This window comes from Sparus aurata, chromosome 10 (genome assembly GCF_900880675.1).
Source record: "Sparus aurata chromosome 10, fSpaAur1.1, whole genome shotgun sequence".
NCBI lineage: Eukaryota > Metazoa > Chordata > Actinopteri > Spariformes > Sparidae > Sparus > Sparus aurata.
The window spans coordinates 12039499-12100709 of NC_044196.1; the positions used below are offsets into that span (position 1 = coordinate 12039499).

Sequence of the window (61211 nt, forward strand, 5' to 3'; positions counted from 1 at the left end):
AAATCCTCAAACTCTCCTCCAGTCAGTCAGAACTGAAGAAGCCAAAAAAAGACAGCCTCAAGATAAAGAAAGAGGCATCCGATTCTGGTGCAAAACAGGAAGTGAAGGGTTGCTTCTTTGAGTCCACATCCGACCAGTGCACATGCAGAGCAATGTGGAGATGGAAATCCAACTAGGTTGAAGTCCGAGATGAAGAAATCCTGTGTTAAATGTCTCCAGACGTTGCATGGTCAAAAGATTTTAAAGTCACAGGGTTAAAGTTCACGTTCAACTCAAAGCAACAGGCTTTTTCCTTCCTTCCTGCCTCCAGTGTATACATCTGTGGCTGGAGGGGGTTGTTGTTTTAAATCTAGCAATAACTGGTGAGATCCAAGCTTGTAGTGTTCTCTCTGCTAACATCTCTCCACATGCCCTTCAAGCAAGGCATCTATAACAGAACACTTTTTGATCTGGATGTACAGTTAAAAAAAAAAACAATGAATCAGTCAATGGTCTCACAAAACACAAATTGTATGTTTTGTTTCCAGCACTCAAACATTAAGAAAATACAAAAAAAGCCTCTCACTTACTCCTTGTTTTTGACGCTTGTGTCTCCAATAAACATATATGGCTCCAACAACCAGCAGGATCATTAAAAAGACGCCGACACACACACCTGTGATCAGTCTGTTTCTAATGGATAGACCGCCACCTGGATACCAATCAAACAAGAGATAATAAGAGCGACTGAAACTGAAATGAATCACTTAAAAAAGATGGCAAAAAATCATCTGGATGGGTTTAATGTGTTTCATATTTCTTATTTAGGCACTCAAATCCCTGATTTTATTTGGTTTATTTCTCTGTGATCCACTAGCTGTGTCCTTTCATTTCCTCCATTGTAACTCAACTTTAATTAAAGTTGAAAATTCTGAAATGTTTTTTGGATTTGAAAATCAAATAACACCTAAAGTCTAGAAAAGACGCGGGACATACGAGGACAAGATGTCAGAGGACGATCATCGTGGACAAAATAATTCAGGATAACGATATTATCGCGATGTCTCCACAAATGTTGACCAAAAACAAAAAGGTCTCAGTCAAATACTTTGTCTTTTTCTGTTGTATGATGGTTGGCAACCACATTACTGTCATCTACTTTAACAAAGCCACAATTATTGTAGGTACCAGTTAGCAGCTACAAAATGCAAAAAAACCCCTAAGTGGGATATTTGAATCAAGTATCAAGATGAAAAACTGCTAAATTATGCTAAAGGGGGAACATTTGTAACAAAACATTGAATATTTCAGAAAGTGTGCCAGAAATGTATGAAAAAAATTATTAGCCGCTGTTTTCCTCATTGAGCCGAATGTTTTGATGTCTGAATGAAGATTGTACGTTGGAAAATGCGGCAGGAGTAAAATGGCAAAAATCACGGGGGAAGAATAACAATATGCTTTTATACCGTAGAAGAACACATGTTCCATTGAGGGCTCGTTAAACAGTAACATGATCCCACGCCATGTGTCCATTTTCTCACAGTGAAAAACACCTTTATGAGTGATAACAGTGCAAACAGAGTCTCTCAGTCTCGTCTATGCAGACTCACGAATAAAATCTCCAGCTAACCTGGAATGTTTGCTGTCCCATGGCTAACCCGTGTTTCTCTACTGGAACACTGTTGGCAGTGGAAAATGTTGCATTTGAATAAACAGGCTGTTATCCATTAGATAAGATTAAAAAAGAAACAGTTTCAGCTGAATTAATCATGTTCTCACCATTGACATGTGTTTCCTCTTTAGGATCAGGTGTCTGCAGCGGAGTCTCTGTTGTTACAGACTTTGGCTCTGAAAAAAACAGATGACTCAGTATTTAATATTTTTCATTTGTTTGAGCTTTTAGGCTTTATTGATAGAACAGCTGAAGGATATGACAGGAAACAGGTTGAGAGAGAGGGGGAGTGACGGCAAGGACAAAGCCTCTGTACATGGGGCCCTCACTCTACCCACTGAGCTAAACGGCACCCCATGACTCAGTATGTAGCAGACAGCAGCAGCTTCCTGTGGTTGCAACAGCTGCGTAAGTTGTTGACAAAATTAGCAACCGAGTTTTAAAGTTATCCAAGGCACTCATCAATAAGGTGTAGTATTAGTTCAATTAGCTGTGCAGCTAGCAGTCCAGGCTGAGGGTTGGGAGTACCAAGACAGTGTTAGCACAAGAGCTTCCGTATCCAGCTGGGCTAGCTGGTTAGCATGCATCTCTGCAAACCCGTTAAAACATACAAAAGTGATATTTCTACAAATTCTGTTGAGAATTTTTGTTATTTTTTGGATGTTTTCAAATAAAATTCTTACATATGGCACCTTTAATTTGGATATCTGGATAAGCGATGTTAGCATCAGCATCTGTCACAAATATAATGCAATTTATCTTGAACAGAAACTAGATTTTAACACTCACCAACATAAAGGTGAATGATTGAAGACTTAATATGGCCCTTTAACTTTGGGATGAAACATTGATATCTTCCTTCATCTTCAAACGTCACGTTGGTGATCTTGAGCGATATATTGCCTCGTGTCAGGCTGTCTGTGAACAGCTCCGTCCTCTTGACGTACTCTGCGATCTTCATGTCCAGGTCCTCTTGGGCGTCCCGATACAGATGGACGTACTCGACCCGGCGCAGGCGATCATTGGGGTCAGGCTTAAGGTCGGGCTTGGACCACTCCACCGTCAGACCAGTCACGTCAATCTGAGGCTCCACGTGACACGGCAGGATGATGTCATCACCAAGGGCAGCAACGATTGGCTGAGGTGACCCAATCACCCTAAAATTCCCTGAGAAATGGAGGAAAACTTAAATATTAACAATTAAAACTTTAACATGAACTCATCACTTTTCTCCAGCACATTTACAACAACTTCATGACTTGGTCTACAAAATGTCACCAAAGTGATGTCTTTAAATATCTTGATCCAAAACCCAAATATATTCTATGATTTGAAGTTTCTGAGCCCAGTTGGCTCCATGTTGGTGTGAATCAACAGTACACAATATTAAAGGCTAATATTTGTTCAAAGGCTTATGTATACACAAACTGCGGCTGTTTGTCAAAAAGTATTAGTATCTATGACCCTCTTTGCTCTGTGGCTTGCTTGCTCTTTAAGCTGCTATAAGGAACTATTCTCCTCTTAAGTACACCTGCAGGATGTCTGACAGTGAGGTCATTTTTCTGTTTTTGACTTTGGATTATTGTTATTATTGTTATGATGTGATGATGGTGAGACGAAAGACTCTTTAGAGCAGTAACACCGGACGACTGAGCAGCTGCATACAATGAACTGTTGTCAGGAAATTGACAGATAGCTTGGCTACATTGTGTTCCTGTTTTCATCATCTCCTGTGATACCACCAGATGTTTGGATGGTTAACTGCAGTGCCCTTTGCTGTTGCTATAGTTAGCTTAACGACTGCAAACTAACCAGGCTTCACTATCTTGCAGTCATGGAGACTGTTCAAATTAAAAATTAATCAAAGAACAAATGTGATGTTAGATTCTTTTCATTTTCATCTTATGTTCTTGGCTTTGTATGAGTAGTTTTTACGTTTACTTCTTCAGAAATTTGGGGGAAATACTTAGATTTGATTTGATTTGCATTGCTTCTTAAGCACATACACAGCGGAAAACTCTAAATACTCTAAACTATTATATTAATACCAATGTCTAATATCTATATAGGATCAATATCTACAATATTAATGAGAATATTAGCTCAGAGATATGTATTTTTTCCACAACTGAATAAAAAAAGGCAGGGTCCGCCACATATAAGGAAAGCAGAACAGTATGAAGTTGAGTTTGTTTATTTATCCAGTGTGTTCAGTCATGAAAACTAAAATCAGTCACTGAAGATCTTAAAATCTCTCCTCCCAAACTACATAGTGTCTCTTTCAAGAAAATATAGTAATTAGTGGACAACATCCAGTCTGAGCAAGGCTACAGTTTACCTTCAGCAGTCATGAAGGAGAAAATCAGCGGAAGGATGACGAGAGTTACAGAAGACAGAGAAAAGCTGTGATTGAGCTCCAGGTCCATTGAAACGAGTTGGTTTAACAAACACAGACAGACTGAAGACAAAGCTGCTGCTGCTGCAGAGGATCAGTGTCGACTCATCACAGGAACTTGAGTCATCAGGATTTCCCAAAAACTGTAGAAGACATGTTGAGACGTGAAACAGACTCCATCACCAGACTTCCTTGAAAAAAACGCTAAATTATGAGACTCATCGCATTACTAGACACTATATAATGGCCCTGAAACCCTGTCTATAAAATATTTTTGTCTATTTAGGCTTCCTTTTTAATCCAGCAAACATTATACATGACAATATTTCTTTCTTTGTGTAACGCCTGTTATGATTTATCTACCTCCTCTTCCTGTTCTTGTTGCATCTCCATCTGAGTTTCCCTGTTGTATGCAATATAATGCCCATCTAATCTAATCTAATCTAATCTAATCTAATGTAATATCAGAGTTGGGGGTTTCCCTAAAACAAAAACAATCCCCTGATTGAGAGCCGATGCCACGCCCTTATTGAGGTCACAAATCGAAATGTTATTATTTATATATATATATATATATATATATATATATATATATATATATATATACATATATATATATATATATATATATATATATATATATATATATACAAGCCTGGTTTAATATTAGTTTGCAGTCTTAAGCAAACCAACACCTCTGTTGCCATGGTTGCAGGTAACTGTTAAAACAGCTGACAGAAGCACAGCAGGTGATAAAAACAGAAACAAAGTGAAGCCAGACTAAATGTGGACATTTGGATCACTTAGCTATTTTTTCTGCCTCAACAAACTATATATACAAACAAGCTCCATTTAATTCCGTCATACTTTGTCTATATGTGGCGGACCCTGCCACCTCTCTTCAAACAGCGTTCTGGGACCTTATCATATCTGGGACCTCAGTTTCTTTATTCACTGATGGAAAAAATACACATTTCTGAGTTTGCTACTGTTTCTTCATTAATAATTACAAATATGTGAGTTTGAATTTCTTATATACAAAACTACACAGTGCACCTTTAAGAAAAGAGACATTTACACATATTAAATTGTGCAGCTTCATCATCAATCGATAAACGTTATAATGCTGATTTTACCTTCAACAGGCACCCAGGAGAAGAAAAGAAACAGGACGACAGAGAGGATGAAACCAACTGAGTTGACGTGAATCACACTGGGAAATATGAAGCTCACCAGAAGTGACTCACCACAATAAAACCAATCCCAACGCTTAGTTAGAACCCGCCTACCATCATTCAAATTCAGGAGGTGGTCTTATAAGCTATTTCACTTTCTGGATGTAATATATATATATATATATATTTTTTTTTTTTCTCTCAAAGCTTTATTTCAAATCACAATATGTCATACATTTCAGTTTGAAATGAAATTCACATCAATTTCCAAAGAACTCATTTGAGGAAAACATTTGCTTGCATTTAAAACAGTACAAGCCTATAACATATTCAACAGGTAAAATAAAATAAAACAAAATAATAATTACAGGGGTTGACATTACAACAAAATGCTTCAGCGTGTTTAAGAACACAGGACTGTAAACTCAAAAAGCAAGAGACTCTGACATTGCTTCATACAACTCGTTTATGGACTGGTTTTCCTCCGATAACACCTTTAGGGATGTCAAATAGTTTTTAATTTCATTCTTAAAACAGTTTATGGTGGGTTTGCTGTTATTCCATTTATTCTTGTGTATATGATACTTTTCCAGAAGGAAAATAATGTTCACCATTTTGGATACCTTTTTTGACAGACCTTCCATATAGATCATCACTTGAGATTTGTTAAACAAAGAATTGTTAATCCCAATATTTAACCGTCGATAAACATCTTTCCAAAACATCATTGTGACTGAACAAGAGAAAAAAAGGTGTTCAATTGTTTTGTGTTCTGTCATGCAAAAAACACACGATTCACTTCAAAATTGAACCTTTTCCTTAGAGTTTCAGCAGCAGGATAAATATAAAGTACTTTGTTGTTACATTTTCTTTCACCAAATTTCAGTTCACCAATTTTTAAATCAGGTAGTTCCATCCATCCATCCATTTTCATCCGCTTATCCGGGGCCGGGTCGCGGGGGCAGCTGCCTGAGCAGGGACACCCAGACCTCCCTCTCCCCGGATACTGCCTCCAGCTCTTCCGAGAGGACCCCAAGGCGTTCCCAGGCCAGCTGGGCGACATAGTCACACCAGCGTGTCCTGGGTCTTCCTCGGGGTCTCCTCCCGGAGGGACATGCCAGGAACACCTCCCGAGGGAGGCGTCCCGGGGGCATCCGAAACAGATGCCCGAGCCACCTCAGCTGGCTCCTCTCGATGTGGAGGAGCAGCGGCTCTACTCTGAGCTCCTCCCGGGTGACAGAGCTCTTCAACCTATCTCTAAGGGAGCGCCCTGCCACCCTGCGGAGGAAACTCATTTCGGCCGCTTGTATCCGGGATCTTATTCTTTCGGTCATGACCCAAAGTTCATGGCCATAGGTGAGGGTCGGAACGTAGATTGACTGGTAAATCGAGAGCTTCGCCTTTCGGCTCAGCTCTCTCTTCACCACGACGGACCGATACAAAGACCGCATTACTGCGGCCGCTGCACCGATCCGTCTGTCAATCTCACGCTCCATCCTTCCCTCACTCGTGAACAAGACCCCAAGATACTTAAACTCCTCCACTTGAGGCAGGAACTCTCCTCCCACCTGGAGGGAGCAGGCCACCTTTTTCCGGTCGAGAACCATGGCCTCGGATTTGGAGGTGCTGATTCTCATCCCAGTCGCTTCGCACTCGGCTGCAAACCGCCCCAGGACATGCTGGAGGTCCCGGCTCGAAGGAGCCAACAAGACCACATCATCCGCGAAAAGCAGAGATGAGATCCATTGGCTCCCGAACCAGATCCCCTCCGGCCCGTGGCTGCGCCTAGAAATTCTGTCCATAAAAGTAATGAACAGAACCGGTGACAAAGGGCAGCCCTGCCGGAGTCCAACATGTACTGGGAACAGGTCTGACTTACTGCCGGCAATGCGAACCAAGCTCCTGCTCCGGCAGTACAGGGACCGTACGGCCCTTAACAGAGGGCCCCCGACCCCGTACTCCCGGAGCACCCCCCACAGTATGCCACGAGGGACACGGTCGAATGCCTTCTCCAAGTCCACAAAACACATGTGGACTGGTTGGGCAAACTCCCATGAACCCTCGAGCACCCTGCGGAGGGTATAGAGCTGGTCCAGTGTTCCACGGCCAGGACGGAAACCGCATTGTTCCTCCTGGATCCGAGGTTCGACTATCGGCCGAATTCTCCTCTCCAGTACCCTGGAATAGACTTTCCCGGGGAGGCTGAGGAGTGTGATCCCCCGATAGTTGGAACACACCCTCCGGTCCCCCTTTTTAAATAGGGGGACCACCACCCCGGTCTGCCAGTCCAGAGGCACTGTCCCCGACTGCCACGCGATGCTGCAGAGACGTGTCAGCCAAGACAGCCCCACAACATCCAGAGACTTGAGGTACTCAGGGCGGATCTCATCCACCCCCGGTGCTTTGCCACTGAGGAGCTTACGGACTACCTCAGTGACTTCGGCTTGGGTGATGGATGGGTCAACCTCTGAGTCCCCAGCCTCTGCTTCCTCTATGGAAGGCGTGTCAGCGGGATTGAGGAGATCCTCGAAGTATTCCTTCCACCGCCCAGTTGACAGCTCAGCCCCTCTCTTCACCCGAGTGTCCAAGACATACGGCCGGAGGTCAGATGACACGACCACAAAGTCGATCATTGATCTCCGGCCTAGGGTGTCCTGGTGCCACGTGCACATATGGACACCCTTATGCTTGAACATGGTGTTTGTTATGGACAAACTGTGACTAGCACAGAAGTCCAGTAACAATGCACCACTCGGGTTCAGATCGGGGAGGCCGTTCCTCCCAATCACTCCCCTCCAGGTAACACTGTCATCGCCCACGTGGGCGTTGAAGTCCCCCAGGAGAACGACGGAGTCCCCGGTTGGAGCACTCTCCAGTACCCCTCCCAGGGACTCCAAGAAGGCCGGGTACTCTGCACCGCTGTTCGGCCCATAAGCCGAGACAGCGGTGAGAGCCCTATCCCCGACCCGAAGGCGCAGGGAAACGACCCTCTCGTTCACCGGGGAGAACTCCAACACATGGCGGCTGAGCTGGGGGGCTATAAGCAAGCCCACACCAGCTCGCCGCCTCTCGCCGCGGGCAACTCCAGAGTAGAAGAGAGTCCAGCCTCTCTCAAGGAGTTGGGTTCCAGAGCCCAGGCTGTGCGTGGAGGTGAGCCCGACTATTTCTAGCCGGTACCGCTCAACCTCCCGCACCAGCTCAGGCTCTTTCCCCCCCAGTGAGGTGACATTCCATGTCCCCATGGCTAGAGTCACCATCCGGGGATTGGGCCGCCGGGGCCCCCGCCCACGACCGCCACCCATATCCCTCTGCACCGGCCCCGTCTGAACCCTCCCGCGAGTGGTGAGCCCACGGGAGGGCGGGCCCACGTTGCTCGTTCGGGCTGCGCCCGGCCGGGTCCCGTGGGCAGAGACCCGGCCACCAGGCGCTCGCCTGCGAGCCCCAACCCCAGGCCTGGCTCCAGGGTGGGGCCCCGGTGACGCCGATCCGGGCGACGTGCACGTCCTTGGTCTTGTTTTATTCATCAGGGGCGATAATAACAGACATATTTTCATTTATGAGGATATTTTTAATCATGTATTTTAAGGGAAGTGGATTAGCTCTACTGATTTGATTAAATTCTCTATAAGAGTATTTTGAATTAAACTTTTCTACAAATGAATTAAATTGCAACAAATTACCATTTTCATCCATCAAGTCAGTAACATAAAGAACCTTTTTGTCATACCATTCTTGTTTAAATAAAGTCTTCCTGTTAATCAATATGGTTCTGTTGTTCCACAAGGTGGAGCTATGTAGTGTGAAGTTGTGAGTGAACATCATTTTCCAGTAGAGCAGTATTTGTTTTCCGGATCGTACCACCTAAGATTATATGCATTTATGTATTTATTAATGTATTCAGTTAGTTAGTTAGTCTGCACAGAGCGTACAGCTGTTCATATGGTACTTCTATCATAATGGAACCAAAAGTGCAAGTGACACTAAAAGCTTGTCAGAAACTACACGGACTTCCTGACATTGCTTCGTCTCATGGCAGTATAAAGTAACATATATCATATATCAGTGAGAGAACTTCCAAACCAGGTACATGTCGCTGCTTGCAGTTACTACCGTTGACATTTTATTATCCCGGAAACAGAAATGAGATTTACCGACAGCAGCAGGGCGGTCTTAAGACATTTCAGTTTCCGGTGTAATATTGTGCCAACATGATAATGAAGCCACTCATATACATGTTCATCAGGGGAGAAGTTGGACTTGTTATAAAAGAGAGACATCTTTATTAGCATGTCTGAAAGGTGCTTCTGTAAATCAAGCCAAAAGGCAGAAGTATAGAGACAATCTGCAGAAACATGTTCACTAGTCACAAACAGAGCCAGCTGTTGTTAACATCTGGGAAACCCCGACACATATTGTCTCTTACAATATTGTGTACATTTGTGTCTTCCCGTATTAATGTGAACCAAATGATCTCTTGTTATTTCGGAAAGTACGCGGTATTTAAATGTCCGATTTCTGGCACTGCGATGATGTCTCCGTCGTACTAACTAGGGTTATATATTTATTAACTTATTAATCTGCTCATTTATTAATTTATTTATTTAGTCTGTGCAAAGCGTACTGCAGCTCATACTGTCGTAGTCTACTTCTATCATGATGGGACCAAAAGTGCAAGTGACACTAAAAGCAGTAGATGTCGCTTGGCAAAAAGTACAGGGACTTCCTGGCATTACCTTGTCTCATGGCAATATAAAGTATATATATCATATATCAGTGAAGGGAAATTTCAAACCACGTGCACGCGGCTGCCTGCTGTTACTACCGTTGATTATTATCGCGGAAACAGAAGTGAGAGGTAACAGACAGCAGCAGACACGTGGAAGAGTTTTTAAAAGTCATCAAGACTCACCTGTTGATCCATGATTGGAGGAGACGGAGTTATTGTTGTTATTGATGCGTTATGGAGGTCGAATATACTTTACAGAAAATATAAAACATCCACACGGAGGATCCACTCTGGGAACACAACTGTAATCCGCTCGTGTAACAGTCAGAATACCTTTCAATCTGTATTAAAAACAGAAGAAGAACTGAAATAAATCCAGACCATCGTGGTTAAAGTGACATTATTATTAGATCTTCAACTCCGTTCTTGCACTGTGGCTTCCGTGTCTTCACCGTGTGTGTGTGTGTGTGTGTGTGAGACCTCCCATCAACATCCGTCCACTTTAAATTAGATTTTAATTGACAGCTGACAGTAAGATTTAAGATAATCAATCACCAGAGAGATGGAAGGTTTAATGAACGATTTCATAAATAGTATATTTGTACCAGGGAGATGCTTGGATGCAGGAGCTGCAGCCCTTAAAACGAGGCTGTAACATATGCCGAATTTACAAGAAGGTTTAAATTATACAATAATTTAAAAGAAACAGCGCCTAATAAAGGTTATAAAGTTTCTCTTAACTCAACGATGCACAAAATTGAGCGATTTTATAAGGGAGTCTGGTGAATTTCTCTCCCTCTTCATCTCCTTACTGGTGTTGACTGTAGTTATATGTTGGTTTTGCAATTTGCAAGTATAGACCTGAGTGTGTTGTCCACGAACAAACATAAAAATCTTTCTTTTTATCTTTAGTAGTGACTAAAAGCTTTTTACTGACATCAATTGAATCCTGTACTTTTTGTATCTGGAATCAAGCCATCTGTGTGGTGAAGGCAACATACTGCTAGTCAAATAGAATATATCTTAAAGATAAAGCAGTAAACCTAAAAACAAATCATTCTCCAAACACAAAAGTTTAAATCTAATTAAACTAATTCATGCTATCCTTACAGATCTTCTCTATATTTTTTGTTTATGCAAAACTGTTGTGTGAATGTAAAATATATCAGAGTATATCTAACGTATTCATTATGTTTTACTGTGTGTACAAAAATACCCTTAACTGGCTCTAAAAGCAGATAAAACAAATTCCTATTCACAAGAAATCAGCCCACTATAAGTTTTCTTTTGGAAATTTTGCATGATGTCCTCGCTGACCTTTATCATGACTTTAATACAATCCTGATATGAAAAGTGTTTTACAGCATTTAAAGGGTTAAAAATTGGTCACGCATGTCCTTAACGACTCTGTAAGGACTATGTAAGGACACCCCCACACCCTGTAAGGACACTCTCACACTCTGTAAGGACACTCCCACATTCTGTAAGAACATTCCCATACTCTGTAAGGACACACCCACACATTGTAAGGACACTTCCACATTCTGTAAGGACGTTCCCATACTCTGTAAGGACACTCCCACATTCTGTAAGGACATTCCCATACTCTGTAAGGACACTCCCACATTCTGTAAGGACATTCCCACACTCTGTAAGGACACACCCACACTTTGTAAGGACACTCTCACACTCTGTAAGGACACTCCCACATTCTGTAAGGACACTCCCACATTGGGTTTAAAAGCCTGTGACTCCCCTCCAGTTAGTCAGAACTGAAGAAGCCTCTTAGATGAGACTTGAAACATCTTCAAGAAACTGAAACAAGTCCAGTTGCTTATGATACAGAAAATAGAATTACCATCACCTGGATGACTGATTAACTTCTTCAACATGTATTGTACTAAATATGAAATACATACTTACCACTACAGTGTACTTAGAATGTTATGCAAGTTAAAGTGCAGGGAGGATGTAAAAGTAAATTACAAAGCTTTAAGAGTAACTTAGCTGAACTGATATTTACAACTATTAGTATTGTGAAGTGAAGCTAATTAGCATTTAGCCAATACAATATTAGTTTCCATGTTTTAAAGCAGCATTACAGTGATGTGATTTTCTGAACTTACTATATTGTTTCAACACTTTATCCACCAAGTCATTGTATTCTCATTTATGATGATCATTGATCAGAAAGCATTCTTTTAGAGTCTTTACATGTGTTCAAATCGGAGCAGCTTTGGATGCAAGTTGCTCAGACGATGAACTGTATTGATCCCCATCACCAACTCAGTGATGGCACATCAGTCCCGATGTTGACCTGTGTGATTGACGAGAGAGAAAGTTCAAACAAAGCACTGACACAACAAAATTAGTTCCATTCAGAACAATATGAAGAACAAACACACCTTTATTATGTTGATGAGAGCTGACAGACACCACTGAGCTGCACCTAGGAGATATATTATAGCACCAATTAAAAGAACTGCACCAGTTGCAACTTTGTCCAAATCGTGTGATGTCACTTCCTTCTTCAGCCCTCCTGCTGTGTGTTCATCATCTGAATGAAGACAGAAAACCAGTTTTAGTATCTGATATCAGGAGCATCAACTCATTAGAGTCAAACCAACACATCAAGAACATTTCAACTCAGCAAACCAGCTGACAACCAGCTGCTGGTCACACAACAGAAGTTACATCACATGACCACATGGTGGGACTGTAGCAATGTATTGACTTTTTTACCAAAACCTGCTGAGCAGAAACTCATTTTACTTGGAGATCAAGTGAGATCTCATTATGCATTATTTCTTTATGAGTAACCATGGTGACCTGCCTTCAGTAAAGCTGTTCTGGGTGGGATGAAAAATCCTGTATGTGTGGGACAGGGTACCGGTCAGGGGTCCTTGCATCATTAAGGCGATGGTAGTGACCACATGGGCTTCAGGGTGATGTGGAGGGGTGAAGCCTGGGGGCTGTTACAGCGGCGTATGATGCCGAGACGCACCATGTTTTCAAACTCTGCCTTAGTGACGGTCACCTTGGCCGGATCGAGACGTCGAGCCTAGCGTAGGCTGGTGGACCGGTGGTGGCGATGTGGTGCTCTACCCCATGCTTTGTAGCAGAAGATGAGAAGGTGGGCTGTGTGAGGTCCAGAAGATGGAGAAAGTAGTCTGTGGCTGAAAGCATACGAGACAGCCTGATGGAGCTTGTTCCAATAAGGGTACATGTGTATAAACAGAAGGTGGCAGCGTTTATCAATTGGACATCCACCAGCAGGCCATAGACGCACAGGATATCTGCGCCAAGGATAGGGAAGGTTACCTTGGCCGTGACAAAGTCTCAGCCAAATGTCTGTCCATCAAAGCACAACTCCACATACCTGCCTGCCATTTGCAGCTGCCATGGGGGGCCATGTCCGTCACCCAGGATGTCCACAGTCAATGCAGGTAGGATGCTCCGCTGCGCACCAGTGTCACACAGGAGCCCCCGACAGGAGATTATGTCTTTGATAAACAGCAGCCTGCCTGTATGGCCGGCGCTCATGGCTACTACGTCGGCCACTGCATTTCCCGCCCCTTCAAAACAGCAAGGGGATCAGCACCGCTTGGCTTTGGGACCAAACTATGTGTGGTAAAAACACAGTCCGTTGGGTTGCCGCAGCGGGGGAGCCACTGCTGTGGCGGCAGCCATAATGTGTCCTGTCACCATCGAGAGGGTAGCTGTTGCAGAAACAGCTGGATGAAGAGGAAATATGGCCTGTGCTCTCCCATGAGATCCAGCATCCTGTCCATGAGTTCAGACGGCTTGTTGTCACTGAGGCCCTGGATAGAGAAAAGCCAATCAGCTCATTCTGTGTTAGAAAGCTCAGAGGCTTTCAAGAGTTGAGTCTTGAAGGTTTCATATTTCTCTTATTACAGAGGGTTTTTCCCAGTGCCGACACCACATAATAGTATTTCATGGCAATGGCTGTAATCTCCAAAGTGCAAACTGTGCTTCTATTTAGGCGAACCAGGCTGAGGCAGATGATTCCCAGAAGTCACCCTGCTGGAAAAATCAGCATAGACCAGGGGTACTCAAATATAAATCTTAAAGGGCCACAAAGATTTTTTTCAATGACTCAAAGGTCCATGTGTTGAGGTCGGTCAGGCAATAATACTGTAATATTCAAAACAAAATGTCCTTTTCATTCTAAACTAACTACAAAATAAAATAAAATGTAATTTCAATTTTAACATAAATTAAAATACATAGTTGAATATTTCCTCTTTTTGTTTGCCTTCAAACATTGTGTCCATCACTTCAGTCATGCATTATTTTATTTCATTGTGACATAGATGTGACAAGAATCCTGCTTGCAGCTTGATATGACGATTTCATTTATTTGTGTTGTGCTTATCGCTGAATTTTGAGGAAATGTCTCTTAAAATTCCTATGCTTCGTCTCATAATGCCGTTTCAAACTGGAAATCTTCATCACAGCTTCTCCTGGCATATTGTAACGCCCCTTGTGGACTGTGGCGCAATGACTCTTGGGTATTCTGTTGGTGTTGGTGTAATTATGGGTCATGAATGTGTTTGTGAATAAGATGATATGTAAGATGGTTGTGGGTTAATTCACGTCATTTGTTCTGTGATTAAATGGTGTTGAGTTTTAACAAGGGTCATAAAAATTTTGGCACCGTGAGTGAAAGGCTGTTTGCCGGGAGCAACTCCCCGTCCGTTACATTGTTTTTTATTTAATGGTAAATGTTTAGACCAGTTAGAATTTGTTAAGCTACTTAGGATTGAGGTACTTAGTTTGATGCTGCTACACTGTCAGATACGTGAGGCTTCAACTGGTTGGATGCAGAATGAACGCATTTTTTATGTTCGTAAGTATCTCGGCGGTTTTCAATGTCCATTTCATTAAAGCAGTTTGCTTGGAAACACGCAATTTTCGATCTCTTACCACCGGCAAAATGTGAATACGCGAATTGCTCCGAGAACGAAAGTGAAATTAAAAGTCGCGCTAGCAGCAGTGAGTGACCCAGCTGTCTCTGTATCGTTAGCATGGAAACAAATCCCGGTGTACACGTGCTGACCCAAACAAAACACATGTCGAAGGAATAACAGTTCAGGGGCAACAAACAGGAGGCCGGCGGGCCGTATGCGGCCCGGGGTCCGCCTATTGAGGATCGCTGGCATAGACCATCACTAAAACACAATATATGCTGGCAGTCACCAGCTTGACCAGCATATGTTTGGTGTTTTGGTGCTGGTCTATGATCGTAGCACCAAAACACAACATATTCTGGTCTTTCTGGTAGTCACCAGTAGTCACCAGAAAGACCAGCATATGTTGTGTTTTGGTGCTGGTTTTTCCAGCAGGGCGGGCAGCTCGAGGGAGACAGCGTTAGTCGACTTGTTCATAGAGATGTCTGTGGAGACTTCCAGCAGACAAACATTGGGGTCACCGGTAAAGAAGTTGGGGAAAATAGGAAGCGAACAACTTCTCTCTCTGACTGCTTTATCAGTTGTTTATTTACAAAAAACTAAAGACATTCCAACAGCGGGAAAAACCCTAACTCTTCTAGCCCCTCCCAACTCCGTTGCCATGGTTATTCACGCACAACTCTTCGTTGCCATGGTTATTCATGCACAACTCTTTGTTGCCATGGTTATTCACTGATGCTCACCAGGGGGCCTTGCCCAACAGTCAGTTGTCAGTAAGAGGGAAACTAACCAGATGGTGAATTATGTCTGTTCAGTCCACTACAATACTGTACATAGTTACAGTTACATACAAATTATACTTAATGCTCGTTGTGATCATTTCTGATGACATTTTTCTATTGTAAACAAATAGTTACATTAAAATAACAACAACAACTGTTTCTGATTCATAACATTCTGTTAAACAGCTCATTAAATTTGACCACATGCAATGAAAACCTTGATTGTTGAAGACTCAGGATCCATAAACTCTTTTAATGACACTGATGAAATACAAAATAAATGATAAACAGAAATAAGTAAAAATGTAAAGATAGTGAAAATGTTAGTTGAGAGGTTAAAGGGAGCCAATGATCATGTTGAAGCTTCACTTCCTTGTTCTTGTACCTGCTGCATGTGCACAGTATCCTGTCAGATATCAACTCACTGAACTCTCAACATATAATCCTCCTGAAGGAGGATCAGCAGACGTGTTGAGGTGAAAGTAAAGTTGGATCAGCTGAACTGGTTATAAACTCATAGATATCAATATTATCCATAAATGAATAAACAAGCTGTTAATTTTAAATAAGGTCCCATAACACTGTTTGAAGATAAAATGGTGGCAGGGTCCGCCACATGTAAACAAAGTAAAACAGTATGAAATGGGTGTGATCCAAATGTCCACAGTTAGCTTGATGTCATTTTGTTTCTGTTTTTATCTCCTGTGTTTCCACCAGGTAACAGTCTAATTAAGGCCCCGTCCAGACGACAACGCCGTTTTGCGAAAACGCACATGTATTGCATTGTTTTGGCCGACCGTCCATACAGATCCTGAAAACGCAGCGCCTGAAAACGCACTTTTTTGAAAACGGGTCTCAGGGTGGAGAAATCCGAAAACGCAGCCCTCCCGTTTTCATGTGGACGGCGAATCCGCATACTTTCCAAAACGATGACGCCATCGCCCCACCCCGCGACGTCCCATAACAATAACAACAATGGCGGCCTGCATGCTCGTGTTTGTGCTGCAGAAGATATTGAGCCTTTCCTGCAACTTACATGCCTTGTAGATGAGTGTGAGCCGTAGCAGCAGTTTGACCTCATTAACGGTCCACACAAACGATTCTGGTTTCCTTGCACTAGCCATTTTAATCTTCTTCTTGTTGTGTTCGGATTCTCCGTCTACTGTCTGTTTACAGCGCGCAAGCTTGATGCGCATGCTCCGTGTCTTCTTCTCCGTTTTTGGTGAATGTCAAGCGCCACCTATTGGCCTGGAATATGAACTACAGCGTTTTCGGTCGTTTCCAGTCTTTTTCAGTGAAGACGTGTGGACGCAAATATTCTTAAAACGATGACGAGGAAGACGGAGAAAAAAAAGATCGTTTTCACCCGTGTGGACGGCCCCTAAGACTGCTAACTAATGTTCATTCAGCCAGTCCAACCGAGGCTACAGGTTACAGTAACAGAAAATATGGTGATAAAAATAATCTACTCAGTTTTAGTTGAGTTTACCTTCAGCAGGTGTGCAGCAGAAAATCAGTTAAGAGTTACAGAAGACAGAGAAAAGCTGTGATTGAGCTCCAGGTCCATTAAAACAACACAGGCAGAAGGCTGAAGACAAAGCTGCTGCTGCAGAGGATCAGTCTCGACTCATCATGGAAGCTCCGCCTCCAAACCACTAGACTCCCTTTAAAAAACACAACATTTTACACTTTATAATCGTCCTGGAACCCTTTCTATGACACATTCTTACCTAATTACGCCACGTTGTCCTTTTTCATATCTTGACTGAACATGTTCAGGAAGAAAGAAAATGTCTGGCACTCAGGTTAAAGCCCGAATTTAGATAAAGAACAAGGTGTTAGATTCTGGTGCAAAAGAAGAGAGGAAGTTTAAATTTATCCAGGTTGCACATTTGTCACTGTCTGCAGCAGAGAGGGGAAACCAAGATATTCAAATGACTTCATCTCTGATGTCGAGTTATGAAAATAGACATGAGTTGCTTCTTTAAGTCCACATCTGACCAGTACACATAAAAAACATGTGGAGATGGAACTTCTAGGTTGAAGTTTTAGTCAAGAAATCCACTGCTGAAGGTCTCCAGACGTCACATGGTCAAAAGATTTTAAAGCCACAAGGTCAGAGTTCACGTTCAATTGGAAGCAACAGGATTTCCCTTCGTCCTCCCTCCAGTGTGTACATCTGTGGCTTGACGTGGTTGCTGGTTTGAATCCTTGCGCTAACTGGTAAGATCCAAGCAGGTAGTGTTCTCTCTGCTAACATCTCTCAACATGCCCTTTGTGCAAGGCACCTTTAACAGGTTCCCTGTTGATCTGGATGGACAGTTAAAAAAGAAAATGATGAATCAGTCAACTGTCTCGCAAAAAGCAAATTGTATGTTTTGTTTCCAGCACTCAAACATTAACAAAACACAACTAAACATTAAATTAAAGCCTCTCACGTACTTCTTGTTTTTGAAGCTTGTGTCTCCAATATACTGCGAATACAACAGCCGACAGGATCGTCAACAAAGCGCTGACACACACAGCTGTGATCAGTACTTCTCCTGCACAGACCACTAAGGATATAAATTAAACAAGACATTGTAAGAGTGACTGAAGCTGGAATAAATCACTTAAAAAAGATGGCAATTAATCAACTGATGGGAAAAAGGCTGATGATGAGAAGATGGGCTTAATGGTTTTCATCTTTCTTATTCATGCAATCAGAATCCCTGATTTTATTGCAGTTTATTTGGTCTATTTCTCTATGATCCACTAGCTGTGCCCCTTTATTTCCTTCATTGCAACTAAGCTTTAATTAAAGTTGAATATTTTAAAATGTTTTTTGGATTCGAAAGTCAAATAACACTGAAAGTCTAGAAAAGACGCAGGATGACACAGGAGGACAAGATGTGGGAGGACGATCATCATGGACGAAATAATTCAGGATAACGATATCATCACGATGTCTCCACAAATTTTGACCAAAAACAAAAAGATCTCAGTCAAATCCTTCGTCTTTTTCTGTTGTATGGTGATTGGCAACCACATTACTGTCATCTACTTTAACAAAGCGAGAATAAAAAGAAAAAGAAACGCCTAAAAGACATTTTATTTTTCTGTCGTTTCCATGATATCAATATTTTATTTTTAAAAGTCACAATTATTGTAAGTACCAGTTAGCAGCTACAAAATGCAAAAAAACCCTTAGTGGGATATTTGAATGAAGTATCTTGATGAAAGCATGAAAAACTGCTTAATTATGGGCTTTTTGAAAACGTTGTAAATTAATACTAAAGGGGGAAAATTTGACACAAAACTTTGAATATTTCAGAAAGTGCGCCAGAAATGTATAAAAAACATTATGAGCCGTTGTTGTCCTTATGGAGCTGAATATTTTGATGTCTGAATGAAGATTGTGCGTTGGAAAATGCAGCAGGAGTTAAATGTCAAAAATCACGATGGAAGAATAACAATATGCTTTTATACTGTAGATGAACAAATGTTCCATTGAGGGCTCATTAAACAGTCACATGCTTCCACGCCACATGTCCATTTTCCCACAGTGAACAGTGTCTCTGTCTCGTCTATACAGACTCATTCACAAATAAAATATCCAGTCACCCTGGGAATGTTTGCTGTCCCATGACTAACCCGTGTTTCTCTAGTGGAACACTTTCGGCAGTGGAAAACATTGCATTTGAATAAACAGGCTGTTATCCACTAGATAAGACTAAAAAAAAACTGTTTCAGCTTGAATTGATCATGCTCTCACCGTTGGTATCAATCTCCTCTTTAGGATCCGGCGTCTGCAGCGGAGTCTCTGTTGTGACAGACTTTGGCTCTGAAAAAAACAGATGACTCAGTCGTTAATATTCTTTATTTGTTTGGCCTTTTAGGTTTTATTGATAGAAGAGCTGAAGGATATGACAGGAAACAGGTTGAGAGAGAAGGGGAGTGACAGACAGCAAAGGGCCTGAGGCCGGGACTCGAACCCACATCTGCTGCAGCGAGGACAAAGCCTCTGTACATGGGACACTCACTCTTCCCATTGAGCTAAACGGTGCCCCATGACTCAGTTTTCAAAGCAGACAGCAGCAGCTTCCTGTGTGGGCAACAGCTGCATATGTTGTTGCAAAATTAGCCACCGAGTTTTAAAGTTATTCGAGGCACTCATCAATAAGGTGCAGTATGTAAGAACTGGCAACTAACTGCTGCTCACTGTAGCTGCCATTAGTGCAATTAGCTGTGCAGCTAGCAGTCCAGCCTGAGGGTTCGGAGTACCAAGATGGTGTTAGCACAAGAGCTTTCGGACACGGCTTGGCTAGCTGGTTAGCATGCTAACTTTGGTAGATGCAAACCCATTAAAAACATACAAAAATGTGTTTCCACAAATTCCGTTGATAATTTGAGTTAGTTTTGTATGTTTTCAACTGAAATTCTTATATATTGCACCTTTAATTTGGATATCTTGATTAGCGACGTTAGTGTCGGCATCTGTCACAAGTATAATGCTTTTATCTTGAACAGAAACCAGATTTTAGAACTCACCAACATAAAGGTAAATGATTGAAGACTTAATATGGCCCTTTAACTTCGGGATGAAACATTTATATCTTCCTTCATCTTCAAATGTCACATTGGTGATCTTGAGCGATATGTTGCCTCGTGTCAGGCCGTCTGCGAACAGCTCCGTCCTCTTTACGTACTCTGCGATCTTCATGTCCAGGTCCTCTCGGGCGTCTCGATACAGATGGACGTACTCGACCCGGCGCAGGCGATCATTGGGGTCAGGCTTCAGGTCGGGCTTAGACCACTCCACCGTCAGACCAGTCACGTCAACCTGAGGCTGCACATGACACGGCAGGATGATGTCATCACCCAGGGCAGCGACGATTGTCTCAGGTGACCCGATCACCCTAAAATTCCCTGAGAAATGGAGGAAAACTTTAATATTAACAATTGAAACCTTAACATGAACTCATCGCTTATCTCCAGCACAACAACTTCATGACTTGGTCTACAAAATGTCACCAAAATGATGTCTTTAAATATCTTGATTCAAAACCCAAAAATATTCTATGACTTGAAGTTTCTGTTCTTAGCTCAGTTGGCTACATGTCAGTGTGAATCAACAGCACACAATATTAAAGGCTAATATTTGTTCAAAGACTTATGTATACAAACTGTGGCTGTTTGTTAAAAAAGTACAAGTATCTATGGCCTTGGCTTTGTTCTGTGGCTCTTCGTGTGTTAAAGCTGCTATAAGGAACTATTCTTCTCTTAAGCAAACCTGCAGGATGTCTGACAGTGAGGTCATTGTTCTGTTTGTGACTTTGGATGATTGTTATGATGTGATGATGGTGAGACAAAAGAATGTTTAGAGCAGTATCACCGGACGACGGAGCAGCTTCTGAGTATTTAAGTGTATATAATGAACTGTTGTCGGGAGATTGACAGATAGCTTGGCTACATTGTTTTCCTGTTTTCATCATCTCCTGTGATACCACCAGATGTTTGAACGTTAACTGCACTGTGCTTTGCTGTTGCCATAGTTGACTTAACGACTGCAAACTAATTCAACCAGGCTTCACTAATATATCTATAATATCTACAATATCAATGAGAATATTAGCTCAGAAATATGTATTTTTTCCACAACTGAATAAAACAAGCTGTTCTCAGTGGAAGATAAGGTCCCCAGAACACTGCTTAAAGCTGGAAAGGTGGCAGGGTCCGCCACATATAAGCAAAGCAAAACAGTATGAAGTTGAGTTTGTTTGTTTCTTCAGTTTGTTCAGTCATGAAAACTAAAATCAGTCACTGAAGAGCTTAAAATATCTTCTCCAACACTACATAGTGTCTCTTTCGAGAAAATGCAAGAATTAGTGGACAACATCCAGTCTGAGCGAGGCTACAGGTTATGGTAACAGACAATATAAGAATATGGGAGTTTACCTTCAGCAGGTGTGCAGGAGAAAATCAGCAGAAGGACAATGAGAGTTACAGAAGACAGAGAAAAGCTGTTGAGCTCCAGGTCCATTGAAACGAGTTGGTTTAACAAACACAGACAGACTGAAGACAAAACTGCTGCTGCAGAGGATCAGTGTCGACTCATCACAGGAACTTGAGTCATCAAAAATTTCCCAAAAACTGTGGAAGACATGTTGAGACAAGAATCAGACTCCATCACCAGACTCCCATTAAAAAACACTAAACTATGAGACTCATCAAGTTAGCAGACATTTCATAATGACCCTAAAACCCTTTAAAATATTCTTACCTATTTAAGCTTCCATGTTAATCCACCAACATTATACATGACAAATATTTCTTTCTTTGTATAATGCCTTTTATATATTTATCTACCTCCTCTTCCTGTACTTGTTGCATCTTCAGCTGAATTTCCGTGCTGTGTGATAAATAAAGCCCATCTAATCTAATATTAGTTAGAGTTGGGGGGTTTCACAGACTCCCACAGAGACTATAACTAGAACCCTGTTTAAGTGCTTCTTTCTTCGTATTCTTTCAGTAGTTATTCTGTTATGCTTCAAGTGAAGTGTAGTCATGTATATATAATGAGCTCATGTGCATTTGGGAATTACGTTTTCAATCGCACACAAAGACCCCCTTCTCCTAAAACAGTCTCCTGATAGAGAGCCGACGCCACGCCCTTAGTGAGGTCACAAATCAAAATGTTATTTTTTTTATCCCAAGTATATATATATATATATATATATATATATATATATATATATATATATATATATATATATATATATATATATATAATATTAGTTTACAGTCTTAAACAAACTAACACCTCTGTGGCCATGGTTGCAGGTAACCGTTAAAACAGCTGTTAGAAGCACAGCAGGTGATAAAAACAGAAACAAAATGAAGCCAAGCTAACTGTGGACATTTGGATCACATCTATTTTTTCCTACCTTTTTATACTTTGTCTATATGTGGCGGACCCTGCCACCTCTCTATCTTCAAACATTGTTCTGGGACCTTATTTTCCTCTGAGAACAGTTTCTTTATTCACTGATGGAAAAAATATACATTTCTGAGTTTGCTACTGTTTCCCCATTAATAATTAAAAATATTCGAGTTTCAATTTCTTATATACAAAACTACACAGTGCCCCTTTAAGACAAGTCACATTTACACATTTTAAATTGTGCAGCTTCTTCATCATTCGATAAACGTTTTAATGCTGATTTTACCTTCAACAGGCGTCCAGGAGATAAAAAAAAAAAGGAACAGGACGACAGACAGGATGAAACCAACTCAGTCGAAGTGAATCACACGGGGAAATGTGAAGCTCACCAGGAATTAAATAAAGCATAATAAAAGCCTTAGCAGAAACCCCCGCCTACATGCATCATTCAAATCAATCAATCGAATTTAGGAGGCGGTCTTATTAGCTATTTCCCTTTCCGGATGTTATATTGTGCCAACATAATAATTAAACCCCTCATGTACATGTTCATCAGGGGAGAAGTTGGACATGTTATAAAAGAAAGACATATTTTCAAACATTTCTGAAAGGTGCTTAAGTATATTGAGACAATCTGTAGAAACATGTTCAGTAGTCACAAACAGAGCCAGCTGTTGTTAACATCTGGGAAAACCCGACACACACTCTTACAGTAGGCTACAGACTCTGTGTACATTTGTGTCTTCCTGTGCCCCAAATGATCTCGTGTGATTTCGGAAAGTCCGCGGTATTTAAATTTCAGAGTTCTGACATTGCGATTATCTCACCATCGTACTTACAAGGGTTATGTATATATTTATTTATCAATGTATTTAGTTAGTTGGTTAGTCAGTGCAAAGCGTACAGCTTTTCATACTGTGGTACTTCTATCATAACGGAACCACAAGTGCAAGTGATACTAAAAGCTTGGCAGAAAGCACAGGGGCTTCCTGACATTGCCTCGTTTTATGTTTATATTAAATTTAATATCATATATCAGTGAAGGGAAACTATAAACCAGGTGCAGGTCGCTGCTTGCAGTTTCAACCGTTGATAGCTTATTATCCCGGAAATAGAAATGAGAGATACTGACAGCAGCAGACACCTGGGCGAGTTTTTAAAAGAAATCAAGCCTCACCTGTTGGTCCATGATTGGAGGAGACGGAGTTCTTGTTGTTATTGATGCGTTATGGAGGGCGAATATACTTTACAGAGAATATAAAACATCCACACGAAGGATCCATTGTGGGAACACAACTCTAATCCGCTCCCGTTACAGATAGAATAGGCTACCTTTAAATCTGTATTTAAAAAAAGAAGAAGAACTTAAATAAATCCAGACCATCGTGGTTAAAGTCACATTATTATTGGATCTAAAACTCCTTTCTTGCACTGAGACTTCCGTGTCTTCACCGCCTGTGTGTGTTTGAGAGAGAGAGAGAGAGAGAGAGAGAGAGAGAGAGAGAGAGACCTCCCATCAACTTCCGTCCACTTTAAATTTGATTTTAATTGACAGCTGACAGTAAATTCGAAGATAATCAATCACCAGAGAGATGTAAGGTTTAATGAATGATTTCGTAAATAGTATATTTGTATCAGGGAGATGCTTGGATGCAGGAGCTGCAGCCCTTAAAACGAGGCTGTAACATATGCCGAATTAACAAGAAGGTTTAAATATTCAATAATTTGAGAGAAACAGCGCCTAATGAAGGTTATAAAGTTTCTCTTAACTCGACGATGCACAAAATCGAGCGATTTCTTAAGGGAGTCTGGTGAATTTCTCTCCCTCTTCATCTCCTTACTGGTGTTGACTGTAGTTATATGTTGGTTTTGCAATTTGCAAGTATAGACCTGAGTGTGTTGTCCACAAACAAACATAAAAATCTTTCTTTTTATCTTTAGTAGTGACTAAAAGCTTCCTACTGACATCAATTGAATCCTGTACTTTTTGTATCTGGTATCACGCCATCTGTGTGGTGAAGGCAACATACTGCTAGTCAAATAGAGTATATCTTAAAGATAAAGCAGTAAACCTAAAAACAAATCATTCTCCAAACACAAAAGTTTAAATCTAATTAAACTAATTCATGCTATCCTCACAGAACTTCTCTATACTTTGTGTTTATGCAAAACTGTTGTCTGAATGTAAATTATATCAGAGTATATCTAACGTATACAATATATTTTACTGTGTGTACAAAAATACCCTTAACTGGCTCTAAAAGCAGAAAAAACAAATTCCTATTCACAAGAAATCAGCCCACTTTAAGTTCTCTTTTGGAAATTTTGCATGATGTCCTCGCTGACCTTTATCATAACTTGAATACAATCCTGATATGAAAAGTGTTTTACAGCATTTAAAGGGTTAAAAATCGATCACTTGGCAATAAACAAAATCAAAACACAGACAAAAATATGAAGACACAGCTGACTGAGACTGAAAAAAAACTCCACTCAGTACAATCACTGTGAGATGAAGAGCGCCCTCTGCTGACCTTTATCTTTAACACCAGCGTGAACAGATGACAGCTTTTCTTTCAGTCACAGTAACAGACAGTAAATAACAAACACAAATCAAACAGCAGCACCTCATTTCAACTGCAAATTACAACCACAAAAGGTTAAAGCAGATTTCATTTCAGTCCAATAGGAGACAAACTTTGATGAGACGTTCTGTCAAAATAATGGACGACATAAAGGTGAAGAACAACGTTTCTACCTTCAACTCCATTATTGTTGTTCATCACTTGTTCTCTCTGTCTCTTATGACCCTAATCTCAGTTATTGATCAAACTGAAGTTGTGACATATTTCTCAAATGCTGTGAGAACGAATTGAAGGATTGCGATTGTCCTCAATTTATTTCATAAAAAAGAAAAAAGCTGCATCCCTGCCTGAGACCCACACAGGGTTTAAATCCTAAAACTCTCCTCCAGTCAGTCAGAACTGAAGGAGCCAAGAAAAGATACAGAGGAGTTTGACAGAAATTTTTTTTTTTTTTCAATTTAAGCATCATATAAAATAGTCACATTTCATGTTTAAACACAAAGTTAGAATAAATGCCCCACAGAGTCAGAAGTGCTATGCAGCAGATAAAATATTCAGTTAAAAAACATAATTAAAAACCACAAGTCCAATGGTCCTTTTAGAACCAATCTGCACTTTGACCTGATGGCTGCAGTCTAACATGATGAGACCTGTTGTTCACTGACAAATTCACATATACATGTTTGAAAAAGGGCTAAGGGAATCCATCTATGTCAAACTAGAACGATCTTCTTTGAACAGACGAGGTGGTCTAAGACATCACTTATCACCCAGCGACAAGCTGAACAACCACTCACACCTGGGCTCTCCTGGCCCTAACTACCTACATGATGGACCAAAGACCCACAGGTCGTCCTAAGGACTCTGAAACTCAGAGGTCACGCGCGTCCTTAACGACTCCGTAAGGACACTTCCAAACTATGTAAGGACACTCCCAAACTATGTAAGGACACTCCCATACTCAGTAAGGACACACCCACACTGGGTTTAAAAGCCTGTGACTCCCCTCCAGTTAGTCAGAATTTAAGAAGCCTCTTGGATGAGACGTGGAGCGTCTTCAAGAAACTGAAATAAGTCCAGTTGCCTACGATACAGAACTTAGAATTACCATCACCTGGATGACTGATGACTTTCATCAACATGTATTGCACTAAATATGAAATGTATACTTACCACTACATTGTACTTAGCATATTATGCAAGTTAACGTGCAGGGAGTAAAAGTAAAGTATTAATCATGAACTCAGTAAGTGAAGCTATTCAGCATTTAGCCAATACAATATGAGCTTCCATGTTTTAAAGCATGTCATTTTCTGAACTTACTACATTGTTACAATACGTTATCCACAAGTCCTTGTATTCTCATTTATGATGATTATTGATCAGAAAGCATTGTGATTTGCTACAGCATTTACATGTGTATGGAAGTTAAATCATGTCATTAATCAAGAGCATAGATTTTCAGTTTGAGAGCATGATTTCATTCCTTTTCAGTGACACAGCTCTTTCGCGTGCTCAGATTTTTTCTCCTCATGCTCACATTTTGTTCTTGCATTGAAATTTCTTCTGCTCTCTTTCAAAATGTCAGCTTGAACTCAAAAATCACATGCCCGTGCTCACATTTCTCCTTCTTGCACACAAAAATTTCGCTCGCATTCAAATGTGCCCTCTGCGCGCTCAGATCTAAAGTGCACGCGCTCAGAACACACACCTGCTCACAGGTAAAGTTCTGCTCTCGGATCTCTGCTCTGCTCAGATTATGCCCACTGCTTTGCGGGGCGGGCACTCTTTCTACCGGGTTTATCTACTTCCGCCCTCCAGGCTGTTAAATGTGGTGGTTCCCTTTATTTTTTGACAACTTTTGGAATAAAATATCACTTAATGAATACACGAGCGCCCATGCTTTTCATTACAATAGCTACATCAACATAAAGTAGAACAATAGCTACTGTACCTTCGCCATATTATCCAGCTACCTAGGCACAAATAACAATAACAATATAACAAAGTTAAACAGTATGAAGTGGATGTGATCTAAATGTCCACCGTTAGCTTGACGTCATTCTGTTTCTGTTTTCATCATCTCCTGTGCTTCCACCAGGTAACAGTCGGATTAAGACTCCAAACTAATGTTCATTCAGCCAGTCCAACCGAGGCTACAGGTTACAGTAACAGAAAATATGATGATAAAAATAATCTACTCAGTTTTAGTTGAGTTTACCTTCAGCAGGCCTGCAGGAGAAAATCAGCAGGAGGACGACGAGAGTTACAGAAGACAGAGAAAAGCTGTGATTGAGCTCCAGGTCCATTGAAATGAGTGAGTTTAACAAACACAGACAGAAGACTGAAGACAAAACTGCTGCTGCTGCAGAGGATCATTCTCGACTCACCATTGAAGCTCTGCCTCCAAACCACCAGACTCCCTCTAAAAAAACGCCAAATTTTACACTTCATAATCGTCCTGGAACCCTTTCTACAACACATTCTCACGCAATTACGCCCAGGTTGTCCTTTTTCATATCTTGACTGAACATGTTCAGCAAGAAAGAAAATGTCTGGCACTCAGTTTAAGGCCTGATTTTAGATAAAGAACAAGGAACAAATGACTTCATCTCTGATGCCAAGTTATGAAAATAGACATGAGTTGCTTCTTAGTGTGCACCTCTGACCAGTGCACATGCAAGACAGATGGAAATCCAACTAGGTCCAAGTTTTAGTGAAGAAATCCACTGCTGAAGGTCTCCAGACGTCACATGGTCAAAAGATTTTAAAGCCAAAGAGTCAAAGTTCATGTTCAACTTGAAGCAGCAGGATTTTCCTCCGTCCTCCCTCCAGTGTGTACACCTGTGGCTGGTGGTGGTTGCTGGTTTGAATCCTTACACTAACTGGTGAGATCCAAGCTTGTAGTGTTCTCTCCGCCAACATCTGTCAACATCTGTTGCCTTTGAGCAAGTCACGTGTAACAGGTTGCTTTTTGATCTGGATGGACAGTTAAAAAAGAAAACGATGAATCAGTCAACTATCTCACAAAAAGCAAATTGTATGTTTTGTTTCCAGCACTCAAACATTAAGAAGACACAACAAAGCCTCTCACTTGTTTTTGACGCTTGTGTCTCCAATATACATATACGGCTCCAACAACCAGCAGGATCATTAAAAAGATGCCGACACACAGACCTGTGATCAGTCTGTTTCTCTTGGATAGACCGCCACCTGGATACCAACAAGAGATGATAAGAAACTGGAATAAACCACTCAAAGAATTTGGCAATTAATCACCTGGAAAAGGCTGAAGATGAGCAGGTGGGTTTAATGTTTTTTTTTTTTATTTCTTATTTATCCTCCTGAAATCCCTGATTTAATTGCATTTTATTTTGTTTATTTCTCTATGATCTACTAGCTGTGCCCCTTTATTTCTGCCATTGTAACTCAGCTTTTATTGAAGCTGAATATTTTGAAATGTTTTATTGGGATTTAAAAGTCTAATAAGACCTAAAATCTAGAAAAGAAGCAGGACATAGGCTGTCACAATGTTACGATATCAGAGTTTCACTGGACGATACATTTAAAAGGCCAAATAGTGACAATAAAGAAACCCCATCCTGGTAAAATATAGTTAGTTGTTCAGTCTCATCTAAATCTGTTAAAGGCGCAGTATGTAAGAACTGGCCACCTCTCAAATTCATACTCAAAACAAACAAGGGTCAGCATATCACCAGAGTAAATGCTAACTGCTGCTAGCTGTAACTGCAGTTACAACAAGTGTATTTATACTAAGTGCTCTGCGTACCCAGCAAATATCCTGTCTGATTCTCCCTGACAGATATCTACTGAAGTTAGCATGCTAGCAATGGCCAATCCCGGTCCAAAGCTCCTGTGCTAGCGTCGTTAACACCAACAATCCCCGGGTGCTTCAAACACTGCATGGCTAACTGAAACTGAGCTGCTGGTCTGGTCATAAAATCAGTTTGGCACCAGTTTCCCATGATGCATTATTTCTCTATGAGTAACCATGGTGACCTACCTTCAGTTGACTCTGTTGTGATGACGTTGTGTTCCTCATGTCCTCTGTTTTCTCCACGAGAGGTCACATTCAAGACAAAATGTTCTGTGGGAATAAAAATCAGGAGGCTGTTAGATTCTGATGTCTGACCCGTGTGGCAGTAACATGTTTCCATCCTGCACTGCAGCAGAGTTCAGCTCACCTGTGGTCTGCAGCATCCATCTCCTCGTTATCTTGTTATAATTAGCAGCCAGATCACACCAGTAGTTTCCAGAGTCTTCAGTCCTGAGTCTGGACACATGAAGTCTGATCCGTCCGTCTCTGAGGGCGTCTTTGTCACACTGGACTCGTCCTGCAAACTGTGGATCCTGAGACTCTGGGAAGTCGACGCTTTTAACCATTTGATACAAAAGCTTCACAGGGTTTGACTGGAGAAAACAACGCATGTTGGTGAGAGACATGTTGGTTTTGATGGTACTGTCCCATCTGATGGTGATGTCATCGTCCTCCTCTGCCTGATAGAAGGTCGGTGTCTTTTTCCCAGCAGACGTCACTGCAGACAAGAGAGAGGACAAAGAGAGACATCATGTGGACTAACATCAAACCTCACCTCATTTCATCCTGAAACACTTTTATCAATGAACTGAGAGATCCTGGAGCCGCCTGAGTGTTCAGTCCGAAAGCAGCAACCTAGATGTTGTCCTCATCGTGTCAAGTAAGTGATAACACCCGACTAGGTGTCCATTATCAGGAATTAAAGGGCCACTTATATCATGTCACTTGCTAAACAAACAAAAAACAAACAAAAAAAACAAACATTATTTTATATTTTCAGACATTTTGGAATCAAAATCTGAAGTTTTTTAACAAACAATAACCTCCTGCAGCACCTGAGGGTTGACTAATAGCTGTAACAATGTGTTATATGTATGTAGTTTCACAGGTGTTCATCAGAGGTTAATTGACGCTCTGCAGCCAATCAGAATTAAGAATTACCCCAGACCATGATATAAATGTTCTTAACTTTTAACCAGCAGCCAGAACTGCAACAATTAAGAGATGAGTCAACAAAGGAATATTAATCGTCAACTATTTTGATAATCGATCTACAAAATATCTCTTTCTTTTAATATAATCAAATCAAGTAGCAGGACTACTGACCACAGACAGAGGAGGTCAGAACGACGAGCAGAACCATCAAGATCATCTTCTTCCTGTCAGAGAGGAGACAGTTTTATTACAGGAACAAGATATGACTTCATCAAACATGACAGGTTTTATGATAAACTGGTTTGATCTATTAAACTTAAACTTCTGGCAGATCAATGGACACATTATTACTATAAGTAAGTAAATATACATTATTAACAGGCTCGTTCATGAAATTAACACTTTGTCTCAGTGTCACATGTTGTCATGACTCGAGATTTAATTTAACTTAAATAAAATTTCTGCTGAAAGAAGATAAATGATTTCGCCCTTAATGTCACATTTTTTTTTTTTACAAATAAATAATTGTCTAGATTTATTTCAATGTAATTTGGGTGATTTTAATTAATGGAATATAAAACATGGTTTTGAGACACTTTTCTATTTTTTTATTCCTGCAGTCTTCCATAATTACAACCAATATCGTGCTCACATGCTAATTGTTACACTGTACATACAACTACAGTTGCATACAAATCATACTTAATGCTCATTGTGATCATTTCTGATGACGTCTTTCTATTCTAAACAAAATGGTTACATTAAAATAACAACAACTACCTTTTCTCATTCATAACAAGTCTGTTCAACAACTGATTAAATTTGAACACATGCAATACAAATATAGCAATGCAATATAGTAACAGAAACAGAAGACAAAGCTGCAGCTCCAGAGGAAATCAGACTCAGCTCATCATGGAAGCTCCACCTCCCAAACACCAGACTCCCTTTAAAAGACGCTACATTTTGAGACTCATTGCGTTAGGAGACACTTTATAATCGTCCTGTTAATTCACAACATACTGTGACTTTTAAACTGACAAACATTATGTGTGATTCATGACACAAATGAACCGGGATCAGAACATTATTTGTCTCTCTTCATTCACTAACATACAAAGTTTTCCTGAAATAAGGTCCCATGAGGGAAACTGAAGGGCTGTGACTTCTGCTCTCTACGAATATAGAAAACACTTTTAAAGCAGTTGTGCAACACTGATAATCTAAATTGTCTTTGGACCAAGGCTGCAGATACTACATGGGCTTGTCAGTCTGCACCGCTCCAAACCGGTCTGTGCCTCAAACTGCAGCTAAGCTAAGGAAGGAGGTTATTTTGAATGAAACAAAACAAAGAAAGAGGTACAGACGTTAAAACTTGTCTGTCTTATCTCACACAGCATTTAGAACAAGCTGCTGCATACAGACCAAACGATGAACTGATTAATGAAGAAAATAAATTAAAGTTAATGATTCTTATCTTCAGTCTGAGCTCCAAACTAACCATTTCATTAAGAAGCACCCAATAATACATTCGAAATTAATTTCTTAACACCTTATTTAAGTTATTGTAAAACAACAAACAATGTTTTTCTTCATGTAAATCACAGCTCATACAACAAGAAACTGCGATGACCTCGACTGCTTAAACACAGTCAAGTTTGAATCAACAGAACTTGTTATACCTGTGTACACACCCTGTGGATGTTTGTTTAAAAGTATTGTTTGAGATCTTGTCAATCTGACCTGCTTGTGTCTATGACACTCTTTGTTCTGCAGCTTATCATGTGTGTTGAAGTTGCTATAGGGAACTATTCTCTGAGAAAGTACCTCCATTAAAGGTTTTGGAGAAGAAATTCAAACTCAGGAGTTCAATGTTTACAATATTCATGAGACTATTCACATAAATATTTTTTTTTCATAACTGAATAAAACAAGCTGTTCTCAGTGGAAAATAAGCTCCCCAGAACACTGCTTGATGCTGGAAAGGTGGCAGGGTCCGCCAGGGGTGGACTGGGACAAAAATGTGACTTTTTGGTCCAGACCAGCCCACTACAATCCGCGTGAAGATATTGTGCCTACTCGCCCCGCTGATGTACATACAAACACACAAGCTCTTAATAACACCACTATACTAAACAATATCCCTTTATATTCTGAAGCCTTGAATAAAAATAATGATAACTACACAGTGTGTTGCTCTCTTGCTCAAGGGTGTCTGGGTTGGGACGGGTGAAATAATGTGTGGGTGGGCTCACTGGGCTGCTTGGGGTCTCTGGTGAGATCATCTCCACAGGAGATGATGAACTGGGCCTGTTGATTATCACAAGCTTGGACTTGAAAAGTAGAGGAATAGTGTGGAATAAGGTTGAGTTTGAACAAGATTAAATGAGTCTGCATGCAATCAGAACTTTGGCTAGTTGGCTTAAGTATGGAAAACAATAGTATAATGATTTAAAAAATGGACAAACACTAATTTTATTTTAGAAAGACAGTACAGCTCAACATAAGGTATAGACAATGAAGCATGACATAAGAGGAAATACTTGTAATTTGTGTACTGCATCATGGGTAATATGTATGCAGATGTTTTATTGCAGCAGTAGTTAATCAGTGTTTTCTAATTTTAACTGTATAATGTTAAACTGTTGAAAGGACAATAAACCATTAACACTGACTTTAAAAATATGTAAAGCATACATATTTGTTAAGTTGTTAGCTCAACATCCTTCATGACCAAACTGGAGTGCGGGCACGAAGAAAGGTGCATGTTAGCACTTTAAACACTTTAACTCTGGTGACCTGATTTGGGGGATGTCATTATAGGTAGAAAGGATCAAAAACTGTCAAAATAGCAGATCTACATGCTCAAAACACATCACATTGCAACATGTGAGTTGTAAGCTTGTAGATCTGCAATTTTGTGTGGCATCCTTTAATGAAGGTATGAAATAGGGCGGTTAAGTGGTTAATAAAAGCAACTAATCAATTAATCATTGTAGTAGGCTATATGAATATGGTTATTGTTTTCCAATACTTTAGATAACTAGATTTAGTTGTAACACACAACACCATCCAGAGTTTGCTATTTATTATGTCAAGTAAAGTTCATAGACAGTTAAGCAACCGTTCTGAACCATTTATTGTGCTGTGAGAGCTTTTTTTTTCTTTCCCTCAATTTTTCCGCACCGCCTTTGCGTTTTTTACTTTCCTTCTCCATTTTTGTTTTGAATTACGGAGCCCTCCGTAGGTTTTTCATGTGTTGGTGTGTAGTTTTTTTTTTTCTCTTGCTCTCTCTCATCATCGACTCCTCATCATTAAAAGTGATTGGACGGGGGGGTCTAGAACATGTGTGGGTGGGACTCCTGGGCCTCTGTAGCCTCTCATAGGGCCATTGGGCCAAGTATTCTTTAGACAGACAAGCCACTGGGCCAATCGTCACCTCTCTGCTGTGTCTGCAGCTGAGCACTGTGGGCCGAGCCGATGCATGTCTCTCTCCCCGGGCCGGGAGAGTTACAATAGTTACCAAGGCAAGCAAGGCATGGCAAGTTAAATAAATGAATAAAAAAATTAATTAAATAAAAAACGGCCGTCCATCGGCCCATTAGTGACCGACCCACCGGGAAAAGTCCCGGTACTCCCGATGGCCAATCCACCCCTGGGGTCCGCCACATATAAGCAAAGTAAAAAGTATGGAATTGAGTTTGTTTGTTTACTCAGTTTGTTCAGTCATGAAAACTAAAATTAGTCACTGAAGATCTTCTTCAAAACTACATAGTGTCTTTTTCGAGAACATATAAGAATTAGTGGACAACATGCAGCTACATGATAACAGACAGTATGAGAATAAAAATAATACTCAGTTTTAGTTGAGTTTACCTTCAGCAGAAAATCAGCAGGAGGACGACGAGAGTTACAGAAGACAGAGACAAGATGTGATTGAGCTCCAGGTCCATTTAAACGAGTCGGTTTAACGAACACAGACAGAAGACTGAAGACAAAACTGCTGCTGCAGAGGATCAGTGTCGACTCATCACAGGAACTCTAGTAATCAAAGTTTTCCCAAAAACTGTGGAAGACATGTTGAGACACGAATCAGACTCCATCACCAGACTCCCTTTAAAAAACACTAAATTCTGAGAGTTATCGTGCCAGGAGACATTTTATAATGACCCTGAAACCCTGTCTATAAAATATCTACAAAATATTGTTACCTCTTTATGTTTACTTGTCAATCCGGCAAACATTATACACGACAATATTTCTTTCTTTGTTGCATCTTGAGCTGCTGTAACAAGTGAATTTCCCTGTTGTGGGATAAATTAAGACCATGTAATCTAATCTAATCTAATCTAATCTAATCTAATCTAATCTAATATTAGTTAGAGTTGATGGTTTTACAGAGACGATGACTAGAACCCTGCTGCTTTCTTTGTATTCTTCCAGTATACTTTAAGTGAAGTGACTCAACTGGCTCAATAAAAACAATACAAACGCTTAAACCTGCCTACATTGTATCACTCAGGAGGCGGTTTTATAAGCTTTTTCCCTTTCTGGATGTAATTTTTTGCCAATATAATAATGAAACCACTCATGTACATGTTCGGTAGAGAATTTGGACTTGTTATAAAAGAGAGACATCTTTATCGAGCATATCCGAAAGGTGCTTCTGTAAATCATAAGGCAATATAGAGTATAGTGACAATCTGTAGAAACATGTCCCCTAGTTTCCCCTCATGAATCGCGTACAAATGATCTCGTGTGATTTCGGAAATTATGCGGAATTTAAGTGTCAGTTATCATATATCAGTGAAGTGACATTTCAAACCAGGTGCAGGTCGCCTCTTGCAGTTACAATCGTTATTATCCAGGAAATAGAAATAGAAGTTACTGACAGCAGACAAGTGGGAAACAAGGCTCACCTGTTGGTCAATGATTGGAGGAGATATATGGAGAAAATATAAAACATCCACACGGAGGCTCCGTTACAGACAGAATACATTTAAAACTGTCTTAAAAAAACAGAAGAGGAACTTAAATAAATCCAGACCATCGTGGTTAAAGTCACATTATTATTAAAAACTCCTTTCTCGCACTGCGACTTCCGTGAAGTCTCGCATCTTATTCACGCGTGCGCGCGCGTGTGTGTGTGTGAGAGAGAGAGACCTCCCATCAACATCCGTCCTCTTTAAATTTGATTTTAATTGACAGCTGACAGTGAAAGTGGAGATAATTAATCGCCAGGGAGATGCTTGGATGCGGGAACTGCAGCACTTAAAACGAGGCTGTAACATATGCCGAATTGCTCTCCCTCTTCATCTCCCTGCTGGTGTTGACTGAACTTGATGTAGCAGAGTGATAAACATTCTCAAAATGTTGCAAATTAATTCCTAACAATGATACATGTTATCCTGGACATTCAAATTAATTCAAAAACCTTCATGTGATTGGTGTGTTAAAATGATACATAGAATATATCTTTGTAAGATAAAGGAGTGAAACTAAAAACAAATTAATTAGAGCTGTGTCTTTAGTCTCCACCTCTTTATTCCCCTCCAACTGTCAAACTGAGAGCATCATCAAACCAGGAGTCTGTGCAACTTCATTAAACATAACGTGACTTTAAATGTGTTTAAACTCTGGATGAACTTTCTATGAAAATTACGAAAATAAATCAAAAATAAGTGACACACTAGAGCAACACATGTTTATCAATCCACCAATAAAAATAGTCCCCAACAAATGCAAATGTTCCTTTGAGTAGAAGAAAAAGGTTCAAAGCTGGATACGCAACTATGAGGTAAAGAGCTTCTACGTTGAGAAAATGTAGTGCCAAAAGAAAGGCCGGACTGACAGCGATGTAAAGCGGTGTGATATTTCCCTATACAACGTACACTTGAACTGATATAGATTTTTTTAGGTGAGCCTTGTTTTAGGTGGTTAATTTCTCTTTTTCTCTGGACCCCGTTCACTGCAGTACAAAGCTGAGCGTCTGGGCTGGAGCAGCTCTCTACTTCTCCAAACTGAGGCTGCGCTGAGCGGTGATTATGGTAGGAAACAGATCGACTATAGATATGTACTTTATATGACCCCACTTCAAAAAACACGAACTATCCCTTTAAGTGTTTGTAATGAGCACTGACCAGTTTTGAGGCACCCTGTCAGGTGCAAAGTCCTTTTTTTAGACCACAGAGTATCTTGTCTTACTATAGATAGACTCAGGTGTGCCTACTTCCTCATTCATGAAGGATTCATTTCATACCTCCTGGTATTTTCCCACTGAGCTGAGACGACGCTCTCATCAGTTTTTGTTTATTTCTGCAGAAACACGTGAGGACAGCCCGGAGGACAGGTACAACCAGTTTCTGTAAGTTTATACAAATGTGGCGAAGCAGCGAGGGTCTACGTTTTAAGTTGATTAAGTTAGCTTAAAAGTTATTTAAATCCAACAATGCCACCCAGGGGAATTTCTGCCCCAGGAAATATTTTAGGTGGACACAACCACTTTGGTATAACACAAAGAAAATCACTCAGCAGAGACGTGCTTCCAAAATATACAAGTTTATTTAATATTTCTCTTTTTAATGAACACAATTCTTTAAAAGTATTATATACGGTCTGGTGCAGATTATTATGTAAATGTTATTGCACAGTTACCGTTTTGGCCCCATAACCTTCACTCGAAAGTATAATCAAAATTAAAGGTGTAGTACACAGGGCTGTGGGCCTCCCAGCGAAGGTGACTAGCTGAAGGAGAGGGGAATGGGTCCAATGAGACACACCAAACATGAAAACCCACACACCGTCAGATCACACCAAGTTACACGAGAAAGCAATGGCTGCAGCCTGCGGGAAGGCTGCAAGTCCAATTCTGCCCACAATACCATTTTAGGATCAGTATGCCGGCTGACTCTGAGGGACACAGAGTCCAACTTCGTCGCTGATTTTCCTCCAAGCTCTCTCCTGTTTTGTTCAAGTCTCTGTGTATCTGTTTCTGTCCCAGAGCTCCCGAGCTCCGGTCTCTGTATGCGTAGTGTGGTAGTATAGTACGGAGCTAACGAGCTCCGGGGCCCGAGCATGGCGCATTGGCCACAGTTAGCACAACAATTGAACAGCTAGCTTTTCTCGCTTGTTGTGTCGTTCCGAGCCGGGGCTGCAGCGCTCCGGGTCTGCTCTCTGAGCTCTGTACCACCATACCGCTGTACATGGAGTGTGGTAGTATAGTACGGGGCTAACGAGCTCCGGGGCCCGAGCACGGAGCATTAGCCACAGTTAGCACAGCAATAGAACAGCTGGCTGTGTATGGAGTGCATACAGAGAGCGGACAATAAAGGAGAGTGCTTGGAGAAAAGTCAGAGAGGAAGTTGGACTACCTGCTAAGTTATGAAAATGTGTGTCTGTAACTTGATTACAGCGGTCTGTTGTACTTTACTATGAACCACAGTAGCACAATCACAGCTGATTTTCCCTCATACTGTCTTGTTGAGTTTACTCGCTTCGACTCAAAGGAGTCATTGTAGGAATAGTGATATATTATTCACATGAACTGAGTTTTCAGGGGAGACAGTGAGTGTAAGAATTACATTCATGTGTCCTTCATTTCCATAACTCTGCCTCATATAGAATCATACAGAATGTAGTAATAACATATTGCATCTTTTAAGATAGCCTACATTGGCTTTAGGTTATGAACAAGATTTGTAAACCATATTCACAGTATAAACTACAACTTCTTGATGGAGTTTTACCTGAAAGATATTCTTTTGTAGAAGTGCACCATTGGGATATTTCAGAATAGCAAAAATCATGTATATAAATATATATGTTATATATTGCTATAAAGTGGTCCTTATTGGATTAAGTAATTTTAATTTGCCTAATACAATCAGATACTGTATTAAAATGATAGATAATGCAGTAGGCATTTAAATGCTGTTGACCTAAGTAGAGAGGCAGGCTTATATATATTACAAAATATAAATGCATTTCTCTTTTTTTTGGCTGATTTAATTATAGATTTTCCTTTTAGTTTTATATATGACAACATTTATCTACATTAAAAAGAAAATTACTAAGTCCTGCAGTTTGCAGGTGTCATAAATGCAGCAAGTTTCATAGAAGTCGGAAATCCCCACTGTCATGAACGAAGCACGATTAAAAGACTGGATGTAGGCGGGGTTGGACATTCCTGCAGACTGCAGCCATCGGTACTTGTTAACTCTATCACTCTGGTACTTGGGGGTGTAACGCAAGTCCTAACCCAACTAACTCCCAGCTCAGGACTACACCAACTTCCGTGTTAAATTCCCTCCACAGGAAGTGACGCAACCCGATGGTCCTTACAAATTAAAAGTCAGTAAACATTTTGTCACAAAGAATGTATATATATTAAAAATTGTCACCACTGACCACACTATAACAACTCAACCTTAAGACATCATCACCAAACCAATGGTCAATTTTACTGTCCAGTGTGTCAGAAAAGGAACACAAGTTAAAATCTGATAAAATTATATTTGATTTCTGCTGAAGACTGAATGAACTCTGATGGCGGATCAGTTATAAAACCAGTTTACACTTGATGCTAGTGTTACTGGGAATCAAAAGGAGACAGACGGACGTCGGCTCAGTTCACTGACCTTTAATGTGATTGATTATTGATTGGTTGACATGTCATCATCACACAGTGGAATATGTAGGCAAACACATCAGCTCTTTGTTTCCTCTAACAGACTGGTTCTGATCCATTCTGACTTCTCATCAATTAAATTCATCAATACATCCCCAGAACTAACTGACTCATCAGTTATAATGTTTTTTAAAGACAGCTTCACATTTCATCATCATATCCTGTCAAACTCTTCTAAAAAGACATCATCAAACATTTGTTCCATTATAATTATAATGGAACAAATGTTTGATGATGTTTCAATAATTTAGACATTTTACACAAATGTTACTGATGATTTTGTTAGTTTACACCTCGTGAGCTGATTCATTTTCAGCAGGATTCATCAGAGACTCACAAATGTACAACTGATTTAAACAGAACTTTTCAAAGTTGGTCAAAGAAAAAAACAGAACAGAACCACCAGGAGTTACAGGATAACCAGGTCAGAATGATTTCAATGTTATGGTGAGTGTTTGCGCTTTAGAACAATCAATGAAACTCCTGAATATGTTTTTCACTCCCTTGTTGTTGATGCACAGTGCCCCCCCTCGTCTTTCTTGATCTCTATTTAAATCAGCAAAACACGTCCAGTCATTTTCTCTAGACACGCACCACTTGGAATGATCTTTCGTAGGCCCCCAGGATCTCCCCGGAACAATACTGATGCACTTCACATTTTCGACCTCTGTGTCATGTGATGTCTTAGAACACCAGGTCTGAGCATCCACGGTACCGATGTTCTTTCCAATGGTGACGTACAGATCTCCTGCTGCAGGACACAGAATGAAAACACACAAAACCAGCAAACAGCAGTCAGTAATGCGATATCCAGCGAATGAAGAACATTCAACCAGCTGATACCTGAAAATAACATCAGGGAGACATCAACATTCCTGTTCTGTCTTTGGCTGCATGTTTTATGGTTGTACTAATGTCCTGTCCTGTCAAAGTCACATATCTCAGGCTTTGTGCCACAGCGGCTGGTGCTAACTAAACTTGAGTTTGAAGCAGGACCTTGTGTCCCTGCTGCAGGCAGCATCGCTCAGGAGCCTGGTGACATTTTTCTACCAGCACGTCTGGCTTTGCCGAGTCAAACCGAGCTGCAGCAATTAGCTTTTTTCCATTGCTGCTTTTATTGCGCCGAGTTAAGCCGAGCCAGCGAAGGCCCTGCTCTGGAGTAGGGCAAAGCTGCAGCTGCCCCACCTTCAAGCACACGAGCTGACGTCTTGATACTGTGGCGACAAACAAACACCGTCTCCCCCTCAAATCAATACTGAACTCATGTCTGTGCAGGAAACCTGAGAGAAAGAGGTTTACTGTTTACTGATGGTGATTATGATGTAATTTAGAGTGAAACATGTAACTTTGTCACTTTCCAGGATGTTTGGTGGGTCAGTATCTCAATCACTACACATTATAACAGCATCCATATGATTATAAACACCAGCTGGTACAGGTTTCCATTAACAGGAGGACACACCACCAAAAACACAGAGCTGATGATGTGTACCTTCACGCCTCTTTTGGTGCGGCGTGCTGTATGAACTGACCCACTGGTGCAGCTTAAAGCCGGCGCTGCTTGGTTCAGTGTGAACAATCAAAGGCGGAGAAATGGCGAGCCTTCACTGCAGATTTAATGTGGTGTCTCTGTGTGAGAAGGGCTGGAGTGAACACAGAGCAGCAGACTGAGTTCAGGCTGCCTTTGTTACCGAACTAATGGACATGACGTCTCATTAACAGACTACAGGTCAAATCCCATAAACAAATTCAATTGTGGATCTTCACCCATTGATGGCAGATCGAAGGGTAAATCTTGTTTTGCTGAAGAGAAAAGAGATAGAAGACGGTGGTTTCGCTGCCTTAAATGGTAAAGTCCACTAGAGTTTTGATATGAACGTTCATCATACAATGAAATCCTGTCCCCCACAAATGTTTACATGCTACAATGGAAAACATGTTGTGATACAAACACAATTCCCCAGAAAAATGTTTTTATTTCAGCCCAAAGAGGAATTTATGTTTATTAACAAATCTTGTAACAACTGTTCAAGCAGTCCACTGCGCCTGAGTACAGGCCCAGACAGATGTTAGATCAGTTACTCAACCATAACTTGACGCTTCAGATGGTTTGTTACACAGAACTGAGATCTGAGAAGAAACAGTCTCGAAGAGGACGGGCACTTTCAAACGATGCCTGGCAGGTGACTGGACAAACTATCTGTTTATCAGCGGCTAGCATTAGCTAATTTCAACCAGTGTTACCTCATGCCAATAAAGCCAATTGAATTGAACTGAACTGACACATCATTCCTGTGAGGACAACAATGTGAACATGTTGTCCAGAGAAGACAGATGGTGTGAAAGAGGAGTAAAAGAATCCATCTATGACAAACCGGAACGGCTGTCTTTGAACATAGGAGGTGGACTAAAACATCACTGATGACCACCTAAAATACAGAACTGAGTTCTCTCCACAGACAGCTGAACAACATTCACACCTGGGCTCACCTGAACCCAACGACTCACATGTGACTTTAACAACTCTGTGAGGGTGAATGCTTTCCCACAGGGTTGAAAGCCAGCGACGCACCACCAGCCAGTCAGAACCGAGGGTGTTAGTTATGTTTTTTTGGCCTTTCATGGCTTAATCCCATATGACAGCTGAGAGATGACAGGAAACAGGATGAACGAGAAGAGCAAATGGCCACAGGTCAGACTTGGACCTGGGCAGCTGCAGTGGACCAGGGTTAACTGAAGGAGCCTCTTGAATGAAGCGTTTGTGTTTTTTTTTTTGTTTTACATGTATTCCAAATATATTAATCTCACCTTCATTCTGGTCTTGCACAAAACTTCTGAAGTCATTTCCACTTTTTGATTTCAAGTTCCTGAACGTTGTTTTTGGGACTTCTGGCACACGGAACATATCTGCAGCTTTGCGGAGCTTGTGATGAACCCAAGGTGGGAGGTAATGATCAAATGAGTGAATGTTGATATCCTGAAGGTGTTCACCTGAAAACAGAAAAACATTTCAGCTCAAACTGTGAAGACTTTGATTATGATGTAAATACAGGATAAAGACTTGACCTGGTACATTACCTATGGCTTGGAACGTGGCATAAGGGAATGTTACACAGATGAATGTCTGCCCATTTGTTTCCCCACTGTCAGGGTAAAAACTGTTGCTTTCTTTTTTGTAGGGAAATCTTGGTGTGCTGTGTAAGAGCCAGATTCCATAGTTTTTGTCTTTGTCAATCATGACGAAACCTGGGAAACATCAACAGTGAGTTCGCTTTAGCAAGTTTAGTTGGTTTCATTTGGAGGGAGTGACTTTACTGTTAGTCTACAAACATGAGCTCATGCCAGCAGCTGAAGAACACAGCGAGTGTCCTCTTCAACAGAAACTGAGCTACAGGACAGTTTCCTGACCACAATGTATGTTTGTGTCTTTAACTAAAGACATGAGAAGGAAAATCTGCCTGTTTTAACATGAAGTAATAATAAAGACGTTATTTCCACCAACCTTTGCTGTGGCCATATTTGTTCAATGCATTACATGTAGGAGGTTGATCATTGTAGGCAATATATCCAACATCTTCAGTACCTGGTTTCTACAGAGCATACAGAGGGAGATGGACACAAAGACTCGTGTTAACACAGACTCTCCTGACTGGTCGAGACCTGCTCATGAGATCACTTTGGTTATGAACTGGTGCTTATAAATAAACTGAGTTGACAGGTGTGATAGTGATTTACATGTTTCAGAATGACCTCATCATCAGCACCAGAACCTCCTACGAGTCAGTGTGAGGATTTAATGCCAAATCGATCAGATCAGAAAAAGGCTCTTACCAGATTGAAGTACAGTGCCAGAGTTTGAGCCAGGACACTATTTTGATGGTTAATGGGATTCTTGCTCGGTTCTGCTTTTTCTGTAGCTGGATCAATGTAATAATAATCAAAACTATCAGGCAGCTTGTACAAAATGAACCTGTTAGAATCAATGAAGAGAAGAAAATAATCAGTCTGTGCAGATCAGAAGACACCGTGACAACCAAACTGTGAAGACCAAACTATCAATAATTAAACACCTGATAAAACATTTAATGGTTCAAATGTTTGCGTTGGTCCGGTTAGGAACAGGACAGACCGGGTCAGGTAGGGTCAAGTCAGGTGAGATTGGGTTGAGTCAGGTCGGGTGGGGTGGGATCGGGTACAGTCAAGACAGGTCTGGCTGGTGGAGTCAGGTCAGCCCCCTTTTAGATTGGGTCTGGAGGAGTCTGGTTGGGTCAGGTTGGTTCCGAAAAACAGATAAAATGTAGATATTTTGTATTTCTAATATTCATGTCATCAAGTTTTCTTGCTATGTTTCTTGATTTTTGCAGAACTCGTTTATAATTTATCTGTTTAGTGGAATCTTAAATATCTAATCATAAACTGAGTAATTATAGATAATGATGCACCGAGAGGAGATCTGCGTTTCTCACACTTCACTTCTGTTCACATTTGACCAGTGGCGTGCACAGGTAGACACTAGGTGGTGCTAAAGCACCTGCCCTTTGCCCTCTGGACCAAGCAAGTGCCCTTTTGAAAGTTTTTTTTTTTTGTGGCCCATGCTGACATGATCATCAATAAGTGCTCGTCGATTAAAAGCGTGTGATAATATTGCCCCAATTAATATTACCTCCACCCCACCCGCGCACACCTCTGTCAACGTGAACGCGCAGAGCGGACACAAACGGAGGCGCGTTGTAGCAGCAGACAGTGCACAGTAGAGATGGGAACGGCAGTTCTTTTTACTGTACTGAATCTCTAGAATCCGTTCATTAAAATGATTCGTTCAAAAGATTCGTTCACCGAATCGTTCAGTGCTCTCCAACTCCCTGAACTGATAAGCAGCCAAACGATCCATCATTCAGTTCATTAATCAGCCCTGAGGTTCACGTTCACTTACTGAGGGACGGTGCGTTCACGGACTATAGTACACGATTATTCGCGGGAGACGCAGCGCTGCTTTGAGTGGTATACATGCACTAAAACTAAAGTGAAAGTGTCCTTTGTGCACAGTAAATCACTTAACATGATGCTACACAGATGTTAGCAACACAGCGCTAGTTTTAGCAGTACGGTTACTGAACGTGAATCAACTCCTCTGCCCTGAGTGAGTGAGTGACACAGCACCACTTTCGGCACAGTACGTGAACGAGAATCACGTCCTCAGCGACGCGAATCATGAGTGAGTGAATCACGTTCACCAACGTGAGGGACTTTTACTGTGCAGTTAGATTTATATGATAACAAGTTATTTCTTTGTTACAAGACTTGCAGTAATCTTGTATTTACCTTAATAGGCTATATTCAACCTTAAAAAATAGGCTATTACTAAAACTATTATTATTTTATTCTAGGCAGCTACAGCAGGGAAGCAGTAGGCCATCTACCAGCAAAGAAGTTGAGATAGATGAATCTCCAGATGCTATAATAAGGCAGCCGTCAGTTCTACATGCCGCATAAAGTGCCCTTATTTTTCACTGAGCACCTGCCCCCCAAAATGATTTTTCACATTTTGTACATGTAAACACCACATCCGACAATATCGAAACCAAACAAAGCCACACTAGAAAACAAAAATAAAATACAGTCCTGTTGGGAGTTGCATTCCTTCATGTTCATTCATTAGTTCTCTCAGTTTCATCCTCTGTATCTAATGTTCTTTCAGTACTCTTTGTCGCTGTTCAAGGTCCTGAAAAATTTCCATTTCAGCCATTTGTCCTCCGGCTGTGTTTCTTGCAATCTTAAGCGACGTGTCAATTTTTCCATTACTTAGATTTCCTCTATTATCTCCATCCATTGTTCCTGAGTCAGAGGATCCACTCTACCCCATTTCCTTGTGATAGCTTTTTTACCAGCTATTAACAGTATTTTTACCAGGTACCTCCCCTGCATGTATGTATGTACAATGTACATTTTCCTCTGTGAGATTACACAAATAGAGAACCTTGCAGCTCAGAGGGATCTCATATCTTAACACCTCTTGCAGAGTTGTATGTACCGTCCTCCAAAGCAGTTGGACCTTATCTCATTTCCAAAATACATGTGCATGATCTGAGCTTAATGCTCCACATTCTCTCCAGCATGATAGATTCACACTCAAATATTTACTCTTGACCTTGGGCATGATAAAGAATCTGACCAAATTTCTCCAAGGGAACTCTCCGTATCCTCGAATTGGTGGATGTTTGATGTATTTTCCACATATTTAGCAAATCTTTGTCTGAAATTTCTATGTTGAACTCTGATTCCCTTTTCTTTTATATAATGAGTTGTATTCTTGTTTACTGTCAATTTTTGGTACAGTGCTGATATCATTCTAATTTTGGTGTCCTTGTAAATACTAATTATTGATGTATCACACCATTCACTTCCATGGAGGGGTCCGTCTTGATTTCTTTATTGTTATAATCTCTTAGTTGTAAGTACCTGTAGAATTCATGTTTACTCAGATCCTATTTGACCCTCATGTTCTGAAAACTCTCCAGCCCCCCATCTTTTTCTCTAGAGTGCACCATGCCATAATTCCTTTAATTTCCCACTGTTTGAATCCCTTGTCATAACTGGCTGGTTTGATTGATTTCATTTTTAATAATTCTATACCATAATTCCAGAGCAAACAATGTAATGGAGTCAATTTTATTTTTAATTTCATTGTATGTTTCTTTATCTCTGATCACATTCTGAATTGGGTATCCTCCAAACGCTTTCTCCATTTCTTTCCACTTTGCTGTCTGGTTTACACCAGCAGAGTGAATATCTCAGCTGGGCTGCAAAGTAATATTCTTTCAGTCTTGGTAGACCCATATCCCCTCTGTCTTTTGGCAGCTGGAGAGTTTCAAACCTTATTCTAGGTTTTTTACCTGCCCAGATAAACGTTGATGTTATTCTGTTCCAGGTCACAAACTGGGTTTGAGGAACCTCTACTAGGAAATAAATAGAGGAGCCTAGGTATCACATTCGTTTGGATTATTTCAATTCTCAAATTAAAATCTAGCAACAGAGTGGCCCATTTTCCAGTGTTTTCTTTTTTGTATCTCTTGGCTAATTTTGTCATAAGTTTCTTTATATTATATATAGTTTAGATAATCCTTTAGTGATGGAGACCCCCAGATATTTTATTTTCTTTAGGTTCCAATTAAGATGATATAAATCCTGAATCTCTATTAATGGAGTGTAGTTAAGTGATAGTATCTGTGTTTTAGAAATATTAACTTTATATCCTGAGAGGTGCCTGTACGTTTCTAAAAGTCTCATCAGTACAGGGAGTGATTTGTTCGGTTGTTCTAAGAAGGCTCTGACATCATCAGCAAAAAGTCCCATTTTGTGTTCTGTTCCGTTCACCATTACTCCCTCCAGTTCTTCATTCTGAACTGCTTGTGCCAGCGTACTTCTACGAAAAGAGCTAAAAAAGTGGGTGATAGGCAAAAACCCTGTCTGGTAGATCTTTGCAAAATAATTTTGTCAGTCAGACATTTATTTTAATTTTGGTGGCGGCCTGTTGTTGATATAGAGTCTTTATGCATTGCACTGATTTACTGTTAAATCCAAATTGTTCTAGCACTTGATACAAAAATTGATGCTTACTAATATAATGTTTTGTTTTTACTGTTGTGCTTCATCTACGATATGCAAAGTTCTTCTGATATTGTCCTGCGATTGCCTTCCGCTTATATATCCTGTTTGATCTTCCTCTATAATTTCTGTTATGAAAGTATTCAATTGTTTTGAAATAATTGTTGTGTATATTTTATAATCCACATTTAGCTACAGGATTGGTCTGTAATTTCCACAAGTGCTCTTTGTCTCTTCCTTGTTTGTTGATGACTGTAATGATTGCTTCAGTCCAGGATGGAGGTATTTTATTGTTTTGGAGTGTCCAATTATAAGAAGCCAAGAGCAGTGGTGTGAGCTTATCTTTGAACATTTTATACCGCTCTGCGGGGTAGCCATCACTGCCCAGAGATTTATTATTTCTTTAATGTACTTATTGCATCATTTACCTCTTCCTTTGTAATATCGGCCGTTAGCCTATCATTTTGAATATTACCGATCGATGGCAGGTCCAATGAATTTAAAAACACTTATATAATAATGACATAAAATAAAATAATGACTGTAAAAGTATCGTAATGTTCAGGGACGTGCACATGATTGTAGAGGGGCAGGGGCTCAAAGTGACAAATGACAGGGAGTGAGAGCTCATCTATGAATCTAAGTTCTCCTCCTGGTGTAAAACTATGTGAATTATTTCTGCTTCAACATGATCGGACTGAGAAGGGAAGGACAGCCGCTGTCAGACAGCTCTGTCAGACTCAGGGTTTCTTCAGGTGAACCTGCCAGTGAGCAGGTTCTGTTCACAGAAGTTACCGAAGTAACAGACCCAGAGTTTAAGTTACCTCTCTTTCTGGAACTGAAAACTCAGAGTTTCTCTCATCTCAGGGTTAACAAACTAAGAGTTTTTACAAAACCCGCTTTCTGGAATACCCCCCAGGTGTAGCGTAAAGCAGCACTTCCCACCTGTTAGAAAGACGGATGTGCTTTCATCCAATCAGCATTGATCCGTGTCATAGAAGGTATCTACCTTTTCCGGTAGAAGTTAATGTTGATGTGTTTTTGTTAATGTGGTTGTGTTTTTCTTTTTGTCATTGTCGTTTGCCCTTCAGGGCCACCGTATTTATGGCATCCCACAATATTGTCGGGTCGGCTTTTACTTTCTCTTTTCTTTCACATTTGACCTTTTGATTAAATATTATTTGATCATTAATATTATTGTAATATTTGACACTGTATGTAATGTTGGACCTTACAAATAAACCTGACTGAAAGTCTGAACGTCATCTCACCAGTCGACATCAACACCAGTTTCATTTTTACAGCTGATCCCAGAAACTTCTGATCCACAGCAGAGCACAGCGACGAAGAGGACGAGCGTCCACATGACTCCCTGAAACACGACAGTCATCTTCATCACACAGAATCATCTTCATCACTCAGAGTCATCTTCATCACTCAGAATCAACTTCATCACTCAGAGTCATCTTCATCACTCAGAATCATCTTCATCACTCAAAGTCATCTTCATCACTCAGAATCAACTTCATCACTCAGAGTCATTTTCATCACTCAGAATCATCTTCATCACACAGAATCATCTTCATCACTCAGAATCATCTTCATCACTCAGAGTCATCTTCATCACTCAGAATCATCTTCATCACACAGAATCATCTTCATAACAAAGAATCATCTTCCTCACACAGAATCATCTTCATCACACAGAATCATCTTCATCACTCAGAGTCATCTTCATCACTCAGAATTATCTTCATCACACAGAATTAACTTCATCACTCAGAGTCATCTTCATAACAAAGAATCATCTTCATAACAAAGAATCATCTTCATCACGCAGTCATCTTCATAACAAAGAATCATCTTCATCACACAGAATCATCTTCATCACGCAGTCATCTTCATCACACAGAATCATCTTCATAACAAAGAATCATCTTCATCACGCAGTCATCTTCATCACACAGAATCATCTTCATAACAAAGAATCATCTTCATCACGCAGAATCATCTTCATCACTCAGAATCATCTTCATCACTCAGAGTCATCTTCATCACTCAGAATCAACTTCATCACTCAGAGTCATCTTCATCACACAGTATCATCTTCATAACAAAGAATCATCTTCATCACACAGAGTCATCTTCATCACACAGAATCATCTTCATCACGCAGAGTCATCTTCATCACTCAGGATCATCTTCATCACACTTCTGCCCTCTTCTGACACACACACACACACACACTTCTGCCCTCTTCTGACACACACACGCACGCACACACACACGCGCGCGCGCACAGACACACTTCTGCCTCTTCTGACACACACGCACGCACATACACACTTCTGCCTCTTCTGACACACACACATGCGCACGCACACACACACACACACACACTTCTGCCTCTTCTGACACACACACACGCGCACACACACGCACGCACATACACACTTCTGCCCTCTTCTGACACACACACACACACGCGCGAGTATTTGGAGTGCAGCTTGAAGATTTTACAAGGTGACTTTAAATAAAGTTTCAACATGAATAGATATTTGTGAGTGTGTTACTGCAAAATTCACATAGGATTTTCTAAAAGTCCGTTAAATATGAATTAATCTGTTGGGAAATAATGCATATTAATAAAACATAGAGATGCAAAGAGTAAATCAACAGTTGGGTCAGTTAACACGCTCCGCGGCAGCCATGAAGTTTCGCTTTGATGCAAATTCGTATACACTAAAATACATTTTAAGTAATTACAAAAAAAGCTTACCGCCCCGCAGGTCTCCGGACAATCAGCTGAGCTGGTGTCCTTTTGGTTCACACAGTGGTAGAAACTAGATAGTCTTCCTCTAATTTCAACTGAGCTTTTGGAGGAAGTCGGATTTTTTTATATAGTTCAATGACAGTGGGTGTGATCTTACCGTCAGTGATGTGTTTGTGCTCCATGAACCTTCATTGGTCCGAAAGAAAGACGCTGATGGACAAACCCAACCCAATGACTTTTTTCGCAGAATTCTGAATTTTTTCTTAAAATTCTGACTTTTTTTCTAAGAATTCTTACTTTAAAGCTAAATTTGGAATTAATGTCAGAATTGTAAGAAACACAAAAGAAGTGATAACTTTTTTGTTATGTCCTTAATCAGCAGCACTGAATGTAAAATATAACTGTATAATTAGTTTTAATAGGGACATTTTGAATAAATACTGATCATATAAAGAAGAAATATACAAAGCTGGGATCTGTGCGGTCACAGTATGTCAGTGTGGTAGTTGTTCAGGGTGTATAAGTGAAGAGAAGCGGAGATGTATCATGACAGCAGAGCAAATGGACACAATGTCAACAGATGATCATCTTAGGTTTTTTTCTAAAGCTGCAATTTAGTTTAAATTGTTTTAAATTATGGCTGACAGTCGTGCGTAAGGAATCATACGACTCAGAATGACAGAGAAAGATCACGCTGTGGTTACAAGGAGCCACACATGATGTGAACAGCGTTCTTATCTGGACAGCAGCTTTTGCAGAATCCTTTTGTTCCTATTTCACGTGAAGAACCGCTTTTAGTGTTGTGACAAAAATTCACTCAGAGGTCCTCGAAAAAATTGGTGTAGGTTTCTGTAAACATAACATGTCAGTTTGGTGTGTCTTTGGCTTCAAGTTCAATTTTCAATTTTATGTTGCAGCAACGATGTGCTTTGTGCTCAGGTCAGGTTTTGGTACAAAAACCATTCAGATAGGGTTTGGAAAATATCATAAATTTGGCTTACCTGTTTTGGTCAGGACAAACACAGCTGAGGTCAACGTGAAAATATGCAGTGGTGTCATGCTTATACATTTTTAAACACTGTCCTGAACAGTGGTCACTGGTTTGCCAGCCATGTCGCCTCCATCCCAGACATCACAGTCAGGTCAAAAACATATAAAATAAACATGATATGCAACGTTTTGTAGGAAAATGTCAATATCTTTTATATGACGCTTAAATTTGAACTGCCTCCATTTTATTTTGAATAAAAGAATATTTACTATAAATAAATCTATTCACCTATAACAGGGGTACTCAAATACAAATCTTAAAGGGCCACCAAGATTTTTTTCAATGACTCAAAGGTCCATGTGTTGAGGTCGGTCAGGCCACATGCAATAATACTGTAATATTCAAAACAAAGGAGCAGTTCGCGTATTCACATTTCGCCGGAAAAATGTGAATACGCGAACTGCTCCGAAAACGAAAGTGAAAGTTAAAAGTTGCGATCGCAGCGGTGAGTGACCCAGCTGTATGTGTATCGTTGGCATGGAGACAAGTCCCAGTGTACACGTGCTGACCCAACCAAAACACATGATGAAGGAATAACAGTTCGGGGGCCACAAACAGGAGGCCGGTGGGCCGGATGCGGCCCGGGGGCCGCCTATTGAGGACCGCTGACCTATAAGGATGTCTGGAGTGTTCCAGCAGGCCCCAAAAAACTTAACTAAGATTCATTACATAGAAATAAGTGTAGGAGACTAATCATTAATACGGTATTGATAAAGTTTATTAAAACAGTTTTAACTTATCTTTTTACAATTAGGATGAATAAGATCTTTTTCTCAAATTTCTGACTTTTCCCCAAAATTTTGACTATTTTCCCCCAAATTTTGACTTTTCCTCTTAAAATTCTAACTTTAAGGGGCAACTTTGGAATTAAAGCCAAAACTAAAAACAAAACAGTTCAGACTAATAATACTTCTCAGAATAGCCATGGAACTGAAAGATTAGACACAAACTGCATGGAGTCACATGAACACATGTCTGCATTTTAGAGAAATGAAACTATACTCTTCATGGTCAGATCCGACGTTAATTCAGAGAATTTCTTTTTCAGACAAGAAAGTTGCTTCACAGTTTTTTCATCCACTACCTAGAATCTCCCCTGTCTTCTGGAAACTGTCATACTGATCTGTCTGGAAATGTAAGAGCTGTCTGAATTATGTTAAGACATTTTCTTCAAGAGAAAGAAGCGCTGTGTTTTTGTACTGCACACAATTCAAAAATAAGCCAATGTGTTTTGAACATCAGAGCTTCAAACAAACATCTGAGTCCTTTTAGTAATTCCTTCTTCGTCTCTCGATATTCTTTCAACCTTATTGATGAATGCACAAGCAAATAACAAACACAAGAATAAAAACAACTCAAGTTTCAAGTAACTTACTGACACTGTTTAAACTTTCACAGAAGAGTTGCAGCAGTAATCAGTTTCAAGGTATATCATGGTATGAAAATTAATGGTTTCGGTACCATATACACATTTATTGATCTACGGTTTTTAATATTAGTGTTTTTGAGGAATATATATTAATCATATTTCCAGTTTATATCCACATTTATTCAACCCAGAAAAACCTTCTCTGTTCACAGTACCTTTCAGGCTCTTGGTTGATAATAATAACAACTGTATAGTACCATGAAAATTATTGTACCTTGAAAATCTCATACCGTTGCAACCCTTTTACAGATCCCCTTTTAAATCACTCTCACCTGTATATGAATATAAACGTACTGTAAGACGTGTGCAGAAATGTGCAAAGATCTTGAAATAAAGGTTATGAAACAGATGGAATATGTACAGACATGAAAAACAACAACTTGTGTTACAATAAAAATACAATCACTCCCATGAAAAAGGCTCAAATAAAGTGAATATCAGTGTACAATTTCAGAATCCCACTCATGTGCACACTACATTTTAGTATTTTAAAATTGAAAAACGTTGACATTAGTGCTGCGTTAGCTAAAGTGCTTAAACTTAACACACCACTGGCTACAATATATGTTAATGTCTCTATCATAACATCAAAGATTAACGTCACACATGAGTAGTAACAGGGCTAACGTTAGCTAGCTGACTGCACAATCAACGACAACGTATCTGTATCAAGAAGTCTCTGCTGCAACAACAGCTTGATGAAAATGCGGTAACCAAACTAGTCACACAAAAAAAATATGTGAATGTATTGCTGATTAAAGATGTAAGGTTAAACTTAAACATGATAAAGTAACATGGCTAACTATAGCTCGCTAACTACACACTCAACCACAGTATAATAGGAGATCCCAGCACTTCATCATGTAACTTATCTTTCTCAGACTTATGTAACTTGTTACCACCCGCCCCAGAACATATTTTACATAAAAAACAAATGTACCTCAAAAGGAAGAAAAAAAAAGTATTTATCTTTAAAGCCCGGAAACCTCGATCCATCAGAGTAAACATTTGGTATGTAATTAGCATGATGGCTGTAAATATTAAAAAAAACCAAACACTGCTTGTAAAGCTTATTGCAACAGGTAAACAAAGTGTGAATGCTGAAGTGATAAGATAGAGATAAAGAGGTAAAAAGGCACCTTTGCTTATAGACAGCTGAGTTTAAAGGGTCAGTTCAACCCAAAAACATACATACAAAAGGTTTTAAGATATGTTCTGGTCCCCTTCTGAGTTGCTGGTTGGGGAATCTCTCCGCACCAAATGTTTTGACACAGTTATAAAATGATGCATCTACACTTTTGATATCTCTACATTTATTTCTTCTCACTGTATGACTCCTTTTTAAAAAATAGCACATTTGTAACAATCCCTAATTGAATCTAATTAAGGCCTCTCAGCTGTATTTGCATCAGCGCACCAGTTAAGTAGCTGTTCCTGAGTTACGGTGTTGAGTTAAGTTGACCTTTTTTGATATAAAATGCAGTGCACGGTCCAGCTGCTTTCATGACTGTCAAGTTTTTCAGTAAATCTGGAAAGGCTTTCAGCTGATACAGTATTCAACTGTTCTCTTCTCAGTCGCAGTTCGTTACATTAAGGAAATAAAACTCCTCGGTTATGTTCAGGAGAATATTATGGTCTGGATTCAACCAATAAATCAGCGTTCCCTTTTGGGTTTACACTCAACAGGAGCATGCAAAGACAGGCAATGTTCGGCAAAACTAAATATCATCTGTTTGAAGTTACGAGTGTTGAGACGCCGAATACAAGCCGACACACTCACTTCACCATCTTATCCTTTTAGACATTTGTGTTAAATTGTGAAAATGCATCTTGTGAGGTCACAGTCACCTTCGACCACCAATTCCAATGAGTTCATCTTTCAATCCATATGGACGTTTTGCGCCAAATTTGAAGAAGTTCTGTTAGAGCATTTTCAGGACTGTGTTCATGAAAATGTAACGGACCCACAACCTAAAAAACTATTGTCAGCACAGACGGGGAACAAACCTGTGAATTTGCTTTACATTATCCTAATGTTAAGTAAATAAGCCTTCCTCTCCAAAAATCAAGAAGTAGCCTGGCTTATAACATAAACATGGCACAAATGTTTACGTCCAATACGTTTCACCATTCAATGAAAGTACGGCCCAGTACCATAAAAATACATAATGTCAAAATCATAATGTGCAGATTTTGGTTGTAAATTCCCAATTTTTTCTTCGAGACTAAAACACATCGTGTTACTGTGGGTTCAAGGTTTTTTGTAAACATCTGATATGCCAATCTTTTTTGTGCCAACACAACACAAACTTCTGTCCAGCTGACAGACCACGAGTTGTTCATCTCAAATTAAAATTTCAAATCTAATTTAATTTCTGACAAACCTGATCCCATCTCTGCTCTGTTCTAATCACAACAGCGCTTGTTCATCATCAGATAGATGTTCCAGAGGGCTGAAGCGGTTGCTGTACATGGTGTATCGACGTTGGGGCTTGGTAACAGGTTTCAGACGAAGCTGAGACTCGGGGAGGCTCATCGTACGCTTAACAGACGTTCCACCTGAAGCGAAGGCTGAAGAAGAACTGGGCGGAAGAACAGCCGAGGTGTCTGTGAGAAGAGCAGGGCTGCTGGGGTTGTGAGGGCTGGATCCTGGATCTGAGACACCCGGTTTTGGGTCTTTGTTCTGGGCAAAGCTGACAGATTTTGGACGATTGCTGCCGGTCGAGGCCGCTGGTTTTGGGTTGTCGCTGTGGGGAATGTTGGAGGTTGGATTAACGGGTGGTGGGGCGACTGGAGAGGATCGGGGAGGACTGTCGTTAATCGTAGCCTGGCCGGGCTGGTGCACGACAGCGCTCCTCTCAGAGACAAGGTCATTCAGGTGTTGAGTTAGTCTGCGGACAATGTCTTCCATTACATGATGACCCAACGGCAGCTCACGTATTTTCCTCAGAAGCTCAGTGGTGGCGGCTCCCTGAGGGTAGACATCTGAGGGGTCTACATTGCTGCTTGCTGTACTCTGGTCTGATGATTGTCTGGACAGTGGCAACTTTTGTCCCCCGACTGTGTGAAGAAAAGATAAAAATGGAATTTCAGTTTCGGTACTAGGAAGGGCTCAAACATAACAGAAATAAAAACAGATTTTAACTGAATGTTTCCATCATTGCTGCAAGTCCAGTATGAAAGTTCTACAGAGGGGTTCCCAGATGGTTCTGTGTGACAAAGCACCTTGAACACCAGGTTCATCAGTTAAACCTTCAAGTTTCTTCGGCTATCAGGAACAAAAACTGTGTTTTTCCGTAAACTCTGTCTGACAAGAGCTGATCTGCCCTCAGTTAAGCCCGACTTTGGCGCCATCTGGTGGTGAACATGAACTGCTCTCACTGTTGTTGCAACACAATTTGAAATGATGCAATAAACACAAATACTCTGCACACATCTGTATATTTAAAGTATTTAACGGAAGAAGCTGGGGATGAAGTTTTCCATCACCTCTCAACAAGAACCAGTGTTAACAACTTACCAGTTATTCCACACATCTTGTTTGTTAACACACCACATGCAAATAGGATTATGAGAAGGACTGCGATTGCAACAGCGACAGCGATGGCGGCAGTTTGAGTGCAGGATCTCATGCAGTTATCTGAAATGATAAAAAAGATTAAGAAGAAGTAAGAAAGAGACAACCTGACTGGTTTGTTGCAACTGAAGAAGAATACAGAGAATTGTTAGCACATTTTTGTAAACTAATAAACTAATTGTGTCTGACTGAATAACAGAGCTGATATTCATTAAGGTGGATTGTTGAAGCTCGATCTCACCTGGTATGTAAATCTCTGTAACCCTCGTCTGGTTTGTTTCAGGCTGGTGAACTCTGCAGGTGACGCTGCGATGAAGGGACAAGAGATTGAGATTTAGTTTAGGTTGTTTTTTAACAGAGAGAGATGCAGAATTTTAACATTTTAATCTCATCAATAAACTTATTTTGGAATTTGCTTTTGCCCGCATGGCACAGGATTCAACCAACAACCTCGCTGATGTCTTAATATACATCTCTTGAGTATTAAACTGAAGTCAAACCTGTTGGTGTAAGTCTGTAAAGTCATTCTCCTGGTGATGGTGAAACATCCTCTGTTATCCATATGAGTTTTTGGCTCTTCAGCACTGATGCTGTTTCCGTGTTTGTCAAGAAATGTGATCTCGGGCTGCGGGGACCAGCAGTCGGCCTCACACTGCAGGGTCACTCCACCATCGACAGCGGGAACAGCCAACAGCTTTGGCTCAGAAACTGCATCTAAAAACCAAGAATTAAACAAGGTGTGACCTTTGAAAGGTGAACCAGAGAACGTGAGGGGATAGTTTGACATTTTGGTAATACTTACTCACTTTCCTGCGGGAGTTTTAGCTTCAACATTGAATAAAAATTAACGTTCTCGGATTCCAGCCTCTTAAATGTGAATATTTTCTGGTTTCTTTCCTCCTCTATGACAGTAAAGTGAATATCTTTGGGTTGCAGATGAAATAAGACATTTCAGGGTGACATATTTGTCATTTGAGAAACACTTAACCCCAACAACTAATGTAAAAAAAAATCAATTCGACTGGACGTACCCACAGAAAGCTGTACCGTGACGTCCTTCTGCACTTTATTCCGGATCGTCTTACAGATGTACTTTCCTGCGTCGGAGAGACGCACGCCGGAAATCCTCAATGAGATGTTTCCATGTTTCAGCTCGTCCATGATGAGGCTCGTTCTGTAATGAAAGAGTGCATTCTTCTCTGCGTGGACGTCACGGCCGTTTCGGTACGCGAGGATGATGCGTTTGGGAGCCAGACCTTCCTTGGACCATTCGATGGCTGGGAGGTCACCGGTTTTGGTTTGGCAAGGCAGAACGACTGTTTCGCCAGCAAGGGCCTGAACCTTCACCGGCACACTCTCTCCCGAGGCTTCTCCGCGCAAAAACACAAAAAACATGGTGATCCTGTTGTGTTGTAAGACCAAAACCAACAATGAACAAAATTCGCCTGTGTTGCAAAAAGCCTGTTACATCTAATTCCAACATGTTCTCACTCACAACTTTTCAAATATTCCATTCCATTCAGTATTCACCTTCAGTTTCCACATAGACGGCGATGTCCGTGTGGAAACTGTCTTGATTTGTTGGTTTTGTGCCCTAACAACTGTCTTGTGTTTATTATTTTTCTTACTAAACCTGCCCAGCTGCATACGCTGCTTCGTCTTTAAGGCTTGGTATCGTTAAAAGAACACCTGTACTGATACAAAACCTTGAGTTTGATAATGTCTCCCACCAATTCTGTGAAATTTTTTGTAACAAAAGATGACATTACACATCTCTGGGTGTAACCTGATGCCAATCAAGCAGCACTATCAGATCTTGGCACAAGCATGCTGCATACTCCTTAGGTAGTGAAATTGGTACCAAACAGTCAAGACATTTTTCGATACTATAAAGTCTGGAAGTGATTTGGTCAGTGCAATAAAAGCATCGTAGTCCAATAACCAACCCTAGTTGTCTAGTTTCCTGCTTCAACGTACCCAAGACAAGGAAGTTCAACTGGTGATCCACTTCTATCGTAGACTTAACGCTTGAATAAACTATCCAGTAACTATCCAACAGATCTATCAAGTTGTCTTTACAGCAGCAGAACAGTTTGACAAGTTGTCTGCTGCTACTTTAAAAACAAGTCAACTTTGACCTTTTAGTTCCACACTGGAATTTAACCGAGCCAAAAGTTTATTAATCCACAATAACAGCGTGTTTTTATACTCCTGTTTCAGTAACCCTTGCCAAAAAAATCACAGCCTTCAGCTACATGAGGAAGTGACTGATTCTTTTCTCTATGAAAGCTTACAAATCACTTTTGAAGATTAACGTCATCAAATGCAAGCCAGAGACAAAAAGTGGAAGTTATAAATGTGTTTCTATTCTGTTTTCTAAACTTCCAAGTGTCTTTGAGTTTGCTTATTATTAGGGCTGGGCGATATGGCCTATAAATTGAATCTCTGATTTTTTCACACGATTACGATTTTAATCCATTTTTTTTTTCTTCTCAAGAACAAACTTCAAATTACAAAGAAATTATTAAAAGCATTGCTTTTATTTTAATGCTATGATTTACAACAAATTCGCCCTGCCACTGTAAACGGTGCAGCTTCAAACTCACTCGAAAAAATATATAAAAGTGCATCCTTCTGAAAAGACTGTGTCCCTTTTTGATAAAATGCTTTTGTAAACATAAATTTAACATGTCAGATTGCTTGCTATTATAAAAACATAAGTTTCCATATTGGTATTGATAAAGTGTGAACATAACTTTCATTAAATACTTTATTTTGCAAAAGGTGCCTTTATTTACAAAAACGTGTTTTGTATCCCTGAAGATATGTAATCTAAATTAAACATCTGCATGCATTGCATAGTAAACATGACATGTTGGTAGATGTACAGGACATGTTTTACACATTTTTGGTCAGGAAGACGAGCGCGTCTGCTTCAGAAATGCAGCTACAGGATCATGCTGGAGAGCAGAATATTAACTTCTCTTTTCCTTCAGGGGACCACAATGACTCAGGGAAATTTAACGAACCCCCACCCTATGTTTTGCAACCCATGTGAAGGATATTTCTTCATTGTTATCTGTTCTTGCAGCACGTCTACAAGGTAGAATGTCTTTTCCACACATTACCACTGCTGGATCCAAGTTTTGGTCCAAGACAATATGCGACTGATCTCCTGTCATCCTGCTCACACTGAAGCTACTTTATAAGCTGCTTTTAAAAGCCACAACGCTGCCAAGTGGTCAACTGCAGTTCAAGACTTTCCAAGAGATTTCCAACTGTTTTTGGTTTGAACAAAGGGGACTATCTCCACCATCATCAAACGTTTTTGTAGTGACGCAACTGGATTTTTTTTAGGGGAACTGGGGAAATTTCTAACATCTTCAGTGGTCACTAAAATGGGAAGTCTATTTTAAGCCGAGCCGTGAGGTTTCCTGACCGTTTGTGCCTGAACCTAAGCAGAACATAGACGCAGATCTGAACCTGAACAAATGTAAAGTTGTCACATAAATAAACATTACGTTTTCACATATTTTTTTAGTTTTGAAGAAACAGACATAGCTAACATTAATTCTGTTGATTTGGTTGTTATGACATTGTCCTCTAAAATCTGCTTTATTGAACTCGAACACTGCGATGACATAATATTGCAATTATGAGTAAATACCTGCAAAACCAGGGACACGGTGTCATATTTCATGTTTTTTTGGATAACGCGTATTATTATTAGCAAATAATTTACACCAATTTGAGAATGTTTTGCACTCCAGCAGACAGCATACATCAACACCAACACATTACAGGTCAAAGCAGCACCACAGACAGTCAGCACCAGCAAGGAGATGATAAGGAGAGAAATTCACCAGACTCCCTTTAAAAAATCGCTCAATTTTGTGAGTTGCTGAGTAAGAAGAAACTTTAAGAAACTCTGTTTCTGACAATGTCTTAGTTTTGGTGCCTTCTTGTAAATTCGGCATACGTTAAAGCCCCCCAGAGCACCTTTATGAATCACTAAACACACCACCATCTTATCATGCAACACTGAGTCTCATGAGCTTATCTACTTTCTTGTGCCATAGCAACCAAAGTCACTACAATTACATTCAATTAAATTTAATTATAATGAGATTTATAATGACGTAACTCGTTTCGCACCCTTATCAAGGTGAAGTTAAGCGCTCAAGTGTAAACAAACAAACAAAACAAGCAAACAAAACGTCAAACTTCATTCATACCTGTACAGAGAAGCAGCAGCGCGGCGAGCAGGAACAGACGACGACGACACATGGTGGAAAAGAGGCAAAAACTAAAGAAACAATGCAAATAATCCGGTTTAAAGGATGAAAACAACAATTAATCGATTGTCTGAACTTTATAGGGACGATATCACAGCCTCCCGTCGTCGCTCGTGCAGCTCATCTGGAAGATATCAGCAAACAGACGCACTAGATTACTTTCGGTTTCGCGTGAGGCATTCAAGACACGTGGGAAACTACCACTACTACTTCTGCTTCTTCTAAAATTACAGTAGTAAGTTCTTTGGACCTGTCAGTAAATATTGGTATGGAGTTATAACAACTCTTTTGCAAATGATTTTGAACCAAGAGCCTAATATAACCCTCATTTCTTTTAATCCATTCACTCTTCTGGTCAACAAGCTGTTACTGGGAACATCCACAGAAGACCATTACACAACATTTGGGCCTCTAATTTATTTATATCATATATTCTCCTGCCACTGAATTAATATTCCATCCATTACCCAAATGTAATTAAGTTGAATTCTTTAAAATGACGTCATTATTTTCCGTGCTGTCGCTCTCTTTCTCTGGTAATCAGATTATCTTGATTTAAGTGATGAACACTCATGAAGTCAGACAGAGTTTGTGTCATGTTTCTCTCCAGCAGACAGCATACCTCAACACCAACATGTGACACGTCAAAGCTGCGACATCAACGACAGTCAATAAATTCACCAGACTCCCTTTAAAAAATGCTTAATTTTGTGAGTTGTTGAGTCAGAAGAAACTTTATGAACTTTAAGAAAGTCTCACTCTGACAAATTCTTAGTTTTGGTGCCTTCTTGTTAATTCAGCATACATTAAAGCCCCAGGATATTACACATTTTTTTGTTCCTTAACTGGACATCAAGAGAGGATCAGACTGGCAGCATGAGTGGTGAGTACAGTCTGTTGGAGCTATTTGATTGTTATTAGTATTCATTGATTGATTTAATGATTCCCCTGTCTAGCATGTGAAGTGTTTGACATTGACCTTTGTTTTGCCGGCGTACAATACAAAGCCTGTGGTGCAAATTTGCATTTTGAACTGTTACACACTCCCTTTAGCAGTAACTGAAGGGACACTGCACATTTTTAGGCTGTTATCCAGACTTTTGGGTCCTTTCATGGGGTCAACACTGAATCCTACATTTCCCACAATGCAACTCGGAAGCATCTTTTATGAAGTTCCTCAATCTGTGAAAAGGCTTCTGCTGTCTCATCAGCTGTCACTAGAGGTCAGACTGTGACCAGTTACAATGACACACACACACACACACACACACACACACACGTGAGAGCTGGTGCTTAAATTTGGATTTAAGAGGCTCAGCTTGTTTTAAACGCTTTATATCTTTTTTCTTGAGGAGGTTTTGGATTAGAGATGGGGCTGCTGGTGCTGTGATGTCATGATGGGTTTAGTATCAGTTTTGTATTGTGACAAACACTGACTCTGAGAGATATTTGTGGTGATGATGTGGATGCATTTCTGCAGAGTTTTCTCCTTAAAGTGTTTTCATGAAAAAGCACGAGCAAGAAGAATAAATCAGACAGAGTATTATTTCACTTGGCCGTCTGTTTTTAAGGTACAGTTAACTTTTCTAACTGGGGACAGGACACTAACAGGGACGTCTGGTCCTCTATATTCAA

General features: G+C 40.3%; 5 protein-coding genes across 7 annotated transcripts in view; all 5 read right to left on the minus strand.

Annotated features, from left to right (window-relative positions):
- Nucleotides 1-5250, minus strand: part of LOC115590612 (myelin-oligodendrocyte glycoprotein-like) — a 5928-nt gene extending 678 nt beyond the window's left edge. Inside the window, exons 1-6 of the mRNA XM_030432040.1 lie at nt 5183-5250; nt 3990-4189; nt 2441-2818; nt 1759-1827; nt 570-691; nt 1-449 (exon numbers count right to left, since the gene is read on the minus strand). The exon at nt 1-449 is cut by the window's left edge and continues 678 nt beyond it. Of these exons, the coding sequence (XP_030287900.1) occupies nt 393-449; nt 570-691; nt 1759-1827; nt 2441-2818; nt 3990-4077 (714 nt within the window). The 5' untranslated portion in view covers nt 4078-4189; nt 5183-5250 and the 3' untranslated portion in view covers nt 1-392. The remainder of the gene's footprint in view (nt 450-569; nt 692-1758; nt 1828-2440; nt 2819-3989; nt 4190-5182) is intronic.
- Nucleotides 5251-15451: 10201 nt separating this feature from the next.
- On the minus strand, nt 15452-24056 carry LOC115590617 (myelin-oligodendrocyte glycoprotein-like). 2 transcript variants are annotated; one of them, XM_030432055.1, is made up of 6 exons: nt 23760-24056; nt 21598-21792; nt 20191-20568; nt 19415-19483; nt 18103-18215; nt 15452-17970 (listed from the first exon to the last, which is right to left on the minus strand). In XM_030432055.1, exons 2-6 carry the CDS (start codon nt 21680-21682, stop codon nt 17914-17916), a joined length of 702 nt encoding a protein of 233 aa, XP_030287915.1. In that variant the 5' UTR covers nt 21683-21792; nt 23760-24056; the 3' UTR covers nt 15452-17913. The 2 variants fall into 2 exon arrangements, with proteins under 2 accessions (XP_030287915.1, XP_030287916.1); XM_030432056.1 differs by lacking the exon at nt 23760-24056 and adding an exon at nt 22869-23124.
- Nucleotides 24057-26855: 2799 nt separating this feature from the next.
- On the minus strand, nt 26856-35248 carry LOC115590618 (uncharacterized). Of its 2 annotated transcripts, none has more exons than XR_003985790.1 (7): nt 35080-35248; nt 34037-34226; nt 30332-30384; nt 29373-29953; nt 29192-29275; nt 28262-28380; nt 26856-28146 (listed from the first exon to the last, which is right to left on the minus strand). XR_003985790.1 is itself a non-coding variant. In XM_030432057.1 (7 exons), exons 3-7 carry the CDS (start codon nt 30375-30377, stop codon nt 28096-28098), a joined length of 651 nt encoding a protein of 216 aa, XP_030287917.1. In that variant the 5' UTR covers nt 30378-30384; nt 34037-34226; nt 35080-35248; the 3' UTR covers nt 26863-28095. The 2 variants fall into 2 exon arrangements, 1 of the variants encoding a protein (XP_030287917.1); XM_030432057.1 differs by having other exon boundaries at nt 26863-28146; nt 29373-29723.
- Nucleotides 35249-38783: 3535 nt separating this feature from the next.
- On the minus strand, nt 38784-49315 carry LOC115590609 (deoxyribonuclease-2-beta-like). The gene is made up of 7 exons (XM_030432035.1): nt 49231-49315; nt 47723-47823; nt 42678-42816; nt 42349-42436; nt 41925-42092; nt 41655-41837; nt 38784-39597 (listed from the first exon to the last, which is right to left on the minus strand). The coding sequence occupies exons 2-7, from the start codon at nt 47815-47817 to the stop codon at nt 39272-39274; spliced, it is 999 nt and encodes a 332-aa protein (XP_030287895.1). The 5' UTR covers nt 47818-47823; nt 49231-49315; the 3' UTR covers nt 38784-39271.
- A 1660-nt stretch (nt 49316-50975) lies between these two features.
- Nucleotides 50976-59717, minus strand: LOC115590608 (butyrophilin subfamily 3 member A2-like). Its single transcript, XM_030432034.1, has 6 exons — nt 59517-59717; nt 56313-56648; nt 55782-55995; nt 55523-55587; nt 55225-55344; nt 50976-54764 (listed from the first exon to the last, which is right to left on the minus strand). Exons 1-6 carry the CDS (start codon nt 59566-59568, stop codon nt 54115-54117), a joined length of 1437 nt encoding a protein of 478 aa, XP_030287894.1. The 5' UTR covers nt 59569-59717; the 3' UTR covers nt 50976-54114.
- Between the last annotated feature and the right edge of the window lie 1494 nt (nt 59718-61211).

Coding starts and splice junctions, on each gene's coding strand:
- LOC115590609 (XM_030432035.1), bottom strand. CDS start 47,817: ATGTGGACGCTCGTCCTCTTCGTCGCTGTGCTCTGCTGTGGATCAGAA. Junction 42,437..42,677: donor TGGCACTGTACTTCAATCTG/GTAAGAGCCTTT, acceptor TATGCTCTGTAG/AAACCAGGTACTGAAGATGT. Junction 42,093..42,348: donor CAAATATGGCCACAGCAAAG/GTTGGTGGAAAT, acceptor GATGTTTCCCAG/GTTTCGTCATGATTGACAAA.
- LOC115590608 (XM_030432034.1), bottom strand. CDS start 59,568: ATGTGTCGTCGTCGTCTGTTCCTGCTCGCCGCGCTGCTGCTTCTCTGT. Junction 55,996..56,312: donor CACGGTACAGCTTTCTGTGG/GTACGTCCAGTC, acceptor CTTGGTTTTTAG/ATGCAGTTTCTGAGCCAAAG. Junction 55,345..55,522: donor TACAGAGATTTACATACCAG/GTGAGATCGAGC, acceptor TTATCATTTCAG/ATAACTGCATGAGATCCTGC.
- LOC115590617 (XM_030432055.1), bottom strand. CDS start 21,682: ATGGACCTGGAGCTCAACAGCTTTTCTCTGTCTTCTGTAACTCTCATT. Junction 20,569..21,597: donor CTCCTGCACACCTGCTGAAG/GTAAACTCCCAT, acceptor TCCATTTCTCAG/GGAATTTTAGGGTGATCGGG. Junction 19,484..20,190: donor AATCATTTACCTTTATGTTG/GTGAGTTCTAAA, acceptor TGTTTTTTTCAG/AGCCAAAGTCTGTCACAACA.
- LOC115590618 (XM_030432057.1), bottom strand. CDS start 30,377: ATGATCTTGATGGTTCTGCTCGTCGTTCTGACCTCCTCTGTCTGTG. Junction 28,381..29,191: donor CACAACAGAGTCAACTGAAG/GTAGGTCACCAT, acceptor GTTGGTATCCAG/GTGGCGGTCTATCCAAGAGA. Junction 28,147..28,261: donor GACACAAGCGTCAAAAACAA/GTGAGAGGCTTT, acceptor CTGTCCATCCAG/ATCAAAAAGCAACCTGTTAC.